Source organism: Sorex araneus, chromosome 11, assembly GCF_027595985.1.
Source record: "Sorex araneus isolate mSorAra2 chromosome 11, mSorAra2.pri, whole genome shotgun sequence".
Classification (NCBI taxonomy): domain Eukaryota; kingdom Metazoa; phylum Chordata; class Mammalia; order Eulipotyphla; family Soricidae; genus Sorex; species Sorex araneus.
The window spans coordinates 613,419-675,976 of NC_073312.1; the positions used below are offsets into that span (position 1 = coordinate 613,419).

The 62,558-nt window shown below is 57.1% G+C and overlaps 6 protein-coding genes across 7 annotated transcripts; 4 read left to right on the plus strand and 2 right to left on the minus strand.

Moving 5' to 3' along the window:
* Positions 1–17,814: 17,814 nt before the first annotated feature.
* Positions 17,815–18,197, plus strand: LOC129399414 (60S ribosomal protein L39-like). The gene has a single exon (XM_055119415.1). It carries the CDS (start codon positions 17,859–17,861, stop codon positions 18,012–18,014), a length of 156 nt encoding a protein of 51 aa, XP_054975390.1. The 5' UTR covers positions 17,815–17,858; the 3' UTR covers positions 18,015–18,197.
* Positions 18,198–20,942: 2,745 nt separating this feature from the next.
* LOC101541379 (olfactory receptor 226-like) lies at positions 20,943–21,878 on the plus strand. Its single transcript, XM_004617811.2, has one exon. The coding sequence runs from the start codon at positions 20,943–20,945 to the stop codon at positions 21,876–21,878; it is 936 nt and encodes a 311-aa protein (XP_004617868.1).
* A 2,787-nt stretch (positions 21,879–24,665) lies between these two features.
* Positions 24,666–27,616, plus strand: SPRN (shadow of prion protein). The gene is made up of 2 exons (XM_055119273.1): positions 24,666–24,819; positions 25,540–27,616. The coding sequence occupies exon 2, from the start codon at positions 25,550–25,552 to the stop codon at positions 25,985–25,987; it is 438 nt and encodes a 145-aa protein (XP_054975248.1). The 5' UTR covers positions 24,666–24,819; positions 25,540–25,549; the 3' UTR covers positions 25,988–27,616.
* Positions 27,617–27,672: 56 nt separating this feature from the next.
* Positions 27,673–35,603, minus strand: MTG1 (mitochondrial ribosome associated GTPase 1). Of its 2 annotated transcripts, none has more exons than XM_055119271.1 (11): positions 35,400–35,603; positions 33,888–33,954; positions 31,996–32,098; positions 30,817–30,897; positions 30,502–30,553; positions 30,157–30,333; positions 29,502–29,563; positions 29,146–29,242; positions 28,920–29,001; positions 28,252–28,364; positions 27,673–28,120 (listed from the first exon to the last, which is right to left on the minus strand). In XM_055119271.1, exons 1-11 carry the CDS (start codon positions 35,509–35,511, stop codon positions 28,011–28,013), a joined length of 1,056 nt encoding a protein of 351 aa, XP_054975246.1. In that variant the 5' UTR covers positions 35,512–35,603; the 3' UTR covers positions 27,673–28,010. The 2 variants fall into 2 exon arrangements, with proteins under 2 accessions (XP_054975246.1, XP_054975247.1); XM_055119272.1 differs by having other exon boundaries at positions 30,157–30,247; positions 30,497–30,553.
* A 1,379-nt stretch (positions 35,604–36,982) lies between these two features.
* On the minus strand, positions 36,983–44,375 carry PAOX (polyamine oxidase). Its single transcript, XM_055119105.1, has 7 exons — positions 43,704–44,375; positions 42,221–42,707; positions 41,281–41,480; positions 39,604–39,859; positions 38,778–38,890; positions 38,246–38,403; positions 36,983–37,292 (listed from the first exon to the last, which is right to left on the minus strand). Exons 1-7 carry the CDS (start codon positions 43,864–43,866, stop codon positions 37,164–37,166), a joined length of 1,506 nt encoding a protein of 501 aa, XP_054975080.1. The 5' UTR covers positions 43,867–44,375; the 3' UTR covers positions 36,983–37,163.
* Positions 44,376–51,303: 6,928 nt separating this feature from the next.
* ECHS1 (enoyl-CoA hydratase, short chain 1) lies at positions 51,304–58,477 on the plus strand. Its single transcript, XM_004617796.2, has 8 exons — positions 51,304–51,462; positions 52,003–52,200; positions 52,518–52,645; positions 53,579–53,678; positions 54,732–54,836; positions 55,615–55,734; positions 56,546–56,613; positions 57,792–58,477. Exons 1-8 carry the CDS (start codon positions 51,378–51,380, stop codon positions 57,855–57,857), a joined length of 870 nt encoding a protein of 289 aa, XP_004617853.2. The 5' UTR covers positions 51,304–51,377; the 3' UTR covers positions 57,858–58,477.
* The last annotated feature ends 4,081 nt before the right edge of the window (positions 58,478–62,558 follow it).

The following is a 62,558-nucleotide window of genomic DNA, read 5'->3' on the forward strand; positions in this document are numbered from 1 at the left end:
ATAAAGCGTAAACAAAGTGAAACTTATCACTTACAAGGGTGGGGACTGGGGGGGGCGAGAGGGGGCGGGAGGTATAATGGGGTGGTTGGTGATGGAATATGGGCACGGGTGAAGGGAAGGGTGTTTGAGTATTGTATAACTGACATAATCCTGAGAACTATGTAACCTTCCACATGGTGATTCAATTAAATTTAAAAAAAATAAAATAAAATAAATAAAAATAAATTTTTTTAAAAAAAGGGCTTTGCTTGGAGTATCACGTTTCACTCAAGTGAGAGAATCAGGGACGCTGTCTTGTTTGCCACGGCGTCAAAAATCAGATAGGTTGGGGGGGCCGGAGCGATAGCACAGCGGGTAGGGCGTCTGCCTTGCACGCGGCCGACCTGGGTTCAATCCCCGGCATCCCATATGGTCTCCCCAGCACCGCCAGGAGTAGTTCCTGAGTGCATGAGCCAGGAGTAACCCCTGAGCATCGCCGGGTGTGACCAGTTCTACTATAGTGCAGAAAGAATCTGAGAAGTTGATAAACCTGAACACTCATTCGTTCACTGTTCTTGGGTCAAATGTTTCCTGTGGGCTGAAATGCAACCCAGGCCATAGTCAAACTGGGTCACTTAAAAAGCATGACCTGGTGTTCTTTGATGTGTCAGGGGTCGTGATTCAGTTGTGGGTTCTTTCATAACTCTGTGTTTTTTCGTCATCTCTCTTGCCCATGAGTAGGAAGTCAGGAACTTCCGAGAGCAGCAGGCACAGAGGCGCCCAAGGTTAACAAATAACCTTAGCTTTGTACTTGGTTGCTGAGCTTCTGCTTTTTCTCTTTTCCACATGAAGAGTTGAACTGCAATATTATTTCCATTGAATTGCTCTTCTAAATGCCATGTAGGCAAAGATTCTCATTAACAAAGAAATTGAATATTAAATGGAAATGGAAAAGCTACAAAAATAAAATACGTTCATAAGGGAAAAAAATCAGATAGAGTTGAACTGCAATATTATTTCCATTGAATTGCTCTTCTAAATGCACGCGGCCGACCTGGGTTCAATCCCCGGCATCCCATATGGTCTCCCCAGCACCGCCAGGAGTAGTTCCTGAGTGCATGAGCCAGGAGTAACCCTGAGCCAACTGGATTCCATGGGATGTCAAAAGACCGCGTGGCTGCCCACAGACAAGATGGTCAGACTTCTTCGTCAAAACCCTAAATGAATTGTTTGAGGCTCTTCCTGTTCCTGGAGCGAGCAGATATCATTGGGCTACACTAGCACGCAACAGGGACAAATGGAGACGTTACTGGCACTCTTGAGCAAGTCAAAGATCAATGGGATCACAAGTGATACAAGTGAAGTGATACAAACTACAATAATATAAACAGTGTGGAACTGGCATCAAAACACCATAAAGACCAATGAAACAGAATTAAGAGTCTAGAACCTGGGCTGGAACAGGTAGGGCACTTTCCTTGCACACTGCTAATCCAGGCTCTATTCCGGGCACACATATGATCCCCCAAGCACTGCCAAGAGTGATTCCTGAGTACAGAGCCAGCAGTAGCCCTGAGCAGAGCTGGGTGTGGCAAAATAAGAATCTAGACTCTGTCAGGGAACAAGACCATTCAATGGGGGGAAATAGACTCTTCATCCAATACTTGGGAAATAGGGTCTCTCTCCACCTGCAGAAAAACGGAGCAAGGGTCCAACTTCACGTGTACACAAAAAATCACAAATTTTTGTGGCATGAATTTAAGAGCTAAACTTATAAATGTCTAAAGATAAAATAAAATAATAAAGGCATCAGGTTTCCTCAGAGAAAGACACGTGGCTCAGAAATAAGCAGGCTGGTCCTGGAGAAGCTCCCAGAGAATGTTGAAGGAAAGAAACACAATGAGGGGCTGGAGCAATAGCATGGCGGGTAGGGCATTTGCCTTGCACGTGGCCAACCCGGGTTCGATTCCCAGCATCCCATATAGTCCCCTGAGCACCGCCAGCGGTAATTCCTGAGTGCAGAGCCAGGAGTAATCCCTGAGCATCGCCAGGTATGACCCAAAAAGCAAAACAAAAGAAACACAATGAAGACGAGGCTGAAGAGCTCAGTGGGTAGGGTGCTTGCCTTACATGAGACAGACCCAAGTTTGATCTCTGGCACCCCGTGTGGCCCTCCCATCCCAGCAGGCGTAAGCCCTGAGCATAGCCAGTGTGGACCCCAAAACAAACAACACACACACACACACACACACAGAACTTATGAGGCTGACCAGGGTACCCTGAGCCGGTGATCAAGCCAACAGCAACAGAACAGGCTTAATGTGCAGAGAATCGACTCTGTCTCAGTGCTCTTTCCCAAAGAGCTACACTGCCGTGCGACCACAGGAAAGACACAGACCAACCCAGTCGAGGAGTTCTCCAGGACTCCCAAACTGTCCAGGCTGTTTAAAAAAAGAAAAAAAAGAAAAGAACAGGGCAAATGTGTCAGAGCACTGTGACGTGGCAATTGGAGAGGATCCAGACAGGACTGGCTTGAAACCAAGGAAACACGCAAAGAGTCTTATGTGACCTGCGAGCCCCAGACCGGATCACCCACTACAGCAAACACGTGTCGCTCCTGTAAGATGCCAAGTGCAGGAAACAGAGGCGGGTGCAGGGGAACTGTCTGTACTATTTCTGTGATGTTTTGTAAATCTCTTAAGCTGGCCTAAAATACTGTGAGGAACCAAGAACTTCTGTTCATCAAAAGACAACTTAATGGAAAGGAATTGCAAATTGAGAAAGAAATTGCAAAACAGACATTTTCCCCTGTAGAGAAGAAGCCCGTGTTCTCTCTTGGGCATTAAATTTCTTTTTTTTTTATTTTTTAATTCTTTTATTGATTCACCATGTGGAAAGTTACAAAGCTTTCAGGTTAAAGTCTCAGTTATACAATGTTGAGCATTAAATTTCTTTCATAAAAACTATTTTGCTTCACTAAAAACATTTCAAAATATGCTCAAAACTATAAAACACTGATAAAAGGCATCGAATCCCCTAACACATGTGGAAATGTACCCAGTACTGTAAAGATGCCACATCCCCTCAGAGGAGTCTACAGGAGTGATGCAACCCCAACAAAAAAATGCCAGCAGAATTTTGTCAGAGAAATCTGAATCTAGAAACTGTGGAAAGGCAAAGCTAAAAGAGTCCAAACTATTTTGGAGAGAACAGAACAAATTCCAAGAATTCACACTACCTGTCACAGGACTTCTGTGAGTGGTGAGGCAGGGTGCCACTGGCAGCATGATGAATGTATGCACCATGTAGCAGAATAGCAAATTCAGAAATAGCTGACATGCTCATTTGACAAATAGAGATGGAAAAGGTGAACTCTGATCTATAACTCAGTCTCTAAAGTAATTCCATATAGATCGCAGGCCCAAATGTAAAACTGTGAACTATAAAACCCCTAGAGAAAATGGGAGAAGGGCCCAGGGTGATAGGACATCAGGTAGGGCGTTTTCCTTGCACATGGCCAACCAGGGTTCTATCCCTGACATTCCATATGGTCCCCCTAGCACCACCAAGACTAATTCCTGAGTGCAGAGTCAGGAGTAACCCGTGAACATTGCCAGGTGTGACCCAAAAGAAGCCAAAAAGAAAGAAAAAAGGAAAGGGAGAAAGAAAAAAAGGAAGAAAGAAAGAAAGAAAGAAAGAAAGAAAGAAAGAAAGAAAGAAAGAAAGGAAGGAAGGAAGGAAGGAAGGAAGGAAGGAAGGAAGGAAGGAAGGAAGGAAGGAAGGAAGGAAGGAAGGAAGGAAGGAAGGAAGGAAGGAAGGAAGGAAGGAAGGAAGGAAGGAAGGAAGGAAGGAAGGAAGGAGGGAGGGAGGGAGAGAAGGAAGGAAGGAAGGAGGGAGGGAGGGAGAGAAGGAAGGAAGGAAGGAAGGAAGGAAGGAAGGAAGGAAGGAAGGAAGGAAGGAAGGAAGGAAGGAAGGAAGGAGGGAGGGAGGAAGGAAGGAAGGAAGGAAGGAAGGAAGGAGGGAAGGAGGGAGGGAGGGAGGGAGGGAGGGAGAGAAGGAAGGAAGGAAGGAAGGAAGGAAGGAAGGAAGGAAGGAAGGAAGGAAGGAAGGAAGGAAGGAAGGAAGGAAGGAAGGAAGGAAGGAAGGAAGGGAGAGGAAGGAAGGAAGGAGCACAGACATGGTCACAGACATGACAGCTTGGATTTCATGAGGCAAGAACTCTGGTCTGCTTGAGAAGCTCTTAATAGAATCCAAACGCAAGTCAGGGCTTGGGGAAACCGCTAATCAACTCAGATGAAAGATTCTTAGGACACAGCCCTCCGAGCACAGCCTGCACTGGTGATGTTGGTCAGGCCAGACATGCTCGAGGACACCAGGGCCACAGCTCATGCTGCTGCGGACCATGAGACCATGCCTCACATGTGCTAGATATGTGCTCTGGCTTTGATCCACTTCCCTTGTCCTGATAAAATGTTCCTATTTTGAATTACAAATTTTCAAATGTAAGAACAAGAGCAACCACCTAGACAAATGAGTGAAATATGTGAATAGTCATTTTACAAGGAACGGTGCAGGGCATACAGCAATAGATTGGCACTTCAGTTGGTGGGAAAGTGCAGGTTACAGGAGAGGGGCTGCAGATGCAGAGGCCCCCACCCGTAAATCACCACACGAAGGCTCAGCGGGGACTGTCGCCTTGGAAAAGAGTCTGGCAGCTTCTTCCACATTGAACACACACCTATGGTATCACAGAACACTCATGCTCACATGAGAAGCCACAATCAAATGTTTACACTGACTGAATTCATGGTCAACTAAAACTGGATACAACCCAAATGTCCCCAGGGAGAGGGTGGAGGGAGGGCTGCCTAAGCAGTGATGGTTTCGACAGGAGAAACAGGCTGAACCCACAGTGTGTCTTGCTAAGGAAAGGAGGACAGGCTCAAAGACTGCTCCTGTGCAGTATCTGAACAGCCAAGGCAGTCAAGGGCAGAGTCAAGGGCAGAGGAGGAGAGCCCAGGACTTGAGGCACTTGCCTTGCATGTGGCTGTAGGAGCCCTAGCCCTGCTTTGAATCCCCGGCATCGCCTATGGTCCCTCCTGAGCACAGTGTCAGGAATAGCTCCTGAGCACCCCAGGGTGTGGCCCAAATAACAAAAATAAAGTCCAGATAACTATAGGAAGGAAGCAAGCACTCACATGCCCAAGAACTGACCTGCAAAGCTTTCCTACAAACAGATAGCACGGGCGGGTCTGGAATGATGGAGCAGGTGGGTATCTTTAAGGTGCAAGATTGAACCACAGCTGCCAAGACCTGCAGAGCTTCCCACTCCAGGGGGCCGGCAGCAACCCCCACACACAGCCCCACCCCTGTACTTCCAGAAACCCTGGAAGCCATGCTCACAAACACAGCAGGTGCCTTGCCAACTCATGCCCCAGTTCTACAGATTCTAAAGTTTCTGGACTGTGCCACTGCGAATGCACTCACACGACACTCCAGATTCCACAATGCTGACATCCCAGTAGGGCACACCAAATTGGAGGGGCAGGCAACACAGAAGCCAGCTAAACTCAACAAACAGTAACAATAGCATGCAAGGCTCAACTAGCAATGAACAGCTGAGTAAACCCTCAAGCAAGGACTTAACAATCCCATGATAAGATATAATAATTTTCACAACTTTTCTTTTACTGACACCTTTTTAATGATTTTATGAGCCATTTAATCATAACAAGCAACATAAGACAAAGTATTGTGTGCCTGCAAAGAGGCAGGCCTGGGAGTGCAGGAGGAAGTGGGGACAATGGTGGAAGGAAGTTCGCTCGGGTGGTGGGACTGGGGTTGGAACATCGAAAGTCCTAACAAGTTATGAGCAACTTTGTAAACCATAGTGTTTAAATATTTTATTTATTTTTTTAATTCCGCTTAAAAAAAATGTGATGAGTGACATATATCCCAGGCCAGTGAATTTAACCTGCAGAAAGTATGACTCAGCTCCTGGCACCTGGAGTAGCCACTATTTCACCTATGACAGGTGTGGCCCAAATCTCCCTCGAAAAATCATTGATTGGCTGTATTTAATTATGCCTTCATGAAACGAAGGTGAAAAGACATAATCAAAAGATGATTTAGAATGGGAAAGGTTCACACATGGAGCCCGCTGTCACTCGGCAGAGGGGAGGGACCACAGAAGACACAGCACAGGCCATTGTGCACAGGAGAGAGACTGGGGGGACACGCACAAGCCACGTGCGGAGGGAAGGGACTGAGGGGTGCACAGCAAAGGCCACTGTGTACAGGGAAGGACTAAAGGGGGACATAGCACAGGCCATCATGGTGCTTGTCCAGCTGCTGCCTTCTGGGTACTCTGTGAAGTTCAAAACCTCCTGGGTTTGCTGCCAGGGAAGGGGGTGCAGACTTCAGCTAAGAGCTTGGGTGCCAAGTGGGGAGTGGGGAGCCTCAGAGGAGTAGAGAGACAAGAGCTCAGCACACTGAGGCTGTTGAAATGTACAGCCCATCACTGAACTTGGCAACCCCCTTCCTCCAAAGAAGAGGTGATCTGAGCTCCCCTCCCTCTGAAATGAAGCAGAAAAGGTGGCAGCAGTGGTTCTGAGAGCCCAGTCCCCAGGCACTGGAGGACAGGACCCCCAGGGAAGGACTGCACCGATGTAGGCTCTGCCCTCTAGTGGGTTTTTGAGCACAGCACAGGAAGTGTTCGCCAGGCAGAAACCTGGGAGCCCCTGAGTTGAAGATAACTGGCAAGGGTCGGGAGGGTCAGGAGTACGCTAGAGGTGTCAAGTCAAAGTTCTGGGCCCAGAGTGGCTTCCTCCTCCCTCAGAGGGCTGCCCGAGGGCTGGGAGTGCCGCCCAGAAGGACCAGGAAAGCCTGGAGCTCACACAGGGCAGGAGCAGAGCTTGTCCCCACAGGTCACATGGGCCCTCGTGCTTTGTGGGACCCTGGGCAGACAGATGTGTGGTCTCGGGCGGTCAGGGATCCTGAGCTCAACAGTATGACGCCAACTCTGTCCGGAAGTATCAGTCCGCTTCCAACTAACTGAATCCCCTATGACCAAGGTCAAGGACATCTGAAGGAGCACAGGAGCTGCTGGAAATGTGGGACAGTGCCATGGGTGGCAGCTGATCACAGCCTCAACTACAAAAGTCTGACCCATGCAAGGACAATCCCAGAGATCACACCAGAGGCTCCTAGAGCCCCTGTGGACAGGCAACCGAGACAAGGACATCAAACTCTCACACCGTCGGCAGCCCATGAGTTCAGTAAAGGGGGACGGAGAGGATTCTAAAATACTCAAATCAGAATCTAGAGACAACGCCCAGTGTCTGAGGTTAAACAGCCTGGTACAGCTGGGGGTGTATCTGAGGCACTGTAGAATGAGTCCCTCTCAGGGCTAGGGCCCAAGCTTCACAGACAGCCCGGGCATCATCACCCGCACTGCATGGTCCCTTCACGCAACCAGCATACCACTGAGGCAGGGCTAAAAATACAGCAGATTGTGATTGCAAAATAAAGAATCAGAGAATGTAAAAATAGCGATAAAACTCCAAAGCTGAGAGAGGAGAGCAGTTTTTACAGTAACAGCATAAATGAGGAATGACAAAATTTTAAACAGATCAATACATGTGTAATTGAATCTCCAACTGTTACAATATTTGAAGGAAAAATGGCTAATTTTTTCCAACTTTGACAAAATCTAAAATTCCTTGCTTTCCAGTTTCTCAGTGAATCACATCCCAGAAAATATAAATCAAATTGGGGGGTTAGAGCAACAGTACAGTGGGCAAGGCCTTTGCCTTGCACATGGCTGACCTAAGTCCCACCCTTACCACCCACGTGGTCCCTGAGAATCACCAGGAGTGTTGCTCAAGGGCTGAGCTCAGAACCAAGAGTAAGACCTGAGTATGGATGGGTGTGGGCCCAAAACCAAAAAGAAAACTACACCAAGACGCATCCTAGTCAAGTTGTTTAAGCCAACAAGGAGAGAATCTTGTTGAGTATTTACATAGAAGTTATTTGAGCATTTACATAAAAAGGAACTAAAAAAGATGCTGAGGCCAAGGGTGACAGAGGAACTCAGTGTAAAGAGCAGCCCGGCTCTGCCACGTGTGAGCTCAGGGCACAGTCTGTCTGCACGCATACCTGCAGGCTGTCGTGTGGCTGCACCCAGGCGTTAGAACCCTCTGCCGCTTTACATAATCATCGTTTCTCGTGGTGAGGATGATGAAGACCCAGTCTCTTAGCAACTGTGGTGTGGCGGGCTGTGTTGTGACTGTAATCACCAGCCTGTGCTTTGCTCCCTGGGACTCGATTATTCTCCAGTCCCGAGTTTCTACCCTTAACAACAGTATCTCCAATTCTCAACCCCACCCCTTGCAATCACCAGTCTACTCCCCTTTTTCCTAATATAGCTTGTGATTTTTCTATTTTTCTTTCTTTTCTTTTTTTAGAAAAAAAAAACCTCACTGGTATGAGAACTTGAGCCAGGAAAGAGCTCTGTGGCACAGACTGGAGAATGGCTGCCGTGGAGTCCTGGTTTCACGCCTGATGGTGACAAGGTGACACACAGCTCCCAAGGTTTCTGGGGCATTTCAGGGAAACACTCACCTCTGTGAGGAATAACCCTGGCTGCCTGCACAGGAAGGACGTGCAGTGAAAGGTGCCTGCAGAAACGGGTGGGGCTTGAGCGCAGGAGAGCAGAGGCTGAGGAGGCTTTGTTGCAGCCTCCGTTTCTCCAGAGCTAGAACAACTTCTCAGACAGCACCCCAGGGTTCATGCTGTCAGCCAGGGGCTGGGGTGCTCATCAGAACTAAAGACTCCTAAGGCTCTGTCTGAGCCCAATCAACGCCAAAAGAATATGATGAGGGGCTCCCCGGGGAGAGGATACTCGCCCCAGCTTTCCCTAAGCCAGAGAGCCCTTCTATGTTTGAGGAGGGAGAAGGGACGAGGTTGCAAAGAGCTCTGACAGCTCCCCCTTCCCCTCGGAGCCTGTCCTGGGTCTGAGCTCGTGACCATCCAGAGCTGTTGTTTGTGGACCCTCGTGTTGGGGATGCGGCTTGTTGCCTGCTCGTGCTCCCTCTGGGCCCTTTCAGGCCTCATCTTTGGGTGTTAGGAAGCAGAGCTGAGCTTGAGCAACTGCAGTTCAGGTCAGGCTGTGACAGGACTTGTGGTTTCATAGGACCAGTGGCCAGTTGTCCACCGTCATGCAGCCAGTCATCACTGCACTCTCCACAGATTTGGGTAAACATCACCAAGGGCTGATACTGAAGGTGTCAGCAACTACAGAAGCACAACCCGGGACATTTCTCTACTGTTTCTAAATATGTGCTCTCCGTGTGTTCCTAAATTGCTCATGCTAGCTGCCCTTCTCAGAATGTGTGGAAGTTTCCTCCAAGACTGTGTCTGAGCTGCCACGTATTTCTGTCTTTTTTGGATGCAGAACAATCCCCATACCCTCTCTTTGAAGCTGTTCCTCAGACCATGCCATTGGACCCCCTTGCCAGCCGGTGGACCCCCCACCCAACTACAGCTGGTTCGTTGCCTTAAAGCCACAGAGGTCCTTGCCAGGACAAACCTTCCCAGATTACATAAACTGGGTTATGTGTGAATGTTGGGTTGCGGTAGAAGCATCAAGGAACATTGGCAAGGGTTCATAACGTTGGGCTTGTTAGTCGTATCTGAAGGTAATTGGTCATACCCACTAGTGCAACTGGAAACTTACAGAGAAATCATTCACAAACATGATGTAGGGATGATCAGCCTCAATGAGCACTATAAAAAGCTACCAGGATGGGAACAAACCAGCAAAGTGATAGAATCCCAGACTATAATGGCTAAGAACTGACCCATCACCAGCTGGCAAGGAGGATTATTTTCCATGTGTGAAAATCATTTTGACTGTTGATCTTATTAAGCCCTATAAATTGGCTTTAGTCATTGGCAGTAAAAGACAAAAACTTATTTTTTAAATACTAAAATTACTGAAAATATGAAATTAAGGGGCTGCAGTGATATACAGTGGGTAAGACATTTGCTTTGCGTGTAGCCAATCTTGGGTTCAATCCTCAGCACCCCTTATGGTCTCCAAACCCTCCAGGAGTGATCACTTAGTGCCAACGAGTAAGCCTGGAGCACTGCAGGGTGTGGTCCAAAAACTAAAATAAATTATAATAATTTAAGTAAAAACTAGAACATAAAATTAAGTAAAACAAGAGGGAAACAAGCTCAACAGCAAATACAACCAAAAACCTAATCAAGGAGGAGGGCCCCATCCTGCACCACAGCCTGGCTGACCCCATGAACACAGTCCCAGGGGTCTGCCGACCTGCAGGCATGGAAAGACTGCCAGTCATCACATGGTGGTGCTCGACTGCCTGGCCCCAGACCAGCCGCCTCTCATACTCACGAGGGACATTGCCAGCTTCAGTTTGGTGCCTGCATTTCTATTTTGTTTTGGGGTGGCACAGTGGTTCCAGTCTGGTGTGTGACCCTGGGGTGTGTTGGCTGCAGTACAGACTGGGGAGAGTCAGGGTCTGTTGGCATGGGAACCCTCTTTCCTCCATCCTGTTCCTCGTCCACGTTGTCAGGGACGGCATCTTCCCATGTTGCCGCAGTAGTCCTAAAGAGCTGCCAGTGGGTGGTCGCTCTGGGGGTTCTCTCCTTAAACTTTGCAGCCCTTTCTCCCCACTCTGTGAAGTAGAATTTCATATGAAGGAGACGGTGGTATGATTCCATTAGGAATTTTTGAACAACAGCAACATCGGTCAGGCAAAACCATCGATTGAATATGATGTGGTCAATTTCATTGTGGAAGTGTCCACTGGGAGACTCCCATGTCCAGCGTTTAGATTCGGCCTCTGGAACTGCGAGTTACCATGGATGGTCTTGGTCAACATGATGAACTTAGACTCTCTCACTCTGATCGTTCCATTCTAGACCCTGGTCTGGACGTGAAGTTCTCTGTCCTATCTTGGCATTAAAATCATCGATAATCACCTTGAAGAAGGTGTGGTCTTCTTTATAGAACTTCTCCAGCTCCATGTAGAACTTCTCAATTTCTTCTTCGTCATAGTTGGATATTGGTGCATAGACGACAAAGGTAGGAACTGCTGGCAATGAACCACATCTATTCAAACGTAGTCATCCCATTCGGGTTGTTAGGCATTCGAATGAATCAATGTTCATGGCCAGCTTATGCTGACGAGGACACTGAAACCACCGATGCCTCGGATCTCTTCGATAGCCACATCCACCTGCCACCTACCAAATTCTGCAGGATGGATGTCATTCCCAGTGATCTCCCTTCTGAAATCCGATATGGCATTTCATCCGTAAAGACTCGTAGAGCAACCAGTCCAGACAAGGTCAGACCCAAACACCTGAAGAATTTGCCGCCAGTACTCGTCAATACATTGGCTTGGCTCTTCACACGCTACCTGTCTGAATGCAAAATTCTGTCCCAGTGGAAAACCAGCAGGACCGTTCTGTTGTACAAGAAGGGAGACATCCACATAGGCAACTATTGCCCGATCTGCCTGCTGTCTGTCGTCTACAAGTTGTTCACTCAAGTAATCCTGAATAGGATTGGCAGAACACTAGATGAAGGACAACCATGCGAGCAAGCCGGGTTCCGAAGGAGATTCAGCATGATCGACCATATCCACACAGTGATCAAGCTCATTGAGGTTTCCCAAGAGTTCAAGATGCTGCTCTGTCTTACGTTCATTGATTTAAAGAAGGCCTTTGATTCTGTTGAGACTAAAATGGTCATCGAAGCTCTACCCAAACAGGGCGTTCAAAATCAGTACATCAAGATCCTCCTTGAGCTGCATTACAGATTCACCACCAGGATCTCACCATTCTACAAGGAAGTGATCATTGATGTAAAGAGAGGGTCCCTCAGGGTGATACCATTTCACCAAAATTCTTCAGTGCCATCCTCAAGAACGTCATGCGTTGACTGGAGTGAGAAGCAATGGGAGTGAAGATAGACGGTCAGCAACTATACCACCTCCCCACCTACGCTTCACTGATGACATTGTTCTAATAACACCAATCATTAGCCAAGCAACACGAATGCTGACTGACTTTGACCGTGAGTGTGGAAAGGTCAGACTGCAGCTGAATCTCACAATGTTCATGAGAAATGGAATAGTCCCTGATGTTCCATTTGCTCTCAATGGAATGAACAACTCCGAATGCAGCAGTTATATGTACCTAGGTCGAGAACTCAATGTGATGAACGACCTGGCACCTGAGCTGTGCAGGAGGAAGAGAGCGGCATGGAATGCCTTTAAGAGTGTTGAAAAATTTGTTAAGAGGATGAAGAACCTCTGGCTCTGGGCACATCTTTTTGACTCCACCATTCTTACTGCACTAACATACACCTCAGAGACCTGGGTCCTATGAAAACAGGATGAGAACGATATTTGTTCCATCGTTAGAATATCGAGTGAATATCAAGTTTCACTCAAGTGAGAGAAGGAATCTGGAGTTCTGACCTCCATCGACGATTGAGAATCAGGGACACTATCTCGTTTGCCAAGGTATCAAAAATCAGATGGGCCATATGTGTAATGCAATTTGGAGACAATCACTGGACTACAACTGTTACTGACTGGATTCCATGAGACGTCAAAAGAACGCCTGGCTGCCCACCTACAAGATGGTCAGACTTCTTCGTCAAGACCCTGAACAAAAGGTTTGAGGTTCTTCGTGTTCCTGGATTAAGCAGATGCCATTGGACTACACTAGCACACGACAGGGACGAATGGAGACGTTACTGGCACCCGATCAAGCAAATCAATGGACAATGGGATGACGAGTGATACAGTTATCTCCTTTCAGCAGCTCAGGCCAGACGACCCCTTTATCAACATGCACTGCTCTTGTGGCCAGAGCGGATAGTACAGCGGGTAGGGCATTTGCCTTACACACAGCTGACCAGAGTTCAATCCTGGCATCCCATATGGGCCCCCAAGCACCTCCAGGAGTAACAATGCAGAGCCAGGAGTAACCCCTGGGCACCGCTGGGTATGGTCCAAAAATCAAAAGAAAAAGAAAAAGATGCACTGCTCACCTCTGAAGAGTTGGGTAGAGGGTCTGCGATGTCCTCAAATCAGAGGAAACTTTAAGATGAAATTCCCCCCTCACCCAACCTGGTGGAGGAACAAAGCTTCAAAGCTATTCAGATGTGTTTAACACATAAGACACCACACAGTCTCTGTCTTTCTGACTCACTCAGTCTGGTGTCCTCACAGTCCGTCCAGGCTGGAAGGGGGAGCGCTCACCTGTCCCATGGCTGGGATCCTGCGGTGTGCATGCCTTATTTCCAGCCGCTCGTCACCGACCATGGGTCAGCGTCCTGACCGCAGCTAGGGTGAAGAGTGCACGCTAGAGTAGGGCGCAGGGGCCACTTGATAGCCTGTTTTGCTTCTTTGGGATAAACACCCAAAAGTGAGGCTGCGAGTCATATGGTGTTTCTATTTTTAGCTTTTGAGGAAACTCTGTCCTGCAATCCACGTCCATCCCCCAACAGCAAGAAAAGTCTCACCCTTTCACTCACACCCCACACTCACTTCTCCAAGTCCCTAGCACATGTAGGGTGTGCCCCTCACCCCCCCCCACCACCACCATGGTCAATTTTCGTGTCCCTCCTGGTTAGTAATGCTGCCCATGTCTTCTTAAACTGTTGGATATGTAGGTGTTCTCTTGGAGAAGTACTGCTAAGTTCCTCTGCCCTTGCTTTTAAATCAGAATGCTGTCCTTTGGTTGAGTTGGAGGAGTTCTTTACCTATTTTATATGTTCACTCCTTAGCCAACATGTGGCCCATAACCCTTTCTCCCCTCCCACAGGCTGTTGGTCTTTCATTGCTCCTTGGGTTGTGCAGAAGGTCATCTTGATATCAGTCCCTGTTCTTGCTGTCCCTGCTTTCAGTGTCAGATCAGAAGCATCCCCACCAAGACCACAGACAGGAGCTCACTCCCCCCAGTCCTTGCAAGGTTTATGGTCTGAGATTGCAACTAAGTCTTCAATCCATTCTGAGTTCCTTCTTGAGTACAATATAGGAATCCAAAGTCATTGTTCTTCATGCTGTGGTCCAATTTCCCAGCACCTCTTGCTGAAGAGAATGTTTTTACCCATAGAGTGTTCTTGGATCTCTTGTTGAATGCTAGTTGGCCGTACATGTGCGGGTTTGTTTGGGGACTCTATTCTGATCCACTGATCTACGTATATATTTTTTTCTTTTTGGGTCACACCTGGCAATGCACAGGGGTCACTCCTGGCTCATGTACTCAGGAATTACCTCTGGTGGTGCTCAGGGGACCATGTGGGATGCTGGGATCGAACCCGGGTCAAACACCCTACCAGCTGTGCTATCATTTCAGCCCCCTGCATATCTATTTTTATACCACTGCCATATTGTTTTAATTACTATATGAGGAGACAGCTTTCAAGTATTAAAAGAAAGAAAAAAATCAACCCAGAACCTTAGAGAAGTGTAAACTCAAAGTATTTTCACCTGATACAAAAGTTTAAAGGATGCATTACTAAGATATCCACTTGATGAAATAGTAAAATAATATTTTTAGGGAAAAGGAATATGGATCTACATGGAGAAATCACCAGCCCAGCCAACAGCATGTTGGTGATAAGTGTACATTTCCATATTATTTATTAAAAAGACATGATGTGCATCAACTCAAATTATAGGAGTGTCTTGCAGGGTTTCAAGCATGTGAAATTAAATAACAGTACTGTAAACTGTAGGAGAACATAGGGTTTGTCCTTTCAGCCTTGCCGCAGAGAACTTAAGTTTACCGGGCTACACCCATCACAGTGCTCCCGGATCACTCCTATTCCCTTGTTCATCTGTAAACTTTTCTCTGTACCCTCCTTCCCAACTAGTTAATCACATTTTCCCTAATCAGATTCTGTTAGCTTGTAATATCAGATTCTTCTAAGGACTCTGAACTTGTATTGTAAGTTAGTGTCTTGCATAGTTTACCTTCAAGCAATGTCCTTTCTGTATGAACACAGGAAGACAGTTAATATTGTGCTTTGTAACTTGGGAGTTGATTGACTCCGAATAATATTTACTCCTGGGCATCTACTTTATCGACTCAGTTGCCTTTAGTTCCTAGCACCCCAAAAGCAAAGTCCCAAAGAGGGACAGAATGGACCCAGGGCAAGCTGTGAGCTACCCTGGCATTGAAATGGGCCAGGCCAAAGCGCCACAATACTCAACTATAAGTTGAGAGCATGATCATAGACAAATGCTGTCATGATCCAAAAGTGACAACAACATTAGGACCCTGCTGGGGTTAGGAAGATTAACCTGGCCTGAGAACTGTGGTCTGGAATGTATAGTGAGATGTCCTCAGAAAGAACCAAACTTTAAGCTTATAACTCTTACTGTGCTCATATAGAATAACATTACTAGAAATAATAGAAGTAGATTTACTACAACTATTTAAGTGGATTACTAGTAGAGGAAAGAAGAAAGCACACACACTTGTTTGGATCCCACCTTTGAGCATACCTCCTAGTAATCTTCTTAGATGAGATTTTGTCCTTGAGGAGTGGTCTTACCTCTCTTTGTTGATGTGTTAATGTTCCAACCCACCTTTGTGTTACCACCCTACGTGATTTCTGTATAAACTAAGACTGTGGGAGAAGGGAGAACACATGTAGGATGACATTACTTTGTCCTTTCCCCCCTTGCCGCGAGTAGCTTGTCCCAGTTTTTCCCTGAGTTTAGGCTTACCCCAGTCACACCCATCAAGGTGTTCCCCAGTCACTCCCATCCCTTTGTTTAGCTGTAATCACTTCTCTATGCTCTCTTCCCCAAAACAGTTAATCCACTTCCCCTAATCTGACTCTGCTAATTTGTAAGGTCAGACCTTCCTAGGACAATGAATATTATAATATTGCCTTTCTCCCCTCCTTATGCCTTTTGAATAATTTACTTTAAAGCAATGTCCTTTTTGTATAGACACAAGAAGACAATATTATGCTTTTGTAACTTGGGACTTAATTGGCTTTGAATATTATTCATTATCAGGCATCTGCTTTCTCCACTTAAGCCTCAGTTGCCCTCAGTTCCTAGCACCCCAAAGTAGGGTCCCGACGAGGGACAGGACGGATCCAGGGCAAGCGGTGAGTTATGTGCTACCCTGGCATCGAGATGGGCCTGGCCAAAGTGCCTAATTCTTAACTATAAGTTAAGAGCTTGATCATAGACAAATGCTGTCATGATCCAAAAGTAATGATGAGATTAGGACCCTGCTAGGGATAGGAAAGATTGATCTGGCCTGAGCACTGTAGTCTAAGATTGAGATGGCCCCAGGAGAGCAATTCTATAAGCTTTAATGCATCTCTTATTGTGTCCATACAAAATGATTAATATTATGAATGCTTATATGTTTGCTGGATGAGGAGAGGAGAAACACACTCATGGGACTCCGCCCTTGGGTGGATCCTCCTGCTGAAAGAGAATTAGTCCTAGGAGAATCATCCCCTGAGGGAAAAGAACTTTACTCCTATGGACTGTGACCACACCTATGTGTACGCCCCAACCCCCTCATGCTGGGGGGATTTAACTAGGCTGTAAGAGTGGGTTGGGGGGCCAGATCCAGAGATCCAGAGTGAGATCCAGAGCCGGGAGAGAAGCAGAGAGAGAGAGAGAGAGAATGAAATAAACTGATCGAGCAACCAGTTTGGCCTTCTTCCTTCCGTCGCCTGCCCTTGACCGACAGCACACACAGCGGTTCCAGAGCACCGAACGTGGGCAGTGAGACAGAGCCGCCCTGAGAGCCCGAGTGCACACGCCCCTCGGCGTGCTTTAGTTTTTTACAAACACACAGAAGCATGGGAGAACACAGAGAAGCACGGGAGAAGACACAGAAGCAGAGCACAAGGTGAAAGAAGTGAGAATAAGCGGGGCTTGGGAGAGAGAGAGGCAGAAGGGTGAAGAGGGAGAAGCAGAACGGGAACGGAGATTGGGATAAAGTGCAATTGACACCGACCAGCCTGGCACTCGTTCCTTCCTTCCCTGCCCATCTCCATCAGCCTCCCGGGGGTGGGGGACGAGGCGTGAGACTACCGAACAAGGGCGGTGGGAGAAATAGAGCCCTGCTGCCCCCCTGGCCTCTTTGTGAACACACACAATAAACCACAGAGCAAAATCTTAGACATAAAAAAAGAGCTTCTCATAGAAGCTGACTTGTGGAAGGGAGACAAATGGTGGGGAGCATTGGTGAAGGGAAGTGGAGACTGGCAAAGGGATTGGCTGTCGTAAAACTGTATGCCTGAAATCTAATCATAAGCAACTTGGCAATTTCACAGTACTTAAAAAAAAAGATTTATTAAAAAGAAGACCAGGAAAATAAACCTGAGAACTGTAGGATTTGGTGTGTGTATGCGTAAAACAAGAAAGTTTTAATTGAAACATATTAATAAAAATGTGAGGGGAGAGAGTGGTAAAACTGTGTTCAAGAGAGAACACAGGGGCTGGAGTGATAGCACAGTGGGTAGGGCATTTGCCTTGCACACGGCCAACCCGGGTTCGATTCCCAGCATCCCATATGGTCCCCTGAGCACTTCCAGGGGTAATTCCTGAGTGCAGAGCCAGGAGTGACCCCTGTGCATCGCCGGGTGTGACCTAAAAAGCAAAAAAAAAAAAAAAAGAGAGAGAGAGAGAGAGAGAACACAGGTTTCTCCAGAGTGGATATAAGCAAGCTAAGAAACACAGAGACAAGGAAGCAAGATTCTTATTCCAGGGAGAACGTGGGCTTAAAGAGCCAAAAGGTTGCTTTCTCTCCTTTCCTCCGCCATCGCCGCGGTGCGAACGTGGCGCTTCGCCATGTCTTCCCACAAGACCTTCCGGATCAAGCGCTTCCTGGCCAAGAAACAAAAGCAGAATCGGCCTATTCCTCAGTGGATTCAGATGAAAACTGGTAACAAGATCAGGTACAACTCCAAGAGGCGGCACTGGAGGAGGACCAAGCTGGGTCTGTAAGGAGTCACAGGAGACGCACGCATGCACATTTGCTGTGATAGGCTGCTAGTATCTTGAACACACAGGCGAAAAGGCACCATAAGTTGAAGTCATGTTTCTTTGAATAGAGAATCTTCCTCTAGCTTCTGTACCTCATTGACAACTCAGTAATAAATCTTGTGATACCGTGAAAAAAAAAAAAAAGAGCCAAAAGGTTGTAGGATTCTGATGGACGAAGGTGGATGCACTAAATTACAGCTACTTGCTAGCCCTTAAAAAACTACTGAAGTAGGAAAACAGTTACAGGAAATAAATGAGCCAAGATGATACACTGTAACCCCAGGATACAGAAAGCTAACACTTGAAAAAAACACATGCTGGATAAATAATAACAAAGGCCAGTAGTAGACTTCAAACTAACCATCTCCATAATGACATTAAAATATAGATCATTTAAAACCTTAAATAAATAAAAGGCAGATGTTGTCAAGTTGAGTGCAGAAGCAAGACTCAGCAGTACATTCTTACAAGACATATAACTTAGGGGCCAGAGAGACGGTACAGTGGGTAGAGCACCTGCTTTGCATGAGGCCAACACAAGTTCAATCCCTGGCAAAACATGGTCACCTGAGCCCTGCCAGGCTTGATCCCTGAGCACAGAGCCAGGAGTAAGCCCTGAGCACAGCCTGGTGTGGCCCAAACTCAAAATAATAATAATAACAATAATAATAATAAACAGAAAGATGTGACTAGCTTTAAAGTAAAATAATTGTAAAGATATACAGCTAGTTTCATCACATATAAAACAGTAACCAAAGAAAACTGAAATTAATTCATATCAAAGAACAAAGATTTCAGAGCAACAAATATTACAAGTTTATTTGTAATTACTTCGAATTATTTGCAATTAATTTATTTGTGTTATTTGCAATTATTACAAATAAACAAATATTATAAGACCCTCCTTCCTAACCCCGCCGATTGCTTGCCTGTGTCCAGGCAAGGCTACCAAGGCAGTCCCTGGGGTAGGGTGCCGGGTTACTCGCCGCTCAGCCTGGGCCAAGCTTCATAACTATACAGGAACTAATTTCTTAGGAGATAGAAACAACCATAACCCTTTCAGCCCTAAGAACTGGATCAAAGGCTCAGGAGAAGCAGACACGGGGAGATGAAGGAAGGGGCTTCACACTCGGTGACCTGGCTCTGAGGGTGATTATAGGACGTTCCGTGCCGGGAGCTGATATCCTGGGGAGGGGAGGTCAGGCTATGGGCTCTGGGCAGACCTCAGGGGACTGAGGGAGTCAGGCAGATGGTGGTGCTGGTCAGCGCTCAGGGTGGGCGTCTCATAGCAGTGGAGAAGGTGGTAAGGCTGGAAGGAAGGAAGGAATCCTGGTGAAGAGCCCTTCCCCCTCCCCGTGGACTGGAGGGGCACCCTGTCCTGCAGCTCTCAGGAAAGACCCCAACAACCCTGCGCTCAGGCAAACCAAGTACCACGGCCCAGAGCAGCCCCTGGAGACCAGGCACCAGGGTAGGGACCTGGGGCCCATGGACATCCATAGCTGTAGAGTCCAGACAAGCAAGCCCCGCCTCCTGCCCCCCTGGACAGCTAGAGGTCCCCGGAGCAGGAGCCGGAGGCTCTGAGAAATGATTTCTAGGGAAATCAGAGGGAAAGGCTCTTGGCACTGAGTGCGTCTGCGCCCCAACCTCAGGGGAAGAGCCCCTGGAGGGGAGCTGTCTGCATGGGACACTGCGCTGGGAGACAGTCTGCACCCTCGGGACAGGATGCACCCCAGCCTGGGTCACGCGGGGGAATCTGCAATTAAGCTGCAGCCTCAGCTGAGGGCAGTGGGTCCATAAAAGCCACGGGCGCCCAGACCCTCCTTCCTAACCCCGCCGACTGGTTGTCTGTGTCCGGGCAAGGCTACCAAGGGTAGGGTGCCCGGTTACGTGCAGGCTGGCCCCACCCACCTAGGAGCTCCACTAGCAGGTCCTGCCGCTGGCAACCCCAGGAACGACCTTCTGCAAGACCCTCCCAGGCTGGGGGTCTCCAAAGACCCGCACTCCTGTGCCACCTTGGGGCTCCCAAGTCCCCTCTGCCTTCCTGGTGAGCTGGCAGCAGCCGCCAGCTCAGCCCCGCAGCTAGTACAGAAAATCGGAGAAGAGCAGGTGAATGTCCATGTTGGGGAGGCCCGGGGTAGTACACCTGAGAATGTGGGAAGCTAGGCCTGCTGAGCCCCTCTCTCTGCAGACCCTCCCCCTGCTCTGACTCGGAGACTGCCTCTGCCTAGCTGCTGGATGGGGACAGAGCTGAGGGATCAGTGCCAGTGTAGGCAGCAGTGTGTGGGAGCAGAGTAGAGGGGAGTAGAGGAAATGGGAGAGCATGGGAGTACAGGAAAAAATGGGAGGGAGCATGGGAGTATGGAATATATGGGAGTATGGGGAGTATGGGAGTATGTGGGGTGGGAGGAGTATGGGAATACGAGAGTGTAAGGGGTGTGGGGGTACAGGAAGCAGGGGGCATGTGGGCTGCGGAGTATAGAGGACTTGGGAGTAGGGGTGTGTGGGAGCGGGCGAGTATATGGGAGTGTGGGGCACTGGAGCAGGTGGGAGTATGGGAGTATGTGGGAGCACACAGGAGTACGGGATGTGTGGAAATACAGGAGCATCAGGAGAGTGAGAGTGCGGGCGCGTATGGGAGTATGGGGCGTTGGGGCATATGGAAGTATGGGAAGTAGTGGGAGAAAGTGGGAGTATGAGAGCGCATGAGGGTGTGCAGGAACACGGGAGTATGCCGGGCTATGAGAGTAGGGGAGTGTGGGCAGTACCTGGGAGCAGGAAGTACAGACCAGGGCGGGCAGGTGCCCCCGCGTACACCCATCACACACCTCCCGTCTACCCTCCCAGGTTCTCTTCTGCCCCCAGCCACCCCACAGCCCCTCAGGGAGGACCATGGGCAACAACACCAAGGGGGTGGTGAGCGAGTTCATCCTGCTGGGCTTCCCAGAGCTGGACCATCTTCGGGGACTGCTGTTTGGCTCATTTCTCGCCATCTACGTGGGGACTGTCCTGGAGAACCTGCTGGTCGTGGTGACAGTGAAAGCTAGTCGTCAGCTGCACACACCCATGTACTTCTTCCTGGCCAACCTGTCAGTCCTGGAGACCCTCTACACCACTGTCACCGTCCCCAAGCTGCTGGCCGGCCTCCTGACATGCGACAGGACCATCTCCTTCTCTGGGTGCCTTACTCAGCTCTTCCTCTTCCTCTCACTCGGCTCCTCGGAGTGCTTCCTCCTGTCCACCATGGCCTGCGACAGGTACCTGGCCATCTGCCGCCCGCTGCACTACCCAGCCATCATGGACTCCAGGCTCTGCCTGCAGCTGGCTCTCTGCGCCTGGCTGGGTGGCTTCCTGGCTTCCTTCGTGTCCATTGCGCTCATCTCTCACCTCAGCTTCTGTGGCCCCAATGTCCTCAACCACTTCTTCTGTGACATCTCCCCTCTGCTGCAGCTCTCCTGCTCAGACACCACCACCATCGAGCTGCTGGACTTTGCAGCGGCCCTGGCCGTGCTTGCGACCTCGCTGTCGGTGTCCATGGTTTCCTACGCCTGCATCCTGGCCACCGTGCTGAGGGTCCCGGGGAGCACCGGCCGCCAGAAGGCCTTGTCCACCTGCGCCTCCCATCTGGCTGTGGTGGCCATCTTCTACACCACCACCATCTTCATGTACGCCCGCCCGCGTGCCATCAGCTCCTTTGACCTCAACAAGTTCGTGTCCGTGGTCTACTCAGTTGTTACCCCACTGCTCAACCCCATCATCTACTGCTTGAGGAACCGAGACATCAAGGGGGCTCTGGAGAAACTGCTCCGGGTCCCCCGCACCTTTTGAGCACCCGCTGGGGCCTGGGGAAGAAGGGCTTCCACCTTTTTCTCTCACCCCCACCACCTCCATGCAGACAGGCCCACCTTTCCCAAAACGAAGCTGCCAAGGCACCGCAGGGGCATCTGAACACATGAGGCACCAGCCTGGCCGCCCTCCGTGGCCAGCAGGTCCCTGCCCCAAAATGACCATCCCAGCTCACAGAGGTGACTCTCCACCATCTCCTGCTGCCTAGGACCTGCTGTCCCATCCCTGGCCGAGCCCAGAAACCTGTGCATCCACCCCTGAGCCCGCTGCCTGGTCCCCTTCACATGGGTTGTGGATCCGGAGCAAACCCAAGGTAGTCCACGGACCACACACTTGTCAGCTCACCTCAAAAAGAGGAAAAACTCGGTCTCAAAACTTGGTGGGTCCAGTAACAAATACTTGTCTTTGTGCCTTTCCTTTTCCCTGGGCACAGAAATGGGGCTGAGGGAGCCCTTCAGCTCTTGCCAGCCACCATGCTAGAGAAAGTGGCCCTTCGAAGCCAGCGAAGCCTCTGCCTCAGGCCCCCCACCCCAGCCCCGTGCTGTGCTGGGTGGGCTGTGTGCCCTCGCCGCGGAGCGCCTGGGGAGCAGCGGGCGCATGTGCACTAATTCTGCACTGGAAATCACCTCTTATAATTGGGCTCTTCATATTTTGAGGTTATGTCATTTGAGGTTGTGTGCATGTGCACATGTGTGTGAGTGTGGTGTGTTCACGTGTGCATGAACCTTGTTTCATTATTCTGGTAAATTTGACATTTTGTTATTTTCATTTTGCTTCTTTCTCCCTTAAGGTTTGTTTTGTTTTTGTTTTGTTTGCCTCCATTATTATTTACTTTGCTTTGTTTTGTTTTTCAGCCACACCCAGTTGTGTTCAGGGCTTACTCCTGACTCTACACTCAGGGGCCACTCCTGGTGTGGCTCAGGGAACCTTCGGGGGTGCTGGGGATAGAACTTAGGGTTAACCATGTGCAAGGCAAACGCCCTGTCCAGACCCTTGTCCCTCTGTTTTTAACGTTTATTGTGCCTTTACTTGACGGCAATGCTCTGTACCAGTTGCATCTCTGCCAGCATCTGCACGAGGCTTCACCGCTCCTGTGGCCAGTCTGCTGGGTCAGCCCTGACACTCACTGCAGGCCACACCAGCATCATCTGCACGATGTCTCTCACCGCTCCTGTGGCCAGTCTGCTGGGTCAGCCCTGACACTCACTGCAGGCCACACCAGCATCATCTGCACAAGGCCTCTCACCGCTCCTGTGGCCAGTCTGCTGGGTCAGCCCTGACACTCACTGCAGGCCACACCAGCATCATCTGCACGATGTCTCTCACCACTCTGTGGCCAGTCTGCTGGGTCAGCTCTGACACTCACTGCAGGCCACACCAGCATCATCTGCACGATGTCTCTCACCACTCTGTGGCCAGTCTGCTGGGTCAGCCCTGACACTCACTGCAGGCCACACCAGCATCATCTGCACGATGTCTCTCACCGCTCCTGTGGCCAGTCTGCTGGGTCAGCCCTGACACTCACTGCAGGCCACACCAGCATCACCAGCTGCTCCCTGTTGCTGGTGAGAGGCAGCGCCTGTTTGCTCTCTACTCTGCTTAGGAGACATCCGAAAGTGTGAAGACTGCTCGGTCCCCGTGGCACTCTCTGCTCTGCCTTGGAGTTTGTGTTGCTCCCAGGAATCGTGGCTGACTTCCTCATGTCAGTGTTCTAGGATTATCAGCAGTGTTTCTTTAAACACTGTATCTGCCTCATTCTTCCCATCCATCATTGCCACCTTCACCTGATCACTCAATCCTCCTGTTTACTCATACTTACTGTTTGTTTGTTTTGTGCCATGCCCATCAGTGCTCAGGGGTTACTCTTGGCTCTGCACTCAAGCATCACCTCTGGTGGTGCTCAGGGGACCTTATGGGAGGCCTGGGGATTGGACACGCAAGTCAAGTCAAGGGACTGCATGCAAATCAAGTGCCGTCCCCTGTACTATAACCCTGGCCCCTACTTGTGCTATTTTTTTCTTTTGGGGTCACACCCAAAAGTGATACTCAGGAATTACTCCTGGCATCCCACACGGGATGCGGGGAATGGAACCTGGGTCAGCTGCATGCAAGGCGAACACCCTCCCCTCTGTACTCCGGCCCTACTCACGCTTTTGGACAGTTCTTAGCCTCTGCTCATTCTCCATGCATCAGCCAGAGCATGGCCTCCCTCCTCTGCCACCCAGGCTCTATTGAGGTGGATATCTGCTTGGCAGCGGCCCCTCCAATACCCGCAGGACCAGCACCTCTGGCTCAGGATAGCCCACCTCCCTGCATGTCCTGGGTGGTGGTGCACAGGTGGCTTCCTGGGCAGAGTCACCCAGAAAGGAAAGAACCCTGCTTGGCTCCCAGAAAGGTTGGGAGCTCTCAGCCTTGGGGCTGACAGGGCTGGTGACCCCAGAGCAGCTGAGACTCACACACCCAGTCCTCAGACCGTCCACGTCTGGGACACAGGGACGCTTCCTCAGGGGGTCAGACAGGACCAGGCCGCCACCATTTTAGCCCAGTGGCCCAACTGGTAGGGTCAGTCAGCCCACTGGCCCGCTCCAGACCTGGGGCTCAGGAGGTCCAGCGGGCCCGGCCACCACCTGCTGTAGGCTAGAGCCAGTGACATAGTTTTGGGGTCCCTGTGCGCGGCGGTGGATGCGCCTAAGGATAGGGTCTGGGGGCCGGCCTGTGCGCCCAGGCGAGGAGGAGGCCAGAGCTGCCGGCTGGGAGCGGCCCCACCTCCTCCCTGGCTCCATCTGGGGTGGGGGGACGAGCTCCGCCCCCAGCCTAGGGCGGAGGCTCCGCGCAGCGGCTCCCGGATCCGGGCTCACCCAGGCTCCCGCTCGCCCGGCTGCAGCGTCGCCGCGACCCGCGGCTCCACCGAGGCCCGACGCGGGTAAGGCCGCAGCGCGGCGGGCGCGGGCGCGGGCGGGGGGCAGGACCCAGCACCGGGGTGGACCCGGCTCTGCCCGCCCGGGCGCCGCCGGCCTGTCCGGGCTGCCGGAGACCCTTCCCGCACGCCACCACCCCACCCGAGCGCGCAGGCCTGGAAGGGTCCCTCCCCGTGGGCTGGATCCGTCACGCGCACCCCAGGCGCGTTAGCCCCCTCCTCTTCCCGACCAAGGGGGGCGCCGGAGCCTCGGCCTGGACCCCCATGCACGGCCCGATCCCCCGCCTTGTCCCCGCCCTGACGATGTCTCTGCCCTGGACCCCTCCCGCACCTGCCCCTGCCCCCTACCTGCCCCTGTCCCCGCCCTGCCCCCCACCTGCCCCTGTCCCCGCCCTGCTCCCCCACCTGCCCCTGTCCCCGCCCTGCCCCTGTCCCCGCCCTGCCCCCCACCTGCCCCTGTCCCCGCCCTGCCCCCCCACCTGCCCCTGTCCCCGCCCTGCCCCCACCTGCCCCTGTCCCCGCCCTGCCCCCCCACCTGCCCATGCCCCTGTCCCCGCCCTGCCCCCCCACCTGCCCGTCCCCGCCCTGCTCCCCACCTGCCCCTGTCCCCGCTCTGCCCCCCACCTGCCCCTACCCCCGCCCTGCCCCCCACCTGCCCCTGTCCCCGCCCCGCCCCCCACCTGCCCTCCAAACTGAGTCCCTTGTCCCCCTTGTTCCTGCCCACAGGTCCCTGAAAATGAACTGGACGGCGGCCGCGTGCTGGGCTCTGCTGCTGGTGGCCGCCTTCCTCTGCGACAGCGGTGCGGCCAAGGGCGGCCGTGGAGGGGCGCGGGGCAGTGCCCGGGGCGGGCTGCGCGGGGGCGCGCGGGGGACCTCGCGGGTGCGTGTCCGGCCCGCGCCCCGGTTCTCGGGCTCCTCAGCTCGTTTGGCTGCGGCGGGGGCGGCTGCGGGGGCAGCAGCAGGGGCAGCTGCTGGGCTGGCAGCGGGTGGGGCCTGGAGGCGGGCCCCGGACCCCGGACCCCGGGGCCTGCAGGACGAGGACGCTGGCCCTGACGGGAACGGGACCGTGTACAGCTACCTGGTGCTGACCTCGGGCGCCAGGCCCCCCGCCGGCCCCCGCCTCTGCCTGCTGCTGGGTAGTGTGCTGGGAGCCCTGGCACTGCGAGGCCTCTAGCCCCCTCAACTCAGCCCACCGCGGGTGGTCAGCGTCAGCCTGACCCAGGACCCCGGGTCTGCCCCAAAGGCAGCCGCCCAGCACTCAGACCGCCTCTGATGCACCCATGCTGGCCTCACGACCTGCCCCCGTTGGCCGGGCTGGCTGTGGCAGGACACCCAGCTGTCCCCAGACAGAAGAGACACAAGTGGTTCCAGGGACTCTCGCTCTGGCCCTTGGTGGTCCTGCCAGCAGCCTCGTCTCCCTCTGGTGCCACCCTGGAGCCCACTGCACATTCCGTCCTGCCTTGGAACAGGCCAACTGCACATTTCCCGGAACCTCAGGCCGCGTGAGAAGCCACACGTTCCAACCCAGGCCTTCCCAACCCTGCTGTCGGGGCCCAGCCCAGGCTCGGGACAGCAGCCAGCAGCCCCCTGAAGAGCCCAGGGGCAGCCATCCCGTGGCTCAGTGTTCTCACGACGCAGCCCCTCAGAGGCCGAGACTCGGGCATGAGGAAGGCTCAGATCACAGCCACCACCGCCCAGCAGAGGTCCTGGGGCAGGGCTGAGGCAGGCGGGAAAAGCACAGCAGACGCTCAGCTCCCACTGGCTTTGCTCTGAGAAGCCCCACCCAGAGCGCTGGCCCTGGGCAGTGGCCACATCCCCAACCTCCTCCCTGAGCTCAGCTCGGGGGGCTGCTCCCACCATGGTGTCCACCTTTCCCAAGGCCAGGCCTCCAGCTCCTCTGGCCGTCCTCTGGTGCTCAGCAGAGCCTGCCCGTTGCCCCTGGCTCAGGACAGCGGGAGGACCAGGAACCAGCACTGTCCAGACGGGGCAGGACACACCTCCTGCAATCCCTCATTCGCACTGCCAGGCCTTCAGACCACAAAGGCCACCAGAGGCGGGGCCTCTGGGGCAGCAGCCATCCTGGCCTCGACCCAGTCCCAGCCGCAGCTGGAGCATCTCCACAGAGAACCTGCCAATGCTGCTCTCTGGACCCAGGACCGTGGCCTCTCGACACCACCAGACAGGAGCTGCAGCAGGACCAGACCTGCAGCGTGGGGCACACCTGAGTCCAGTGCTGCCTCCCCACCTGTCTAACCAGGCAGGCCCAGGCCGTGATAGGCAGGAGTGGAGAGTTGGAGGGTAAGTGCAGAACAAGCCAGTGTGGCATGGGGTGGCCCCGGGAGTAGGTCAGACCCAGACAGGGCAGCGAGGGGAGGGGGCCCCGGAAAGGAGTGGGGGCAGCGCCACAAAGGCCTCCCCTGGGGCTAGAGAACACGTAGGTAGGGCATCTGCGTTGCCTGCAAACCCAGGTTCGATCTCCAGCATCCCATATGGTCCCCTAAGGTCACCAGGAATTACTCCTGAGCACAGAGCCAGGAGTAAGACCTGAGCACCTCTGAGGTATGATCCAAAAAAACAAGAACAAAAGATTTTCCCTGGCCAATAAACAGGAACACTGGGCCCTGGATCCGTGGCCCTCTGTGGCCGTATCTGCTGGGCACTCAGATGCAGCAAGGCCTCCGGGCCTCCAGTGACAACAGTGAGCCTAGCCCAGTCCCCACACGGCTGGGCCAGGAGGACAGTGTCCAGAACTGTGCACGTTTTCCTGGTGTTGAAATAAACATCTGCTGGTGACCAGAGGAGACCTTGGTGTCCCCATGTATCTGTGAGAGGCTGTGACACTACAGACAAACACCAGGGCCAAGACCAGACGTGGGCCTTTAATTCAAGTCGAGTCAGAGAGTCTGCCTGCAAGGCTGCCTCGTGGGGCCCCTGCGCAAGGGGCACCTCCTCAAAGGACATCCAGACTCAGACCCCCACGGTCAGGCTATGGTGCTGGCCACTTCCCAGAGCCGACACCTAGTACATGAAAGCGATGGACGGTTAGGGCCGGCTTAGTCGGCACCCTTGGATGCCACTGCATGAGGCCCAGCTGCTGGCCCAGGCAAGTCAGTCCTCTCAGGCCGGGTCAGATCTCAGGGCTGGGTCAGTCCCCCACGCAGGTCTGTCCATGCAGGCCGGGTCCGTCCACACAGGCTCTATAGGATGTCCTGATCCAGCATCACGGGGCCCAGCAGCCCGCAGCGAAAGGCACGGAGGAAGTCACGGGCGGCAGCTGTGTAGTTGGGCTGGATGACAGTCACGTCCCCTGGGAGACAGGTGGGCTGGTGACCATCACAGGAGGGGAGACTGCAGCCCAGGGCCTGGCTGTGGCACCTGAAGGTCCTGGGGGCGTTGGCAGAACACCCTCCGCCCATCCCCCAGGCCAGGCCACCTCACCTGTGCCAGTCAGCACCTTCACCTTCCGCGTCTTCCCTAGCCGCACGGCCACCTGCTTTAGTACAGTGGCCACGTCGTCAGAGGCCTCGCCCAAACCGTAGTGCTGGACGTACCTGCAAACACCCGCCACGTCCGCTCAGCCCACAGGCGATACGGAGCAGCACAGATACATGTGAGCACTCACACACATCAACACAGACACACCAGCACAGACACACCAGCAGACACATGTGAGCACTCACACATCGGTGCAGACACATAAAGGCATACATCAGTGCAGACACACAGGGACACACATCGGTGCAATCTTGCATGTGGACACCATCTCCAGACACGGGAACCAAGAAGAGAAAACCAGCAGGAAGTCAGCGCACATGCCAAGCATCCAGCACATGGTGTCCCCGACACCCGGGGCTCTGAGGGCGCCGTGACCTGTGTCTCATGCTGGGAGCACAGGCGGCGTCACAGGCAGACATGGCCAAGGACACAGCACTCCCCTCTGGCTGGAACCCAGAGCCAAGCCTACTGAGACATGGGCAGGGGCAGGAGGGCAGCAAAGCACAGACCTGGGCATGACAGGGCCGCTCATCTGTCAGCCCTCCCCAGACCAGCAGCTCCACGGGGCCTGGCCAGGGCCCACCGCCCCCCACTGCCCTGCGGCCACTCACCCAAAGAGCTGGTGTCTGTTGAGGGTGAAGAGCAAGTAGTCGGCCAGCATCTCCTCCCCGACCAGGTGGTCCAGCACGGTCCCTGGACACAGAGCAGTGAGGTAAGCAGCGCGCCACGGCCAGGGCTCAGCTGCCGACTACCACAGCAATGCGCGGTGCCTTCCCGTGTGTCTGCACGGCCGTGACCGAGAGCAGGGGTGGGCCTGGGTGGGGCCTGGGCGCTCACCACACAGGGCCAGCTTCAGGCCTGTCTCCACACTGGCGATCTGCGGGGCCAGCACCCCAGGCGTGTCGAGCAGGAACATCAGCGGCCGCTCACAGACCTGTGTGCAGAGTGCCGGGGATGCCGCTCAGCCAGCCCAAGGCAGGGGTGCGGGCAGCCCCACGGCGGCCCCGCATTGAGCAGCCTCCCAGACCCTCACCCCTGCAGCCCCAGAGCCCCGCTGTGCCCAGGGACCAGACAAGAGCCTCAGTTCCTTGTCTGCACATGGCGGGCGGCCACGTGGCCGGGTGGAATCCAGGGGCCGCCCTCGCTGCCTCCCACGCCTTCAGAACCCTGGGCCCCTGCAGCCAAGGCCCTACCTGAATCCGGGACAACACGGCTCTGGTGATCCCAGGCTCACCGCCCACCCGAGTGGCTTTCCCTGTGGGACAGGAAGGATGGAGAGGAGCAGGACCTGTGCTGGCCCCGGGACCCCCACCCGGCGTCACTGAGGCCCCGCCACTCGGCCCTGCACCCAGGAAAGTGGCTGCTGGGGCTCCCTCGGAGCAGCCACCACCCGTCCCCTGCAACTCAGCGTCTGCCTGGGCCGGCCATGAGTGACCCGAGTGCTGCCGGCTGTGGCCCCAACCCACGGAAAGCCAGTGAGGTGCTCGTCCGTGCTCTCAGCCCACCTGGTGCCCAGTGCGGATGCAGCAGCCCTAAGCCGGGCTCGGTCCCGCAGGAAGATGGAGCCAGGCCACTCGCACTCACTGTGGCCACAAGTGCCGAGAAGGGGTGCAGCGGCCCAGGGCATGTGCTCAAGGGCACCCGCAAGGCGGTGCAAAGCCAGCAGACAGCCCTTCAGGGGCGCGCAAGGACCCCAGGTCAGGGCTCGAGGGAGACCTGGGGTAGGTGCCCTGCCAGGCACCGCCAGCCGGCAGCCCTGAGCAGAGGGTAGGGGGAGCACGGAATGGGTGTGGAGTGGACACTCCTGGACCCTGAGCAGGGGCAGTGGGAGGTGCGAGATGGCCATACCTCTCCTGAGGTGCTGCCTCCTGAGGGAGTTGATGAGGGAGGACTTGCCCACGTTGGGCACACCGATGACCATGAGGCAGTACTCCAGGTTCTGCAGAGACAGGCGGGGCCGGGCCAGCTTAGGGGGAGGACCGAGGAGAGTCACAGCAGAGGCCCCCAGCAGCCCAGTCCTCCCAGCTGTAGGAACCAGAAACACGCTTAGAGGGCCCAGAAGGCCATCACTCCTGCTCGAGGCCGAGTGGCTCTGGGTCAGTCACGGTCACCAAGGGCACCAGGTCCACTGCCGTGCAAAGGCTCTGGTGACCCACCCCTGCCCCACAGATGCACCAGGCCCACCTACCTCACCTCGGTGATAGCGGCAGCTGCTCCCCACCAGCTCCATGACCCTCGGGATGACCTGCAACACCCACAGGCCCGTGCTGAGGGCTGACTCGGCTGGCAGGTCCCCAGTGCAGTGCTACGCAGCGTGCCCTAGACAAACGGGCATCTCGCCCACGGGACACCCTGGCACTACAGACCAACCAGCACTCGGGGCTATCCGGGTCCAGGCCCCAGGCCCCAGGCCCACGTGCGGGACTGAACCCCCTCCCGCTCTCTCGGCAGTGTGCCAGGGCCTGTCTGAGCTGCAGAGCATGAGGGGAGGGGGCAAGAAACTCCCACCTGCTGGACGTTCTCATCCTTCAAACAGTTGGTGAAGATGACATTTCTCACGCCCTGCCCTTCCAAGTGCTGCAGAATTTTCTGGAAGAGAGTGGACATTGCACACTGGGGCTCAGGGAGGGGCAGGCCTATCAGCACGGCTGCCTGGAGGGGCTCCAGCCCAGCGGCTGGCTCAGGCCTGAAGCCACACCAGCTCCTGCTGGTGGCATGCAGGCCCCTCACTGCCGCCCGCTAGGCCCCTCTGCAAACGGAGGCTTGGCCAGTCACACACAGAGAGGTGCTACCAAGTCAGCACAACCCCTAAGCAAGCAAAACTGGGCGAAAGCACCTTGGCCTCCGCCACAGGTGAGATCAGCGTTCTTAAACCAGCACTGTGTGGGGCTGGAGCGACAGCACAGCAGGGAGGGCGTTTGCCTTACATGCGGCCGACCCAGGTTCGATTCCCAGCATCCCATATGGTCCCCTGAGCACCGCCAGGAGTTAACTCCTAAGTGCATCAGCCAGGAGTAAACCCTGTGCATCACCGGGTGTGACCCAAAAAGAAAAAAAAAAAAACAGCACTGTGTGACCGGGTCAGCTGGTGCCCAGCACTGGACAGAACTGAGTGAGCAGCAGCCACCAGTTCAGCTGCCCACTGGGATGGTGACAAACACAGCAGCAGGACCCAGAGGGTGCCATGCCCTACCCTCTCCCGGGCCTCACAGCACCGGAGAGGTTGAGTGAGATGGACCACAGAGGGACCAGAACCATCACTGCCACAAGAGTCTCAACTCAGGGCCGGTCTGCACACTACAGGGCAGAGACCCCAAACTCTGGCCCCAGAGGCCAGGAGACCCCAAACTCTGGCTCCAGAGGTCGTGAGTACTCTCCAAGGTGGAATGATCAGGGCTGGGGCACAGAGAAGGTGTCGGGCGCAGGCCTTCTCCCAGGCTCTGCGAACATGAAGCTCTGAGTTTAGCTCTGATGCTTCCCTGGGAAACACGGCAGCTCCTCAGGGGCAAAACCCTCTTCTCAAGTGCCCCCGAGATGTGGAGCCAGAGGCCAGCTGGGCTCCGGGGCTGGGGCTGCGGTGGCGATCTGTCTCCGACGCCCGCACAGCAGAGGAAGCTCCGGAGGGTGGTCTGCAGAGGTGCCCACAGAAGGAAGGGTCCCAGCCCACGGCACCAAGGCTGCCTTTACCTGCTGCTCCCCAAGGTCGGCCAAGTCCATTTTGTTGAGGATGAGCAGGTGAGGCTTGAGCCCAAGGGTCTCCTGAAACAGAGGGTTTCGGCCTGAAAGGGGAATGTGGCAAAATTAAGGCCAACAACTCCTTCAGTGCTCTGCCAGTCAGCCAAGTGCTTCTGTTCTCTCATCCAGGAGGAAACGGGCAGAGACGAGCCTCCCACAGCTACATGCCACCCCAGGGCACCAAGCTCGGCCATGCCTGGCCACGGAGACACGTCTGCCCGCAGGCAGTAAACACAAGCTCAGGGTGCTGGACCAGGCGCAGCTCCTGAGCTGCAAGAGAAGCAGCAAAGGCTCCCAGAGCCCCAAGTCCCACGAGGACCCCCCCATCCCTGCCCCCAGGGGCTGCCCAAGGGCCTATCCTCTGCGTGCAGATGGCTGGGTCCCACCCCCACAGCAGACTGCGTCAGTGGCACATCTCCCTCAGAAGCCTGCGCCCACTCGACTCCCACAGCACTGAGCACCAGGCAAGAAGGCAGACGATGGCCAAGTCCCCCCACGCCGAGCGTCACCACAGGAGACACACCAGCTGAGACAACGGCCAGCACTAGACCTGTTCAGTCTACAGGAGGGAAACTGGCGGCAGCCGCAGGGGCTCCACTGAGCCTCCGACAAGGCGAGAGCGGCCCCACCACCTCCACCCTGGGTCTGTGACCACTCTCAGTGACTCTCATTTCACAGGAACAGACACTGAGCGCGGGCACAGGAGCAGGGTGACAGCGTGGCTACAGTGGGGCTGGAGCAACGTGACAGCAGGGATGGCATGTGCCCTGCACACGGCCGACCTGGGTCTAATCCCCGACACCCCATAGGGTCCCCCGAAATGTCAGGAGCGATTCTCAGTGCAGTCAGGAGTAACCCCTGAAACCACCGAGTGTGACCCCCAAAACACAAAAAAAAAAACACTGCGAAGGTCCCATCTCACCTCTCCGTGCCCAAGACCAGGAGGAAACCCTAAGGGAGGCAAACTATCAAGACGGAGAGATGCTCGAGGCTCTGTGGCAGGAGGTTCCAGCCCAGCACCGAGAGTCCCCGGAGAGCAGAGCCAGGAACAGCCCCCAACATTGCCAGGTGCAACCCAAAATGAGAAAGTCATTGACTCACCACGGGCTAACGACGCTACCTACATTCTGGGGGTACACTGTCACCCCAACTCCTGGAGGAGCCCTCCTACTCTCACCAAAAGGCAGGCGCTTTCAACAGGTATTCCCAGGGAGCCCTGAGGCCACAGGCCCTGACCCCTGCCCTGACCAGAGTATGCGTGGGGCCAGGTCAGTGAGGGCTGAGAGATCCCAGCTTTAAATGCCAAAGCCTGGGGGATGTGCACTGCGCTGGGCACCAACAGAACCAGGCCAGACCCAGAACGTCCGGCCAAGAGGAGACCCCGGCACCACGCATTTCTGCCCAGATCGCAGTGCTCCCCCTGCTACCTGGGCCACCCGGCACGGCACACTGTCCCCACAGGTCCAAGCACCTGGGCGGTGACTAAGCAGACAGGCAGGCAGGAACGGGGCACGGGTCGGGGTCCCAGCGCCCCCTGCAACACTCTCCTGTGAAACCAGGAGGGCAACAAAGATGCTCCATGAGGTCATGGGGGCGTCACAACAGTCACCAGCAAAAAGCCTCCAGCCCAAGGAGCGGGGCAGGGCTGAAAGGGCCACCTCCCTCACTGGTGAGGGCCCTGCCAACTAGCCCCTGTCCCTGGGCACGGTCCAGGACCTTGGCTCCCAAACCAATCCCGACCACTCTGCACTGAGAAGACTCGCAGGGCACTCAGACGCCCTGTGCCAGAAACCAGCACAAAGCCGAGCACCACTTTCTGAGCATCTTCACAGACATGAAAGGATATCCGGGCATCATGGACCTCCACGATGCAGTCCACCAGCTTCAGGCTGCTCTGCATCTTCTTCAACCCTGAGGAACAGAAGTGGCCCAAAGCCGGGTCACCTGGGACTCAGCCAGAGCAGGGGCACGAACCTCCCTGAGTTCAGCAGCCCAGGGAGGTGAGCAGCGGCTGCCATGTGCCACAGAGGGGGTGGTCTGAGTGGAGGCCCAGGTAAGAGCATCCCCTCCCAAGCATGGGCATACAGGTGAGGCTGGCCCTCGGCCACCACCTGACACAGGCAGTGCTGTGCAGCCACTGGCCGCTGGGTCTATCTGGGCAATGCCAGGGTGAAGCAATGTGGTGTCCTGGGAGCCTCCCTTTCAGCACAAGTCTGGACAGGACTCTTGGTCCCCACTCGGCCCTGGCCGGACCTAAGCACACTAGGTCTCCGGCAGCTCCACCCATCGGCCATGAAACACACACCTTCCACTCCGTGCCCACCGCTACCATGCACTACTCCCACCGTGGCCTGGCCGGGGAGGCTCACCGGGGTGGCAGGCTTGCAGACCCCGCAGGCGCAGAGGCTGGGAGGGGAGGTGCGGGGCTCCGGGCTTTGGGTGCAAGGTTAAGGAGTGGGCGGGGGGGGGGGGCATGGGGGTTGAGGCGTAGAGGCTGCGGGGCACACGGGGGAGGGGGGGGAACCGGGGTGCGGGGCACACGAGGGCACAAGGGGCTGTGGAGCACAAGGGGCGGGGCGCGGGACTGCGGGACACACGGGGGGGGGGGGGGGAGCGCACGGGGCTGCGGGGCACACGGGGGGCGCGCACGGGCTGCGGTGCACACGGGGGGGGGGCGCGCACGGGGCTGCGGGGCACACGAGGGCACAAGGGGCTGCGGGGCACACGGGGGGGGGACGCGGGGCTGCGGGGCACACGGGGAGGGACGCGGGGCTGCGGGGCACACGGGGGGGGCGCACGGGGGGGCGGGACACACGAGGGCACAAGGGGCTGCGGGGCACAAGGGGCGGGGCGCGGGGCTGCGGGGCACACGGGGGGGCGCGCACACGGGGCTGCGGGGCACACGAGGGCACAAGGGGCTGCGGGGCACACAGGGGGGGGCGCACCGGGGTGCGGGGCACACGAGGGCACAAGGCGCTGCGGGGCACAAGGGGCGGGGCTGCGGGACACACGGGGGGTCGCGCACGGGGCTGCGGGGCACACGGGGGGGCGCGGGGCTGCGGGACACACAGGGGGGCGCGCACACGGGGCTGCGGGGCACACGAGGACACAAGGGGCTGCGGGGCACAAGGGGCGGGGCGCGGGGCTGCGGGACACACGGGGGGGGGGCGCGCACGGGGCTGCGGGGCACACGAGGGCGCAAGGGGCTGCGGGCGGCTGCGGGGCGCAGTCCCGACAGGCCGGGGGAGACACTCCCCGCAGGGGCCGGGGCGCGTCTCCCAGACAGGCGCAGACCCGCCGCACGCAGCGCAGGGCCCCCCGAGGCGGGAGCGCCCCGGCCCGTCCGGCGACCTCACCCTTGGCCATGTGTCCCGGGAACCAGCGCGCCACGTCACGGCCGCCCAGGGGGAAGCTCTGGCGCCACGCGGCCCCGGCGGCAGCGCACAGCGCGCGCAGGCTCGGCCCCATGGCGCCGCGTCCGCAGGGCGGGCGCACGGACGGACGGACCGACGGACCACGGACCCGCGACCGCCCGGGCACGCCCGACGCTCCGCGCCGCGGCTCGCGCATGCGTGCAGCGGCTTCCGGCTGCCGCGCGAGCGGTGCAGTGAGGGGCTCCGCCGGCAGGGGGCAGAGGCGGCCCGGCCCGGGCGCGGCTCAGGGTCAGTGGAGGCAAAAGTGCATTTCCCGGTTGGGGGTGGTTTGGGGTGTTTCCTTGCTCGCTTTTTTTTTTATTTTATTTTGGCTTTGGGGCCACGCCCAGCTGTGCGTACAGGTTGCTCCCCGCTCTGGCGGCCCACAGGTGCTGCTGGGGGTGGAACCCGGTGGGCCGAGCACGGCAACCTCCCCGCTGTGCGCTAAATCCGACCCCTGCGTTTTTATTTTAAAAAGTCTTGGTTCTGGGGGCTGGAGCGATAGCACAGCACGAAGGGCGTTTGCCTTGCTCGCAGCCCACCCGGGTTCGATTCCCAGCATCCCACATGGTCACGCAAGCACTGCCAGGAGTAATTCCTGAGCATCAACGGGTGTGACCCAAAAAGCAAAAAAAAAAAAAAAAAAAGTCAGTTCTGGAGCAGAGATAGTAAGGGCTCACAGCCCTTGCCCTTGCTTTATATGCAGCTGGCCCCATTCCAATCCCTGCCGCCACTCACGGACCCTAAGCACTGTGACTAAGACCTGAGCACATAGCTAGGAGTAGCAGGAGTGTAGGCAGGTCTGGCCCAGACCCCCAAATATAATACATATAAACCCTGTGTTTATATAAATATATAAATCCATTACATATATATATGGACTGGAGCAATAGCACAGCAGGTAGGGCATTTGCCTTGCACGTGGCTGACCCGGGTTCGATTCCTTCATACTGAGAGTATCCCACCCGCATGGCAGAGCCTGGCAAACTACCCATGGCGTATTCAGTATGCCAAAAAACAGTAACAAGTCTCACAATGGAGATGTTACTGGTGCCCACTCGAGCAAATCAATGAGCAATGGGATGACAGTGCACAGTGCATATATATATGTGTGTGTGTGTGTGTGTGTGTACATGTATATATATATATATATATATATATATATATATGTGAGTTCTGCCGTAAGACTACCCTGAAAGGGTTCCCATGTGCACTGACCACCAGGGTCCCACATGTGTTCCCCAATACTGCCAGAGAAACCATGGCACCCACTGTACTCACCCACCTCACCTGGCCACCAGAGGGAGGCCACACACAGAGGCCCTGTGGCAGCACATCACGTGGTGCCGTAGCCCTCCCCTGTACCCAACTGCCCGTGGACAACTGAGAGCCTAGGCAGCAGTGCCGGGCACCTGGGCATACCCAGCACCCATGTGCCCAGAAGCAAGGCCAAGCCATGTGGAGGGTGGGCCACAAGATCCCGTGGGGGAGACGCGAGGAACAGAGGCTGCACCCAGAGCAGGAGACGGGACTCCGGCCTGGAGAAACACTTTATGAGGCTCTCAGAAGGCCGCGCCCTCCCGGCCCAAACAGCAGGGCTCCTTGAACAGCATGATTCCTGGCGAGCTCCCGGGGAGGACAGGAGGCCATCAGCAAGGCCAGCCTCGCTGGGAGGCCCAGTCAAAGGGCTCAGGTCTCTGGGGATCTTCAGGTTTTTTGCCCTGCCCCAGGGCCCCAGTGATCCATGAGCCGATCAGCCTCTCTCCAGCCGGACAGCAGCGCACCGTGGGTGGTGGAGTAGAAGCTGCGGTGTGTGGCCTCCCCAGCAAACAGCACCTGGAGCAACAACAGAGGCAGACAGCGCTCGCGGGGGGACAAAACCCCACACAAAGGGGCCCTCAGCGCCCAAGCCACAGTGATTGGCCACAGCACCCCCTCCAGCCTCAGTGACAATCAGGAAAGAGATGAGAAAATGGGCTGGAAAGACAGCTCAGCAGGGGGCTGGAGCAGTAGCACGGCGGGTAGGGCGTTTGCCTTGCACACGGCCGACCCAGGTTCGATTCCCAGCATCCCATATGCTCAGGGGATCCCATATGGTCCCCTGAGCACTGCCAGGAGTAATTCCTGAGCACAGAGTCAGGAGTAACCCCTGTGCATCGCCAGGTGTGACCCAAAAAGAAAAAAAAAAAAAGACAGCTCAGCAGGCTCAGGCTCAGGCCTGTCCCCAGCATCGTGTGGCCTCTGGGCCTTACCACTAAGCGCATGAGCACTGCTGGATGTGCCCCAAAAACGAAACTGAATTAGGTTAAAAGTAAGAAATTTTGAGAACTGGTCCAGAAATCCAACATCTAAGCAACACCAATCCCAGAAAACAGAAAAGAGAGGAAACACGACTCAGACTGTCCCGTGGCCCGGAGTCCTGGGGAGGGGGCGAAGTGAGACCCGGGACTGTTGCCAGAGCCCACTCAGGACAGAGGCCATCTGAAGACTGACCCCAGCGAGAGCCTGCCTCCAGAGAAGACGACTCCGCTGGCCCCGGGCAGAGACCACTCAAGCCCGGGAGGGGCTGAAGGGCACCAAGGAACTGAGCGTGCTCAGGCCACGCTCACTGGGCGCCCGCGCGGCTGCTCAGGAATCTGCAGACAGTCTGAGACCTGCACAGAGCCCCAGGCCACGGCCCCGCCTCGCCCCACATGGCTGAGTCTCCCCAGTCCTCCTCGGGGCAGGAGAAGCCGCCAAGGTAAACCCCTGCTACCCCAGAGTCTGTTCTACCCTGTAGCAGGCCCTACCTGAGGGTCTTTGCTGTCCACGAGAAGAGGCTGGGCCAGCAGGTCAATGTCATCCCCGGTGCTGCCCACGGCCACGTAGCTGTAGGAGCCCCTGGTGTAGGGGGCACTGTGCCACCGAGACCTCAGGATACCCCGAGGTGCTGGCAGCTGCGGGTTTTCTGTGCCGAGAGATGCCGTGTCAGCTGGCAGGCCATGGGGCCTGCACAGAGTTGGGGCCCAGCCCAAAGCATGGCAGCGACAGGAGCTCCTACTCAGCCACACAGCCCCACCGGAAATGCCGAGAAGGCAGAGACCCCCGGAGCAGCGCCAGGGGTGAGCGGCATTTCCTGACCACACGGGGCAGTGAGGCTCCTTGAGGACAGTTGTCCCCAGCAGTGCTAAGGTGGACAGTCAATTTGGGAGCAGGAGCTACAGAGAGCTTGCTGTCAGAGAGGGGGGACACTGCCTTGAGTTCAGGGGGACACTGTGTCAGGGGACACTCTGTCAGGGGGACACTCTGCTCCGTGTCCGGGGCGGGGGCTGGGGCCGGTACCTGTCATCTGCCTCAGCACCCGGGTCAGAGTCAGCAGCACCTCCTCATCCGACAGTGTCTCCATGAATTCGGACTCGTGCCCCGCAATGAAACCGCAGAGGACATGGGCAGACCTAAGGGGAGAGTCCCAAGAGCACCCACATGGGGGGACCCTGAGACCACTTGGGGAGACCCTGAGACTGCTGAGTGTGGCCCCCAAAACAAAGTACATGACACCCAGTAGGTGTGAATGGGCTGACACACACCCACGGCCACACGCAGCAAAATGTGAAGCAGCACCTTGGGGGCTGGAGAGAGCACAGCAGGCAGGCTTCCCGAGAACTTTCCCCAGCACCCCACATCGGCACACTCTGGCTTCAGTGTCCACCAGACAAGCTGTGGCCACTCTTGGGCAGGCGGGTGTGCAGGCCAGCCCGTGCCACCTTGTCCCGAGACACCGCCGAGACCGTGTGGACTATACCCTTGCCAGCTGACAGCAGTGTCTTGTCATCTGCAGGATGAGTCCGCCCCACCGCTGCTCTCAGCATCAGCACCACGAGCACACACAGGCTCTGACGCCACCAGGTCTCACAGTCAAGCCCTCGCCATGGGACTGTGCAGTCACCACACTGCCACTCAGAGCACCCACACCCGTCACCTGCATCCGCCTCCAGGGACACAGTCCTCTGGCCCACAGGGGTCTAAGGGGGCCTCAGAGGCCTCACCAGCAGCACATGGGCCTCCAAGTGTCCCTGCAGGGTCAGCCCAGGACGTGTGGCAACGTGCCAGGGCACCAGAGCTCACGGCTTGCGTGGGGCTTTCTGAGACACAGCTGTGTCATACTCACTCGAAAGGCGGCAGGACCACGAAGCCAATGAGCTTCCTGACCCAGGCATCTTTCAGCTCCAGTCCTGTGGCCGCCTCCAGGGGTGACGTGCTGTCCCACACCACCTGGATATACTCGCAGTCGGGGTCCCAGAAGGGCTCCTCAAAGTCCAGGAAGATTTTGTTGTTGGTCCCAAAGCCCATTTTCCTGACGGCTTCTGCCTTCTCCAGGGGCAGCGGTGGCTCAAAGAAGGTGTCCAGATGTTCCTTAAGGAAACCTGCAATTCACAGGGGGACTCTTGTGCCACAGACTGAGGCCCCAAACTGGAGCCAAAGCTGTCCTGGACCCTCAGAGGAGAGCTCCGCCTCTGGGCAGGGTCCGCCGGCCACACCACCACTCGGGGCCCACTGCAGCCCGAATCCAACAATGAGGACCCAGACACAGTGCGTGGAATGTGGGCCCAGGGCACCAGGCCAGCTGGGGCAGCTTGCACCCTCACCAAGTGTGCTAAGACCCCCGTCCTCTCGACCTCAGCAAAGTGCACAAGCTTCATCCAGAAGCCAGGAAAGTGAATCTCTGCGGCCCCAAGAGATAGTGCAGTGGGGAGGGCACTTGCCTTGCACACGGTCAACCGGGTTTAACCCCCAGCACTCCGTATAGTCCCCCACTGCCAGGACTGGTCCCTGAGCACAGAGCCAGGAATGAACCCTGAACACTGCCAAACGTTTCCTTTTTTAAGTCATCTCCATGGGGTTGGAGACACGGTACAGGGTAGGGCAGTTTCCCCCAACACAGCTGAGTCCAGGTCACTTCCTGACCATTCAGTCCTCCGAACACCAACAGGTGTCATCTCTGAACCACGGAACCAGAAGTGAGCCCTGGGCACTGCCAAGTGTGTCCCCCAAAAATTAATGTCCATGACAAAAACGCAAGTTCAACCCAAGTCCAACAAGGGGTTAAAAGCACATATGGAGCAACAGTGCCTTCCTGTCAGACACAGAAAACTTGAACCAACGGGAAAGAGGAACAGACCCACACAAACCAGGCCCACACAAACCAGGCCCACACAAACCAGGCCCACACAAACCAGCCTCGCGCCACCCCGTCTGCCCCACACAGCCACGAAGGAGCTCTCGGAGCCCCGAGACCTCTGAAGCAGAAATGGATGGCCAGGACCTTCCCTCAGTGGGGTCTGCGGCTACATGGGCAGGCAGCACTGGCCTGCCCCTTGGGAGTGCAATTGGGGGGCAGCACCTGGAAACAGTCCTGAGCTCAGGGCAGAGGTGGGGGAGATTGGCTCCTGCAAGAGGGTCCACTGATGGGAATACAGCTGGAGGCCACACCCAAGGGCGTGGGCCCGGGACAGGACTCCAGGTCTCTTCCCAACCCGAGGTCCAGGGGAACCCGAGCATGGGGGAGGCTGTGGGCCAGGTCCAGCAGGGTGCTGAGGGGTCCGTGTGAGGGGCACAGAGGTGGTACAGCTGAGAGCAGTCTCCACCTCCATGAGCCTCCCGCCCCACCTCACTGGACTGCAACACGCCTCCTTCCTCAGCCACCTCCCGACCTGCTCCCCACCTCGCCGCTCGCCCACGACTCTCCCAAAGCCGCAGTCGCTCCAGAGCTCAGAATAGTTCTGTCCACAAACTGTAGTGAGCACATGAGTGAGAGTCCAGGCCCGCACCGAAGCCAGCATCTTACCCAGGGGCACGGTGACCAGGACATGATGTGCAGCGAAGGTGTCCCCGTCCTCACACTCCACCAGTACGGGGAAGAGCTGCCCGGGGCACTCAGTGTCCTGGAAGGAGCCTTTCCAGCGGATGGTCTTCACGGGCTTGTTGTAAACCACGGTGTCTGGGGGCAAGGAGGCCAGTATGCGGTCCGTGATACCTTGGAAGCCCCTGGGGAACAGAGGGAGGTGCTGCAGAGGTGGGGGGGGGGCAGGCGGGGCTGGGTGGGCTCAGCCCTCAGCCAGGAGGGGCTAGGGGGCTGCTTCACACTGTGGTTCTGGGGGCACACCAAGCAGTGCTCAGGGCTTACTCCTAGCTCTGAGCTCAGGGATCGAACGTATGGGGTGCCAGGGACCGATCTCGGGTCAGCTGCGTACAAAGCAAGCACCTACCTACCTACTGTGCTGCCGCTCTGCCCAAGATTTTTCATTTTCTCAAACACGCAAAACTAAGCAAACAAAATCCAGCTTCATATCCGAGGGAACAAGGCCAGGAGAGTCCAGTCCCTACCCTGCCACAGCCCTGGGCTCCGTCCGGATGGACCTGGGGATCCCAGCAGAGGACTGAGCACTTCTGGGCACAGCCCAGGGCTAAGAACCCCTCAGGAGACGCCAAATAAGTGAATAAACAGGACAGGAAATACATATGGTCTCATGGGTCCCTCCACGTCATCTTCTAAAGCCTGAGACCTCAGGGTGATTTCAACTGAGGAAGGCACAAGAGGGGCACAGGGAGGACAGGAATGGGGGGGAAGGAGGGCAGGGGGCACAGGGAGAAGACACACAGTGAGGCACACGTGGGGGGGCACAGGGAGGGGGCATGCAAGGGAAGGGGGCTGGGGGCACAGGGCACCGGGAGGGGCACGATGGGGAGGCAGGCGGCAGTGGGCACGGGGCGGGCGGGGGGCACACCTCGGGAAGGTGCAGTCCAGCCCTGGCAGCACTGTGTACTCCCCGAAGGGTGTCAGGGCCAGCAGGTCGAGGCTGTGGGTGCCACTCACACAGCACTCCAGGTTGAAGAGGGTGTTGAGCACGGCCAGCTTGAGCCTCCTGGTCTCGGGACTGTCAGTCCAGCCAGCCACGCGCTGGCCGATCTCCTTCTTGAGGAACTCCCCCACGCTGAGCGCTGGGGGGTCGGCCGCATGCAGGAACAGCCGGGTCTGGTCCATGAGGCTGTAGAACAGACTGCCCATCTCGGTCACCAGCTCAAAGCTCACGGTGCCCCCAGCGCTGGTGTAGGTCACGGAGGGCAGGTCCAAATGGCCTCCGGTCTCCACACGCTGGTTCTCCTCTGAGAGCTCCTTCTCCCCCAGCAGCCCGTACTTGGCCGCCAGCTGGAAGATGGGGTTGCCCTGGGAGGGCCCGTGGATCCAGTGTGCCCCAATCTCCACCACGCCACCTGGGGGACAGGACACCTCCGTGACACAGGACACACCCCGGCTGTCCCCACTGGTCCCCTGTGGCCCCCACCAATGTGCAGGGCGGGACAGACCCGCCTGATGGACACCTGGGAGGGGTCACTGGAGGGACGGCCTGGGGGAAGGGGCCACTAGACAGGCTGGAAGAGGCAGCCGTGTACTTACAGGAGCGCAAAGTCGCCCTCTGGACGCAAGAATCTGATCAAGTGGGTGGGGCCAGGGTTCACTCCCCGGACGCAGGGCAGGGCAGGGGGCGTGTCTGGAAGGGGCTTCGGGAGGGGTTCTAGGAGGGGTTGGGAAGGTTGGGGGCCCAGGAAAGTTTCCCGGCAGGGGTTCTGGAGGGTTCCAGGAGGGGCTTGGGGGAGCATCCTGAGGGCGGGGCCGAGAGGGATTCCGGCAGGGGTCCAGGCGGGGCTTCCAGAGGGCTCCGGGAGGGTTGGGGCAGTTCCGGGAGGGGTTCCCGGAGGGGGCCCAGCAGGGGTCCCGGCAGGAGTTCCGGAGGGTTCCGGGAGGGGTTGGGGCAGTTCCGGGAGGAGGGCATCCTGCGGGGCGAGGGTCCGTGAAGGGTCCCGGCAGGGGTTCCGGAGGGCTCCGGAAGGATTGGGGAGCTCCCGGAGGGGTCGGGGAGGGTTGGGGGAATTCCCGGAGGGGTCCGAGAGGAGTCCCGGCAGGGGCTCCCGAGGGTTCCGGGAGGGTTGGGAGCTCCCGGAGGGGTTCCGAGAGGGGTCCCGGCAGGGGTCCCGACAGGGGTTCTCGAGGGTTCCGGGAGGGTTGGGGAGTTACCGGAGGGGTCCCGGCAAAAGTTCCGGGAGGGTTGGGGGAGCTCCCGGAGGGGTCCCGGGAAGGGTTCCGAGAGGGGTCCCGGCAGGGGTCCCGACAGGGGGTCCCGAGGGTTCCGGGAGGGTGGGGAGTTCCCGGAGGGGCCCGGGGCCGGCTGTGGGGCGCAGCCCTGGAGCAGCTCCCGGAGAGGCGGTTACCGAAGCTGCGCTCCGAGCGGATGCGGCCCCCGGCGCGCGCCGTGGCCTCCAGGACCCTCACGTGCGGGCGGGCCGGGTGGCCGCTGAGCCTCTGCGCCGCGCTCAGCCCCGCCACGCCGCCGCCCACCACCAGCACCCGCGGGCCGCGGCCACTCGCCGACATCGCGCGTCCCCGCCGCTCCCGGCGCCCAGTGGCCGCAGCCCGGCACCGGGGCGGGGCGGGGCGAGGGCGGAGGGCACCGGGGCGGGACGGGACCGAGGGCGGAGGGCGCGGCGGGGCCGAGGGCCGAGGGCGAGCAGGGGCCGGCGAGCGCCGGGCCGGCCTCTGAGGAGCCGCGGAAACGGCGAGTCCCCTGCGGACCAGGGCGCGGGCCGCGACTTCTCAGGGCCCCGGGGATGCGGGTCCGAGCGTGGGGGCCTCGGGGCCCCGTGCCTGTGCGTGCGTGTTCGTGCGAGTGTGCGGTGCGCGGCCGCGCATCCCCGCGCACCCGGTGCCGGGCCGGAGAGGGCCGGGGCGCGCGCAGCTCTCCGCGCGCAGGTGCGGGCGCGCCGGGACCGCGTGGTCCTTGGGCTCGGGCCGCCCGGGAACCTCAAACCGGCGGTGGCCGGGGCGCCCCCACGCGCCGCTGTCGGGGACCCGAGTGACCCCCCCCCCCCGCCAGAACCCAGCAGGAGGTCGCTGCTTCGCTCCGCGGTCCCAGGGTCTGCACGGCGGCTGTGTTCGCTGCCAAAGGAGAAAGAAAGTCCGCGGGGCGGCGGGTGCGAGGCGGGAGGGAAGCTGGGGATGTTGGTGCTGGGAACTGTACACTGGTGGGGGCACGCATGTTGGACATTATGTGACAAACCCAATCGTGAACAACTTTGTAACTATGTTACTGTCATTCCATTAAAAATAATTTTAGGGGCTGGAGCGATAGCACAGCGGGGAGGGCGTTTGCCTTGCACGCGGCCAACCCAGGTTCATTCCCAGCATCCCATATGGTCCCCTGAGCACCGCCAGGGTTAATTCCTGAGTGCAGAGCCAGGAGTAAGTCCTGTGCATCTCCGGGTGTGACCCAAAAAGCAAAAAAAAGTAAAAATAATTTCAAAAAGTAAAAAAAAAAAATCCATTAAACTTAATTTTTTTTCTTTTTTTGGATGTTGGGCAATATCTGGCTGTGCCTAGGGGTTACTCCTGGCCCAGTGCTCAAGGAATATTTCTGGTACCAGGAACCCTATGATGGAACCTGAGTAGGCCACATGCAAGGTACATGACTTACTGTATTCTCTCTCTAACCCTAATCCTAATTTTTTAATAATTCAAAGTGGTGGTGTGCTGAAACATAATTGATAATGCACTCCCTGAAGAAGAAAAATTGCCTAACCTATGATTCATAGCACTTCCAATTTCCATAGTGAAAATTTTCAGTCTACCAAGCGTCAGGATTAAATAAGGAGTTATGGTGGTGGAAAACGGGCACTGGTGGAGGAATGGGTACTCGATCATTGTATGACTGACATGCAAGCACGAAAGGTAAGTCTGTACCTGTACCTCACGGTGATTGTCTAATAAAAATTTTTTTAATAAAATAAATAAGGAGTTAGAAAGTAGGCACATAAGGATCTGAGCTGGAAAAGTCTGAGTTTGGCATGACGTTAAAAGATTCACCTGTCATTGGGGAATTGCACTGTAGCACAGTCATCCTGTTCATCGATTCGCTCGAGTGGGCACCAGTAACGTCTCCATTGTGAGACTTGTTGTTACTGTTTTGGGCATATCCAATATGCCACAGGGAGCTTGCCAGGCTCTGCCGTGCGGGCGGGATAGTCTCAGTAGCTTGCCAGGATCTCTGAGAGGGATGGAGGAATCGAACCCGGGTCGGCCACGTGCAAGGAAAATGCCCTACCCGCTGTGCTATCGCTCTAGTCCTGCTGCGACATCTGTCATTGATCGCCAGGGTTGATCTGGCTGGCTATGCGGGTGTCCCCTTCCTCCCCCACCGCTCCATGCGCATCCCTCCCGAAGCTGCACATTCAGTTGAAGAGGACGGCCTTCCCCGAACAGAGACAGACAGAAGGACCAGTCTTTGGCTGAGGGTATACGAGTAGCTGCGTTCCCCTGCTAGAACCTCCAAACAAGCTCCCCCCCGCCCAATTCCCCAATTGTCATTGGGGGATTAGATTTAAAAAATAAAACAAAGGGGCACCTGCTTTGTGGTGCCAGTGGTGGCACCCAGGGCCTCATGAGTGCAGACCCGTGCTTCCCACTGAGCCCCCAACACCCTGACCATTTTGCTTCTACCAGTGATTCCTTTGTTTTCAAGACCCTTCATTGAGTCAGTCCCACCCACCCCTTCCACACTGCTGGTGTGACGACTGAGGGCTGAAGTGCTTGTTGGAGCTGTGGGTACTCACTCCTGGGTGTGGTGCTGGACCCGCGTGTGATCAGAGTGGCAGACAGCAGAACTGGCAGGACCATGCTTGGCCCCTGTGGGGCTCCAGGACGTGAAGCGAGACCTTCCGCCTGCCAGGCAGACTCACTCGGTCCTGGGTCCTGGCTCTCTCCCTGTCCAGACCTCCCCATGTTCTGCCCTTCACACTGTCTCTGTGATACTCTCCACTGTGCTCGGTTCCGAGTGTTCCCTCGTGCTGTGCTTCTCTGCGGAGCGAGGCAGGTCTGCCATGCTCCGTGGGACAGATGTCCGTATCCGGGGACACGGACATCTGTGGGGACCGTAGTCGGTGCACTCGGGTGAGCTATCCCTGCTGGGCCATTTGCTCCAAGTGGTTTTCCTTTGGGATTTTGTCTGCAGGAGGATATGGGCTCTTTCTGCCTCCCGAGACATCTCTCTGCCCGCTCATGACGATCAGAGGGTCTTTAGAAGCCGTCAGCTTGTGGGTGGAGCCATGAAGCAAGGGTGCTTGGGGCTGAGATGAGGAGCCGTGTCTCTCCTCTAGCCCTGCCAAGAGCCCGAGCGTAGGAGTGGCCCCTGTGCCCTCCTGTTCCTCTGTGCAGCACGGGCCCAAGGATGAGGGGCAAGGGCAGGTGAAGCTGGACTCCCTCTTGCAGGGGCAAAGGCTCAGACTCCCTCAGTCGCAGGCCTGAGGTAGGGACATGCTTGCACCATCCCTGCAGGGAGCTGGCCACTGAGGCCTGGACGCTCAGTGTTGGCTGCAGGGAAAGCAGGGTAACTGAACAAGGCACCTCTCTGGGGTCCTAACCCCACAACACACGGTAACTGGGCTCTGGCTCTCCCGACTGTCCTGGAACGGCTGCTGATGCAGACCCTGCAGCTCACCTCCCTTCAGGGCGCCTACCTCACTGCTTCAGACCTCAGACCCTCACAGGCCTCTGATTCCCGGTTGCAGTGTCTGTCCTTGTGCCATCAACTGGCGTTTGAGTGGCCCAGCATCACACTTTCATATTCGTAGCCTGTCTGTGGGCTTCTGGTAGGGACTGAGAAGGTGCCTGCACTGCCTCCTGTCCTCCTGGTGCATGGTCTCTCCACCCTGTGGCTTGGGAAGGGCCAGGACAGGTGGGGATCCCACAGGCCTGGTCACCAAGTCTGCAATCCACTCTGACCATTTGCAGGGCCGTTGACGCCCAGATGGCTTTGCTCCAAGGAACCCGCTTGTTGACTAACTGATGAGGCCCCACAAAGCCAGGGGCTATGGAAAACTGACCTGGTTGGCCCAAGAAAGAAACAAATTAGCATACAGAATGTGTATACTCAGCTGACAGGAAAACAGGACACCAGCCGCTGGTGGATCAACAAAAAGTGTAGCCAATCATTTATTATCTTTAGTTCCTGCATCAGTCAACTGATTGACTATTTAATCTGTTTGACTACTTTATTCCTCGTTTAGCTACTTTATTTTTGGTTTTTGTATTAATCAAAGGATTGTTTAGCTACCTACTCTTGGCTTCTGTAAACTTGCTTGCTTAGTGAAATTCCAGGAGGTGGTTTGCCCTTTAAAAAAAATCTTGCTGTTTACTCTCAGGGCTGCCTCTCCCATGCAGGCTGGACTTCTGGTAAAGACTCCTTGATTTGAGACTAAACGCTGACTCTGTGGAATATTTTGTGTTGGATATTAACCCTAAGTGTTTTAGGCTTCATCAGTGAATCGCCCCTTTCCCTCCTCCCAGAGAAGCTTACAGTGCTCTTATGAGCACTCCTAATCCCCTAAGTTTATCTCTAACTTTGTGCTTTACCTCTCATGGTTAGCTTGAGAATTCCCCAAGTCAGTCTAGGTTACTCGTAAAGTCAAACCTTCTGGTGACTCTGGACTTCGTATCTGTAGTCAATTACTCGCTTTTCTCTTTCTCCTATAACCTTTTCATATTTTACTATAGAGTAATGTTCTTTGCTTGAACACAGAAAGACCATTAATGTTATGCTCCTAGTATTTGGGAGTTAATTGATTCTGTAATATATTTACTCCTGGGCATCCATCATAATTTCCTTTTTTTGTCTTTTTTTTGGTTTTTCGGTCACACCCAGCAGTGCACAGGGGTTACTCCTGGCTCATGCACTCAGGAATTACTCCTGGCGGTGCTCGGGGGACCATATGGGATGCTGGGATTCGAACCCGGGTCGGCCGCGTGCAAGGCAAATGCCCTACCCGCTGTGCTATTGCTCCAGCCCCGCCATCATAATTTCTTGACTCAGGCTTCAGTTGCCATAGTTCCTAAAACCCCAAAAAGTGGGGTCCCACCAAGGAACCTCTGGATGGACCTGGGGCAATCAGCAAAGCTATCCCAGCATCGAAATGGGACAATCTGGAAAGCGTAACGCATGGTCTTGATGCAAGCCATTATGTCTTGAGAGATGAGACCCCCTGGGGAAGGAAAAGCTAAGCCAGCCTCAGGACCTAGTTGGTGTTTATGTTAGAAGCCTCGCTTGCCCCGGAGCCCAGGAAACTAAGTTTTGGAATCTATATCTCTTACTGTGTTTATCCAGATAACTGAAAGTATTAATAAGAAGTAAACCTAATTGTTTAATATGTACTACCAGCAAGGGAAAGAGAAAAACAATATAGATGCCCCTGGGAGACAGAGTATCTCTTTGAGTTAATCTCCCCAAGAGAATTGCCTCCTCTGAAATGCTCTACCTCTACAAATGGTAAAACACACCTGTACCAGTGCAGCCCTGTGCTCTGAACCCCATCAGATTGTCTAGTTAGGCTATTCAGGTCTGGAATTAAAAGGGCCATTTTGACCATCTGTGAGTCCCCGTCTTTCTGTTCTTCTGCTGGGAGTCCTAGGGAGGAGGTTCTTGGACACCAAATGTGCCACACACTTGAACTCACAGCTGGCGTCCCTGGATAGACGCTCTAGAACTCACAGTTTTGGGGGTGCCTACCCGGCCTATAACAAGGCCCACTTGACTGCCTGACGGTGTGACCCACGGGGCCACTCACGGCAGACCTCACCTAGAAGCAGATCTGGGAGCAAATTAAAGAGGTGCGATTAAGGAAAGGCAAAGTAGTGTCACGAGAACGTAACTCCACGGTCCTAGAACCAGGAAGCTCTGTGACACTGGAGGGGACTTAGTCTCAGATCCAGGGAGACATTCATATGCTTTATTGTTTTTGAGGGGGAAGGTTGGCACACCCAGCAGTACTCAGGTTTACTCTAGCTCTGTGCAGGGGTACTCCTGGCAGTGCCAGGGACTCAATCTGGGTTGGACACATGAGAGATAAGCGCCTTACCTGCCTTACCACCTCTCCGGCGGCCCTCCTTTGCTCTTTCTGTCCAGGGATGACCCCCCGCTGCAGCCCGCACTGTCCTACACTAGGCTTTCCCACTGCTCCGCAGCTCCCCAGCCTGCATTCTGCTACCCCCAGAGGAGATGCAGAGGTCTGTCAGCCTCAAATCTGCCCGAATGAGCAGCTACATCTTCCCATGGGCTTAGCAGTCACTTGTGTGTCTCTACTGGAGAAGTGTTTATTGGATCTTTGCCCACTTCTAAATTGGTTTGTCTTCTCATTACTGAGCTTAAACTTTTCTTTATTATTCAAAACATAAGACCCCGGGCTGGAGCTATAATATAGCGGGTAGGGCATTTGCCTTGCACACGGCCGACCCGGGTTGGATCCCCAGCATCCCACATGGTCCCCTGAGCACTGCCAGGAGTAATTTCTGAGTGCAAAGCCAGGAGTAACCCCTGTGCATTGCCGGGTATGACCCAAAAAGAAAAAAAAAAAAAAACATAAGACCCTTGTCGGATATAGCACTGTAGCACTGTCATCCCCCCATTGTTCATCAATTTGCTCGAGCAGGCACCAGTAACGTCTCCATTGTGAGACTTGTTGTTACTGTTTTTGGCATATCGAATACACCACGGGTAGCTTGCCAGGCTCTGCCGTGCAGGGCAGGATACTCTCGGTAGCTTGCCGGGCTCTCTGAGAGGTGCAGAAGAATCAATGCCCTACCTGCTGTGCTATTGCTCCAGTCCAACTAAACAATAACCCTTACGCTCTCCAAATTTTCTTTCATGTGCTATATCATGGGTACAATTGCAAAACACTTCCTCATCCTGAGGTCATTCTTTCATTTCATTCATCAGGTGCTCTTGGAAATACATGCTAATTTTGGTGAAGTTTGCAGAAAGGTTGTTTGTGCCTTTTGTCCCTGACTTACTCTGTGGGGCGTCCCAGAACCCAGTCTGAGACGTCAGCAGAGCTGTATCAGAGTTGGGACAACTCTACCCTGGGTCTTCCTGCCAACAAAGCATCTACCTGACCCTGAAGCTCCTCCAGCAAAAGCTTGTGAGAATGTATGTTTGCATGGAAACCTCTGTTCCACCTTCAATCTAGAAATGAAGTTCTGCTGAGTATTGAATACTGATTTAAATTTTATTATCTTTTCGAAAATATTATTTTTTGGGAAATATTGTTTTGCTTTTCACTTGTGTTAATTCTTGCCGCACACCCCTTACATTGGTCGAACCTGGGCAAGAATAACAAACATCTCAACATTCAAAGAAACAAACAAAAAAATTACAGGGCCAAAGAGAGTGCTGGAAGCATGCATGGATGCAGCTGAGCCCGTTCACCCCCGGCACACAGATGTTCCCTTCAAGGCCTATCAGGAGTGACCCTGAGCACCACGCCTGGGTGCGCAGGCTAAGGATGGGGTGCTGTTCAGCCCCTGGTTGCCATGGACCACCAGACCTAGACGAAGAGCACCCATACGGTAAGGGGAGAGTCCGACAGCCCCAGACCTTCGCCAGCGAGTCGGGCAGCAGCCCGGGAGGCGGGCCGGCTTCCCTCAGGCCGGGGAGTCCTCTGCACCCGGCGTCCGCCCGGCCCACTGGCCGCAGGGCTGTCCTGCCGGCCGGAGCCGGTCCCGTTCTCGTGGGCCGGGCCCGCCACGCACCGTGGCCACGCCCACCCGCCCCACGTGCCCTCTGGCCCCGCCCGCGCATCACGTGCCCCTCTGGCCCCGCCCCGCCCGCCCACTTCCGCACGTCGCTTCCACTTTCCGGCAGCGTCCTCGCCCGCCCACTTCCGCATCCACGCTTTTTTTTTTTCCCTCCCCCATCAGGCCCTGCCCCGTGCTCCGCCCCTTCCGCCACTCCCGTGGGCTCGCGGGGTCGCGCGTCTCGCGAGACCGGCGCGGACGCTGACTGGCGCGGCGCGGGGCGGCTCCGCGGGGCGGGGAGGGGCGGGGCGAGTCCCGGTCCCGCAGCCATGGCCGCGCTGCGCGTCCTGCTGCCCCGCGTCCGCGCGTCGCTGCGCCCCCCGCCCGCCCGCCCGCTGCGCGCCTTCGCCTCGGGTGAGAGGCCGCGGGCCGGGGGCCGCGCTGCCCCGCCAGCTCGGGAGGGCTCGGGGCCCGCGGAGCGCGGGGTCGCGGGGTGCCCGCCGGGGCGGGACGGGGTCGGGGGTCCCCGCCGGGGCAGGTCGGGACTGGGGCAGGTCGGGGTCGGGGGTCCCCGTAGGGGCAGGTGGCGGTGGGGGTCCCCGCCGGGGCAGGTGGCGGTGGGGGGGTCCCCGCGGGGCAGGTGGGGGGTGGGGGTCCCTGCTAGGGCAGGTGGGGGGTGGGGGTCCCGGCCTTGGCAGGTCGGGGTGGGGGTCCCGGCCGGGGCAGGTTGGGGTGGGGGGGTCCCTGCTAGGGCAGGTCGGAGGGTGGGGGTCCCGGCCGGGGCAGGTCGGGTTGGGGGGGTCCCTGCTAGGGCAGGTGGGGGGTGGGGGTCCCTGCTAGGGCAGGTGGGGGTGGGGGTCCCGGCCGGGGCAGGTGGGGGGTGTCCCTGCCAAGGCAGGGCCGGGCGAGTCCCTCGGAGGCCTGCGCCAATGGAAACCCTCTCGCACTGGCCAGGCGCGGGCTATGAGTACATCGTCGTGGAGAAGAAGGGGAAGGCAGGCAACGTGGGACTGATTCGCCTCAACCGCCCCAAAGCGCTGAACGCGCTCTGCGGCGGGCTGGTCACCGAGCTCAACCAGGCGCTGGAAGCCTTCGAGCAGGACCCGGCCGTGGGCGCCATCGTGCTCACAGGCGGCGACAAAGCCTTTGCAGGTGGGGGAGGCCTCGCGACTGCACCCAAGCCCTGCGGGGTCCTGGCGGTGAGCCCCGGCTCCGCGCCAGTCTCGCCTTCCCATAGTCAGCCGTGCCCGGGCCCTGAAGAACCGTCAGGGACCGGGTTCTGTTGCTCTGTCTCCTGTGTGGACACGGCAAGCCCCGGGGTGGGCAGACTTACTCCAGCCCCCCACTGCCCGACCGTGCCCCTGGAGCGCCTTTGTGGGTTCTCTTCAGCAGCTCCTGGTGCGCACACCCGTGGGTCCAGGGTGCCATGGTGGTGGGGTCTCTCTCCTGAGCCTCCTTTCCCTCCCCAGCTGGAGCTGACATCAAGGAGATGCAGAACCAGACGTTCCAGAACTGCTATTCCAGCCAGTTCCTGAGCCACTGGGACCAGGTGGCCCGTGTCAGGAAGCCGGTCATTGCCGCTGTCAACGGCTACGCTGTGAGTCCACAGGCAGCCCTGCTCACTCGCAAAAGGCTTTCCTGCTGAAGCCTTAGCGGGTGTTTCAGCTTCTGCTCGAACCACACAACCCTGTTGGCGCCTGTGAGTGCGGCTCCCGAGTCCCACCCGCCTGTCACTCCCCGAGAAGGTTCTCGCTCCACACATGCACAGTTTTCATGGTTTTCCCGTGTTCTGCACACGTGACCCTTCTATGTTCTCTGGTGGGGCACCAGGCGTGGCTCCCTGCTGGCTGGTCTTTGTTCACGGAGCCTCGGGAGCAGGTCAGTGTCTGGTTCTTTAGTAGAGCACTCCCCAGGGGCTGGAGTGATAGCACAGCAGGTCAGCGTTTGCCTTGCTGGGTTCGATATCCAGCATCCCATCCGTCCCTCAGGCACCGCCAAGAGCTATTCCTGAGTGCAGAGCCAGGAGCAATCCCGAGCAATGCCCGGGTGACCCAAAAGCCTAAATAAAATAAAGCAACCCCACCCGTGGTCACCAGCACAGTGTAGCATTCTGGAACCTTCCCCGGGAGCACACCTCTCCTCCATGGTGCTCTTGAGCTCCACAGCAGTGGAGAGCCAAGGGAGAGACCACCAGAACTGCTGAGGTGATGTGGCTCGTCTGCCCATGTCACCACATGTGGGGAACTTTTCTTTTGCTATTTTTGGGGCTACACCTAGCCTAAAAGGTTACTCCTAGTCCTGCGTTCAGGAATTGTCCTGGTGGTGCCGAGGGACCAAATGGGATGCCAGGGATCGAACCCGAGTCAGCTGCATGCAAGGCACGCGCCCTCCCTGCCCTCTGAAATTAACGCTCTCGTATTCTGCTTTGATCTGCTGCAGTCGGGGTGGCACAGGTTTGAGTAGAAAGTCCCACTGGTTTCTAGCGTGGCTTTCCAGGGCTTCCCCCATGACACCTTCCGTTGTCCTGCAGCTTGGCGGGGGCTGCGAACTTGCCATGATGTGTGACATCATCTATGCTGGCGAGAAAGCCCAGTTTGCGCAGCCGGAAATCCTGCTGGGAACCATTCCAGGTAAAGAGCTGGGTGAGGAGTTGTGTTGTCTCCGCTCTGCAGGTGACTTGCAAGTCTGCCCGCTTCTCGGGGGACTGGACATTCCCTGCTGTGGACACCCCCCAGGACAGAAGTGCACGGTCTTTCTGACCGGACAGTCCTCAACGGGTGGAACAGTGGATCTGTGTCTATTGCCATTGTTCCCTCAGTGCCCATGTGGACACAGCAGTGCTCGGGGGAGCCCTGGGGCCCCAGAGCGGGGCCAGCTTGTTGGTTCCCTAATGGGTCAGAAGCTCGGGAAAGAAGCTGGCGACCCCCTAGTGAGTGGGACAGTTGCGGTTGCACAGCACTGTGTCAGCACTGCTCATGCACCGAGGCTGGGCAGGGGCCAGAGAGTGGCCATCTGACAAGGGACTGCCCAACCTCGGCCTAGAGTCCAGATGCCCCTAAACTGTTGATTGCAGGGCAGGACCCAGCGTGAACAGGGAGCAGCTTGGGAGAGAGTGTTCTGGAGCAGGCTCTCCTGTGCCCCGGGTGGGGTTGGAGTCAGCCACTGAGGCGTGGGTGGCTGGTGTTGCTGAGGTGGGGGTCCATGCCAAGGCAGGGCACCGCAGTCCACAGGGCGGGACGGAGTGACCCAGGAGGGCCTGTCCCCAGAGTCCGAGGCCAGCACGCGGGTAGGTTCAGGACTGTCTTGCCCCAGAGGCCAGTCACGCAGAGGCCCACCAGCCCGTGAGTGACACTTGTTGCGGGGAGGGGCGAGTATGGGAAAGAGCCCCCCACCACGCACCTCCTCTGGCCACTGGCCACTGGCCTCAGCTTACCACTAGCCCTGGGCCGTGTGGATGTGTGTTGGCCAGAGAGCCAGCTGACCATCAGCTTACCACTAGCCCTGGGCCGTGTGGATGTGTGTTGGCCAGAGAGCCAGCTGACCATCAGCTTACCACTAGCCCTGGGCTATGTGGATGTGTGTTGGCCAGAGAGCCAGCTGACCATCAGCTTACCACTGGCCCTGGGCCATGTGGATGTGTGTTGGCCAGAGAGCCGGCTGACCATCAGTTTTCTGCTCTGCAGGTGCAGGGGGCACCCAGAGACTGACCCGCGCCGTTGGGAAGTCGCTGGCCATGGAGATGGTCCTCACTGGTGACCGGATCTCAGCCCAGGATGCCAAGCAAGCAGGTGCTGAGCGGACAGGGTGCACAGTACAGCCTGGGTACTGAGAGTAGGACTGACTGCCTCTGTTCCCTGTGAGAAGGGCAGACAGACAGACATGCCTGTGGGGAGAGCGCGTCCATCCCAGACCCAGGGCTGAGCCCCACGGCTCCCCCAGCACGTCAGTGACCAGAGCAGCCTGGACTCTTTATATTCCTAGACCATGGGCTCAGGGGCACAGTGCTCTGCCCTCCCCCTCACGGGCTCAGGGGCACAGTGCCCTGCCCTCCCCTCCCCTCCCCTCACGGGCTCAGGGACCCAGTGCCCTGCCCTCCCCTCACGGGCTCAGGGGCACTGTGCCCTGCCCTCCCCCTCACAGGCTCAGGGGCACGGTGCCCTGCCCTCCCCCTCACGGGCTCAGGGGCACGGTGCCCTGCCCTCCCCCCACGGGCTCATGGGCACAGTGCCCTGCCTTCCCCCCACGGGCTCAGGGGCACGGTGCCCTGCCCTCCCCCTCACGGGCTCAGGGGCACGGTGCCCTGCCTTCCCCCCACGGGCTCAGGGGCACGGTGCCCTGCCCTCCCCATCACGGGCTCAGGGGCACAGTGCCCTGCCTTCCCCCCACGGGCTCAGGGGCACAGTGCCCTGCCCTCCCTTCCCCTCCCCTCACGGGCTCAGGGGCACGGTGCCCTGCCCTCCCCCCACGGGCTCAGGGGCACAGTGCCCTGCCTTCCCCCCACGGGCTCAGGGGCACAGTGCCCTGCCCTCCCCTCCCCTCCCCTCACGGGCTCTGTCTCATGTCCAGGTCTTGTGAGCAAGATCTTTCCTGTCGAGACACTAGTTGAAGAAGCCATCAAGTGTGCAGAGAAAATTGCCAGCAACTCGAAGATCATTACTGCGATGGCCAAAGAGTCTGTGAACGCAGGTGGGCTGGGGCACCTCAGGGCGTCACCCCCGGCTGCGGCTAGTCCTGCCCACCGAGACAGCGTTGTCTCCCCCCCCCACACCCGTGGTCTTGCTGACATGTTGCACCTCCCTTGACTCAGCAGCCAAGCAGGGGCCTGGCAGAGAATAGTGATAGAGGGACGAGGTCTAGGAGGGCTGGGTGTCCCTGGACTCAGCTGAGGAAGGGCCAGTGCCCTGCAGAGCCAGTGCTGGCCTTCGGCCTGCCAGAGGTCAGCTCACCACCTGGTCAAGGGGCAAAGGGCAGAGCAGCCACCTGCTTACCCTGGGGGAGACAGCCTTTGTTTTGGGGCCCACCTGTGGTCAAAAACTTGAATTTTAGTGCAGCAGCTTATTCTTGGCCTCTGGTGGGGGGTGACCTAACCACTTGCTTAGAATTGACCACCAGGGGCCACGTCCCCTCAGAGTGGGGGTAGGGCTTTACCCTTCCTTGATGGGTCCAGGGCACAGCTGCTCCCCCAGGAGTGAGAGCACAGCCTTCGGGCAGGGCCCTGGGGCACCAGCCAGACCTGCCCTGCCTTGAGCCAGCTGCCCTCTTGCAGGGTTTCGCAGCCGCTGGCTGCCTGCCCGGGACGTGGACGGGGCTTGCCAGTTCCCTCCCTGCAGTTCCTTGTGCAGAAGGTCACAGCCGGGCAGTGCCTTTGAAAAGGAAGGCCACCACGCCGCACACTGGACTGAGGGGCTGGCGACAGGCCGCGGTGTAGGTCTGTGGGTCTGCGGGAGCTGCCTCCCATGTCTGACGTTCGAGCCCTGACCTTGTTGCTGCTTTCCAGCTTTTGAGATGACGCTGACGGAAGGAAATAAGTTGGAGAAGAAGCTCTTCTACTCGACCTTCGCCACCGTGAGTGGGGCTTGTCACCTGGGCTTTCCCTGGCAAGGGCTGGTGAGCTGCTCCCGTGCCCTAGCTGTCACCTGTCAGGCGGGCTGGTTCACACAGCAGGCCCCGTGTCTCAAGTGCAGTCCTCTTTGCCCCCGTTCCTCAGGGCTACGTGCCTGCTGGAATGTGGTGAAGGGTAACTATGTGCTTGTTTTTCACAGTGAGGTAAGAGTTGCGTGAGAACTATTCAGGACATATGGCAGGGGAGGGAGAGCACTCAGTGAAGTACAAGCAATACCGTGCTGGGGTGCAAGCGCCCCCGGAATGGAGCGTGTGTTCATAACACGCTTCTGTGCTGGGGATCCAACCCAGAACCTCATGCCAGGAAAGGGCGCTACCACCGGATCACAACCCCTCCCCAACTTTAGATTCTTGCATTCAGGGCTGGATGGGCCACACCGGGCAGTGTTCAGGGGCCGTTCCTGGCTCTGCTCAGGAGTGAGCCCTGTTGGTGGTTGCGGGCCCATTGGTGCTAGATTGGGTCTCGGCCCCCATCCCCAAAGACAGAGATAAAGGGGTTTGTGTCTTTTAGGGGGAGGGAGAGGGGGAGGAGAGAGCTCAGCTGTGCCCAGCAGTGCTGGCCTAACAGATAGCTGGGTGCTCAGTTAGGTGCTTGGTTAAGTGCTCAGCCAGTGCTCAGGTTTGTGTAGGTGCTCAGCCCTGGTATTCAGGTGCTTAGGCCCAGTAGAGCTCAGCTCAGAGGGCTCAGTGTTCAGGGATTGAAGTTGGATCTTGAGTGTGCGGGGCACGAGCTCTGCCCTGTGAGCTACTCTCTAGCTGGGCTGCTCTGAGGAGTGCAAGGCTGTGGTGTGGGTTCGGGTGCAGGGGCAGGAAGGAGTCTGTGCAGCTGGGTTGCTCTGGGACATGTTACTGTAAGCATGATTTGGTGAAGGACTCACCACAGGCTGAATGGTTGGTACGAGGTGGGGGGCCGTGATATAAAAATACTCAGCCCCAGGCCGTGCCAGGAGGTCAGGAATCTGGGGCCTTTGGGGTTCCAGTTGGCCCTGATGCTGGTCCTCCCTCCCCGTCCCTGACCAGCTGTGACAGAAAGGCTCTGGGCAGCAAGAGGGGACAGTGAGCAGGGTGGACCCAGGACCCCGTGTGCTGACTCGACTCCTGCTTTGTCCCTCTCGCACCAGGCTGACCGGAAGGAAGGGATGACCGCATTTGTGGAGAAGAGGAAGGCCGACTTCAGAGACCAGTAGCAACTGGCTGCGTCTGCCGTAAAACCTTGACTTCAACAGGAAACTAGTTTGCCGGTCTGAGAAGCAAAGCCTGTCCCTCTGAAAGATGCTGTTTGGGGCCAGCCGTGTCTCTGCTGTTCCGCAGCCCAGACCTTGCGCGGTTCTGTTCACAGGGCTGCTGCCGATCAGCTGTGCTGTGGGGAGGGTCTCACTTGGTGCCGGGGCAGGTGGTCTCAGTCTGCACCAGCAGATCGTGACCTGGTGGGGGCTGGTGGGCAGGTGACACAGCTGGAAGGGTGGCAGCACGTGGGCAGCTCCGTGCTGCTGTTGACTAAAATGGGCCTGAAAATCACGCCGTGCCTTCTTTCATCCGTGACCGGATCAGTCCTCCTGTCCCACTCCCTGGGCTTCTGGAGCTTTGTGCCTCCCCACGTGCATACGCGCACAGCTGGTGTCTCTGGGAGATGCTTCCCCGTAACCCTGATGGGGACTGCGCTACTGTGGCAGAGATGAATGCAGCCTCTTCTGCTCACTGTTTCTTTATTTGGTGGGATACATACGACAAAAAGCTGCCATATATCTGTGCTGTAGTGTGTCAAAATAAAGTTCATGGACACTGGGACAGCCGTCCCAGAACCGTTCCCTTGTTCCAGGAACTGCCCCATTGAACACAGCTCCTGCACCTGCTGGTCCACTCTTATCTGAGAGTTTCAGCGTCTAACCACATGAGACATCTGCCAGTGTGTGTGTGTGTGTGTGTGTCCACACTCTTGTCTGAGAGTTTCAGCTTCTAACCACATGAGACATCTGCCAGTTTCTGTGTGTGTGTGTGTGTGTGTGTGTGTTCACAACTGGCAGTGTTTGGGGAACTCTGCCGGACATTGGGGATCAAATGCTGATCAGTTGTGTGCAGGGCAAGCACCCTTCCAGCTATCCTGTCTCTTGACCCTAGACTCACCTTTTTTTTGGAGGGGGGTGGAGGTCACACCTGGCGATGCACAGGGGTTACTCCTGGCTCTGCACTCAGGAATTCCTCCTGGCAGTGCTCAGGGGACCATATGGGATGCTGGGAATCAAACCTGGGTCGGCCACGTGCAAGGCAAATGCCTACCCGCTGTGCTATTGCTCCAGCCCCTAGATTCACCATGCCTTGTTTCTTAACTAGAGAAACAGCCCCACATGGACCCCAGGTCATGTCCCTGAGCATCTCCTTGGCCTACACCTGCAGGGTCTGGGCAGGGAAGGAGCAGAGCGATGGGCTGGCGAGAGCAAGGCTTCTCCAGGCTCCCACTGGCCCAGCCACAAGCAGAACTGCCTTTTAGCCACACCCTTTTGTCCCTGTGGGACTACTTAGTGGCTTCTCCCTAATTCTGGCTTTGCCCTTTTGTTTTCACACAAAAATGCTGCCGTTTTGGCCAACAACGTGCAGAACCCTGGCCTGCTGCTGACCGGGGTCCCTCCAGGCTAGCCAACCAACCAGTCATCAGGACATTCACTGCCGTGAGGGCCTTCCGTGGCTTTGTCCTCTCCCGCCGGTCCATCCCAGGTCCTGCACGCCCCAGGGATTCTTTTCTTGTGTGACCAAAGGATTTGGCACTGACTAGTGTGGCTGCAGCCCTGTTCCCCACAGGTACACCATGCGGGTTCCAAGGGGAGCCTGGGTGGGATGGGGTTGTTCAGTGCAGGGACCCAAGGACCAGGGCAGCAAGGGTGGGTGCTTCAGGGGAGCATGCTGGCTGGAGGGGCAGAGCAAGTTATGACAGCTGTGGTTGGGCACACTTGCACCAGCCAGCTGTGGCTTTGCTGTCAGGCCCAGAACAAAACAGCTCGGTCCCCCTGCATGTGGCTGTCATGGCCAGCTCCTGGCTAGAGGGTGCCAGGCTGAGGGCTGGAACCTCCTGACCAGTCACCTGCTGCTGGTGGCTTGTGTAACCCAGGAGGGTTCCCCTGTGACACCTGGGGAGTTGGAAGGTGCCATACTAGCTTTCAAGGTCAAGCCTCAGTGCCAGGAGGCTTTGTTGAAGAGGAGGGGCCAGACCTCACAGCAGAGCCTGAGACAGCAGGTAGGGCCACACTGGTCCATCTCACACCCAGGAGAAGTGGGACGTGGAAGCCGGGATGTGCCCGTAGAAAGGGGGTGGGCTGGCTCTGACCCAGTTCAGGCATCAGGGGCTGGCCCTCCCTGTTGAGGGGACCGCAGGGACCCCCACACCAGGACACCCTGCCTTGAGTGATGACCCTCTGGGCCAGGGGTCTGGGGTCTCAGCAGCTGAGGGGTAGGCTGAGCACCCACCCTGCTGGGCGGTCCCTGGCACAGGCTCGGCTGTGGCTTCTGCCCACCTATCCCAGGGGCCTCTGCAGGTTCTGTGTAGTGTTGGCCTAAGTCTGCTGCCCCATCACCTAGGAAACAGCAGGGACCAGGGCTGAGGGCCTCTGACCTGGGGGAAAAGTGAGCATCCAGACACCTCTCTGGAGAGAGGCCGAAGTCCTCGATGGCCCTCCTCCAGTGCTCAGCGAGGACCTGGCCTCACCTACTGGAGCCTCAGTAGCTCCTGTCTTCCCCAGGGTTTCACCTGAATCCAGCCCTTAAGCCCTTGACTGGGCCCGCCCACCAGAAGCCCCGCCCCCTGCTGCCACGCCCACCCTCGCCGGAGGCTCCTCCCAAGCCACACCCGGCCCTCCCACCTGGCCCCGCGCTGGAGGCTCCGCCCTCCATGCCCCGCCCCTCCTCACGCCCCGCCCCTCCGACAGGCCCCGCCCCAGCCCGGGCTCGGCTGCTGTCCCCCAGCTGCTCCAAGCCGCGGCGCCCATGGGGCACTGGGACGAGACCGGTAAGCGGGACTGCCGTGCCGGGGGCCCCTCGCTGTCCCCCTGCCGCTGGCCCCGGTGTGTCTTCGCGTGGCCGTGACCGCCCCGGCTCTTCATCCAGGAAACGAGGCCGACGGGGTCACACGCCAGGTCCAAGTCCAGCCCCTGCGGCCCTGTGCGCCCGAGACACGGCCCAGGGCTCCGCAGACCCCTCCCCAGCGCTCCAAGCAAGCAGCCCCTTCTGTTCCCGCCTGGGTTCCCCCCACCCTTCCCCAGACTTCCCCTCCCCCAGGAGGGAGGAGAGGGCACCGCACAGGGAGACGCTGAGAGCCCCGGCTGCCTGCCCTTCAGTTCTTGCAGGTGTGAACTTTCCCACCTCTGCCATCTGCCGCTAACCCAGCGATCCATTCCCTGCAGGACGCAGGCCCCTGAGAACACGTGGGGCCACCTCCGGTAGGAGTCCAGGGAGCCTGCTTCCACCCCTGCTCTGGGCAGTCTGCCTCGGTTAGACCTTGCTGGAGGAGGCAGGACGTGGGGCCCTGGGACTTTGGGAAACCACTGGGGCAGGTGGCGCAGACAGGTGGGTGCTGGCTAGAGCTTGGTCATCTGTTTCATGACAGTCTCAGCGTCTTCTAGTGCTGACCCTCCGGCTCTGACAGTCGGCTTCACTGTGCTTGGTTTTTGTTCATTTGTTTGGGGTGACACCAAGGGTGTTCAGGGATCACTCCCAGGAGTCTCTGGGGACCCTTGTGGTGCTGGGGATCAATTCCAGGTCAGTCAGGTGCAAGGCAGGCACCTTCCCTGCCGTGCCATTGCTCCAACCTCCCTGTTTGTGCTTTACTGTGGGTGGAGACAAAAGGCAGGGGGTTCCCAGAAGTGTGTGAAGGCACCCGAAGGCGGTATCTGGGTACAGGGGCCCCTCCTGGCCCATCAGGGAGGCGCCTGAGGCCTCGGGGCCCCTCTGTAGGAGATGCCTTGGGCACCTGCCACTTGCTTGCCCATAGAGCTAGAGGTCCCCACCGATGACTGTGAAGGACAGGGTGTCGCCAGGAGGACACCACAGCTCCTGGAGGCCATGCTGAAGCTGCTGCCTCTGGACACCTACTGGAGAGTCCGGTGAGGGCCTCCGTCCACACGTGGCCTCGATTTCCCCTCAGCCATACCGCGTGCCTTAGGTGGGGGGAGGACACAGGATCCCAGAGGGCCCTGGCCCTGCTCAGAGGGGCCTGCAGTTGTCCCAGGGCACAGGTGGGTGAGCAGACAGCTGTGGCCCCCAGGCAGTGGTCATGGAGCTGGTGTCCAGGGATAGCGAGGCGGGCTGCAGATACCGGTGTGGACAAGCTACCTGGACATCCTCTGCAGGGCCAGCTGCTTGGTGAGCTGTGGCCCGGACCCCACACTGCTGCAGCCTGCCAGAACTGACTGGGCACACCCCTGCTGTCCCCCCCAGAGTGCGCTCCCCCTCCAGGCGCCCCTGTGGGCCACACGGGCAGGTGTGGAAGGGGCAGGGCAGTGCTCTCCTGGGCCATGGCCCCAGGCAGGCAGCCCACACCTCGACCCCGGGGCTGTGTCCTGGACTCACTGAGGACGAGAAACCCATCAGCCCGCGGTGCTGCCTGTGCCCAGCTCCCTCTTGCGTTCCAGGGAGCCCCCCAGCTGGGCTCGGGTGAGAGGTTTTACAAGAGCGCGCCAAGAAAGCTTTTGCTGTCATAGCAACAGGGTGAGTCCTGGCTAGTGCTCTGTGGAGGGCCGGGCCCTGACTGCCGGACAGACTTGCGAGCAGGTGGGATGGAGGTGGACAGGTAGTCCCATCCCCCAGCCCATGCCACCAGCTCAGGGCTCAGCCCCACCTCCCCCTCCCCCCGCCCTGCTTCAGGGAATCAGCTCTCTACAGGAACCTCATCTCATGAAGGG

What these genes read in the sequence shown, in the direction of transcription:
- LOC129399414 (XM_055119415.1), top strand. Translation starts at nt 17,859, where the DNA reads ATGTCTTCCCACAAGACCTTCCGGATCAAGCGCTTCCTGGCCAAGAAA.
- LOC101541379 (XM_004617811.2), top strand. Translation starts at nt 20,943, where the DNA reads ATGGGCAACAACACCAAGGGGGTGGTGAGCGAGTTCATCCTGCTGGGC.
- SPRN (XM_055119273.1), top strand. Translation starts at nt 25,550, where the DNA reads ATGAACTGGACGGCGGCCGCGTGCTGGGCTCTGCTGCTGGTGGCCGCC.
- MTG1 (XM_055119271.1), bottom strand. Translation starts at nt 35,511, where the DNA reads ATGGGGCCGAGCCTGCGCGCGCTGTGCGCTGCCGCCGGGGCCGCGTGG. An exon ending in GAGGTCCATGATGCCCGGAT is followed by an intron (nt 32,099 to 33,887) that starts ATCCTTTCATGT and finishes ATTTTGCCACAT; the next exon opens with TCCCCTTTCAGGCCGAAACC. An exon ending in CCTGAAGCTGGCCCTGTGTG is followed by an intron (nt 29,002 to 29,145) that starts GTGAGCGCCCAG and finishes CTCTGTGTCCAG; the next exon opens with GGACCGTGCTGGACCACCTG.
- PAOX (XM_055119105.1), bottom strand. Translation starts at nt 43,866, where the DNA reads ATGTCGGCGAGTGGCCGCGGCCCGCGGGTGCTGGTGGTGGGCGGCGGC. An exon ending in GTGGTCCTGCCGCCTTTCGA is followed by an intron (nt 38,891 to 39,603) that starts GTGAGTATGACA and finishes CTCTCCCCTTAG; the next exon opens with GTCTGCCCATGTCCTCTGCG. An exon ending in GGTGCTGAGGCAGATGACAG is followed by an intron (nt 38,404 to 38,777) that starts GTACCGGCCCCA and finishes CTCTCGGCACAG; the next exon opens with AAAACCCGCAGCTGCCAGCA.
- ECHS1 (XM_004617796.2), top strand. Translation starts at nt 51,378, where the DNA reads ATGGCCGCGCTGCGCGTCCTGCTGCCCCGCGTCCGCGCGTCGCTGCGC. An exon ending in GCTGCGCGCCTTCGCCTCGG is followed by an intron (nt 51,463 to 52,002) that starts GTGAGAGGCCGC and finishes CGCACTGGCCAG; the next exon opens with GCGCGGGCTATGAGTACATC. An exon ending in CCGCTGTCAACGGCTACGCT is followed by an intron (nt 52,646 to 53,578) that starts GTGAGTCCACAG and finishes GTTGTCCTGCAG; the next exon opens with CTTGGCGGGGGCTGCGAACT.